A 70,751-nucleotide genomic window follows, 5' to 3' on the forward strand; every position below is an offset into this window, starting at 1 on the left:
CATGTGATTACCTGAGATGCTTATGTGTGACCTTAAACAAGCCTTTCATTCTTGAAAACCCTGCAGTGTGGTTGATTTAAAAAAAAAAAAACCTCTGCAAAGGCGAGTCGGCCAAAGTTCCTTCACAGTGATTTGAAAGACATTGCCAGTAATCACACACTTGATTTCAGTTCGTGCTGCCAAAAGTGGAAAAACAAGTTATTAGGTTTACACTATCACTCTGTCACACAGAGCCAGATAGGTTTGGGTAGATTTTATCCCTTAATTTATTAAGTCACGATTTTAAAACTGCATTGTGTGTTTTGTCATTATAATTGTCCCACATTAAATATTTTTTTGACAGTCTGACACATGTAACTGTGACAATTATGCAAAGAATAAACCAGGAAGGGGGCAAATATTTGCTGAGTTTCAGCACACAGTAGAGTCAGATGTCATAAGCTCACTTTTAGTCTGATACCTGCTCATGATATGCGTCCAAATGACTAAAGCATTTATTCTTAGAAGTGCTGATATAGGGGATAAAACAAAAGACAGACCTGTTTTAAAGTAGATTGAATAAGAATTTTGAATGCATAAAAAAATCAAAACATCTTGATCTCATGGGTGTCGATTGATGGAAAGACGATAAACATCAGCTATTTCTGGGTCTAGACTTATGAAGATGATTGGCTCTACAAGGCCAATCAACCTATAATTTAATTATTCAGTTATTCTTACCAACTACATGGAGACCTTATATTCAATTCATTTTTCATAGTTGACTATTTGCTTCCTCGTACCATTTGGTTGCCCTTTTTTAAAGAATAAGAATTTATTGCAGTATTGCTATTTATGATAAAGTTTATATTGTTTACATTTTAATCGCTTGGGTAGAAACTAATCATTAGAACATGTGTGGCTACATTGTTTACGAATTCAAGCTCTTTCATACGGATGGAGAACTGAAAAGGGCAAAGGTTAAAGATACCTGTGAAGAAGAGCAGCAGAAGCTGTGCAGTAAAATGCTGGTTGGCACCAGGAGGACAGAATCGAATTTGAGATTATTGGAACTTGACAAAATGTGGAAAACTTGACAGTTCAGTTTTATTTATAAATCACCACAACAGTCGCCTCAAAGCACTTTACATTGTGCCCCCTTAAAAAGAAGAACTTGGTGTCAGTGGGAATGAAAATCCCCCTTTTAACAGGAAGAAACCTCTAGCAGGACAAGGCTTAGGGGAGGACAGCCATCTGCCATGAGGGGAGGAAGACAGGACAAAGACGCACTGTGGAAGTGAGACAGAGATGAACAACAACCACAAGGTCTGAAAACTTTCATACTGCACTGCCTCATCCAAGAATCCATGGCTGCAATAAACCACTTCTTCCTCCTTTCAATGAGGCGTCCTTCCAAACCATTTGATTGCGATAGCTTCAAGTGGATTCGTTGATGCGGGTAAATAAAGCACACAGTGCTTGGAGGAGGAGGAGAAAGAGGAAGCAGACAGCGGCTTTCGATTGTGTAACCCATGCCTTGGTTGAGTAGCTCACTAACAACATTACGGAGTGCCAGAATCCAACCCTGCCACATGGCACACATCCATCGACTCCAAATAAGTCTTTTATAGCTTCTGGCTCCACTGGAAACTAAGGATGGGGAAATGTTGTTATGCTGCTGTGGTGATGAAAAGATACTGGAGAAGGCGGGTTTTCTAAAGAAAAATGACTAAAGTGGAAGTCATGCATCTGTTGGCACAGGACTGCACATTACAGTGTAGTTAATGGTGATAGCAGCAGGGTATAATCACTGATCATACAGCTAAGGGGAAGTGAGATTAAGGCAAGATATACCTGTTATATAATTTGATTGTGCGCTGAAGAAAAGCAACCTGCCCCAAGTGAAAAGAAGTGCTACACAGGGAGAAGATCACTAACTTCCTGTTTTGTGTCTTTAGACAACGAGACTGTGGTACGCTGATTTGCGAGTTTAAAATCCTTTCAGGTCTTTTTTTTTTTCAACAACAAAAACTTTATGTGGTCTATAAATTACATGTTAGGTTATAACACCTCACAAAGCATTGTTGTAATAATGTAATGCTTAGTGTGGTTCAGGAGTGGTTGCGGTAAAAGCTAGCTGTTTTGTACAGCAAGTCATGTATGTATGTATGTAAAGGTTTCTGTGACATTCAAATGCTGTGAGATTACCTCCAGGTGATTTTATTATTGAGTGCTGGTTGGCTTATCACTGATAAACTTGTATTGTATTTTATTGAATACAGCAAACCAGCAGCGATCGGAGCAAATGGGCGGAGCGCCAGGAGTTCATAACGCAACACCGCCCGCTTTCAGAAGGCTCTCCGAGGGTTTGTCAGCAACAGATGCCCAGTCCAGGCAGCTTAAGAAGCCCTTAAGAACCTACTAGTCCAATTAATCCCGAGGAGGCGGAAATCCACACGTCTGAACGGGCAGTTACACAAACTTGTTACCTGCTCCCTGACTCCACGACGATGATGAAGACGAGCGCCTCTCTGCAGGCGTACGTTAACCGTGCGACACCGAAGCCCGCTATCAGCAAACGATTTGGACCAGAAGCGGGAAGGCGTCCGTGAGGGATAGCTGCTAGTCGCGACTCAGATTCTCTCTCAGACACTCACACACATTATAAGCCTCGGTAAGCTCCTGCAGAGTTGATCGCAGGCCTGCATGAGCATCACTGGCGACGCTGCTGCTGCTACTACGGAGTTTCCTCGGGACTGCTCGCGTCGTTAACATGGAAACGTTCACCGGTGTGCTGCTTGTCACCGCAAACGTCGGCTCACTCTTTGACAATGTAAGTAGAACGGCATCACAATTAAAGTCACACCATACTTAAGGTACAGTCAGAGGATTATATAAACGCTAATAGGCTTAAGTAAGCCGGTAGGAGGGTGTAGGGTAGGAGGCAAGTTTTTTTTTTTTTTTTTAATATTGAATCGGCTACATTGCTAGCTTACATCATAGGTATAAGGATGTAAGCAGTGAGCTGAGCTCTTCTGGTGCTTTATGTTTTTTTTGTTTGTTGTTGGGGCTTTTCGGTAATTGACGTACATTTGCCTCGTAATGAGACGCTTTCAAGTTACCAAGCAATGTTTCCTTGTCAGCTGTCAGCAGCAGATACTGTTAATTAAAAGGAAACAGTCAAAGTTGACTCATAATTAGACAAGCTACCTGTTGGACGCGTCACGTGCCAGACTGGAACGGGTGGCTGCACCTCAGGTGGTAGAGCAGGTCACCTACAAATCGTGAAAGGTGGTGGTTCAATTCCAGTCTGCATGCCAAGCATCCTTGGCAAGACGCTAACCTCAATTTGCTCTCCGATACATCCATCGGGGTGTGAATTTTAGATAGAAAGAGCGTGCTTTTCTTAATGAGGGAAGCTACTTTGAGTGCTCAGATAAAGTAGTTATATCTACCAGTCCTATAAGAACCAGTCCTTTTACCGTTTACCAAATCCTTCTGAACCTGTCTGCAACACCCAGACATGAACAATAACAACACACAGGTCAAATAAATGTTGTCATTCAGAAGTGTTTTTTTTTTTCCGTTTACAGTTATGCTTGCAATTCAATTATACATTCATACTGATAATAAATAGTGAATAGACCTCTTTAACCCTCGTCATGTTGACATGAAGTAACAAATTGCCCTTTTCCTATAAAAAATAAAATAAACAACAAGAGTGCAGTGTAAACAGGTGAACGAGAAAAAACAAAAACACCACCACCAACACAATACTGTGCAATTTACATGCTGGAAAACTTTGTAAACTTTTGATGCTGTTTGATAATGATCAGCTCAGCATCTGTGCACACACATGTACAAACCTAATGATCTCCATACACACAGATGCATACACAATGCAGTGCATAATTCACAGAACAAAACATCAAGTTGCATTGAGTGTTGGGCATAACTCATTCCAAAGTAAACTAAGGTCAGCAAAGGTTTAATAGAGGATTGCAGGTTACATAAAGTTTATAACAGATTTAGTGCAGAAGTTGATTTATTGCCAAGGATGTTAACTCATTTGAGTTAACATCCTTGGCATCCTCTCAGTCTGCAAAGGTAGCTGTGCCTTTGCAGGAGTCCTCCAGATCCTCTATGAGGGTAATGAAGTTGCTGCCTCTCAGATTGCAACCATACTATTTCTCATCAATCCCAGGTGTAAAATCAGTGCTTATGATGTCACTACTGGGAAAGTGTGTTTGTTTTGTATTCAGTAGTCAGTTTATAGCAGCCTTGTAAAACTGCGGAGATTTAGAGCGCCATGGTAGCTCTATGAGTCTGTAACAGCCCAGTCTCACTTTTTTGCATGTGTCCAAAAACATACAGTAAAACTACCATTTTAAACACAAGATTAAATAATTTAAACTGTAATTTAACTGTCCCAACGGGCTCCAGCTCTTTCTCTGTTTTACCTCGGCTTTGCTTAACTTTCAGGGAGGAGAGCTCTTAGACTCATGGAAATTTGGCTCAGGACCCGTTTCCGGTTGCCAGACCTTGCTCCAATGAAAACATGTCAGGTCCCATTGTGGGAGATATGTAAACAGATGAATATCTTCCGCGGTGGACTTGAACTTTTCCACTTACTTAAGTTAAGCCCTCTCATTTCTATAAACAAACATTCCTAAATTATTCACCCAACTTTTGGGTGAGAGCAGGACCTGCAGCACAAGACAGAGTAAATCCTTTTCCTTTGCAGTTCTGGGCTGGCTGAGTGTCCTGTTAGAGCAGCTCAGCATATGAGACATTAAACTCTCACCGATATTTACTGCCATCTTGGCTACCATGTTTATTACTGAGCTTGTGTAATGACTAAATATATACTTATTTATATATTTTCCCTTGTATAAAAACAAATGCCTTCATTTTCAGTCATTCCCAGCTGACATAGGACGGGATGTGGTCACCACTCTGTGACAAGACCAATCAACTTAATCAGCCTGTTTAATTCAATCAATCAATCAATCAATCAATCAATCAATCAATCAATCAATCAATCAATCAATCAATCAATCAATCAATCAATCAATCAAAATGTATTTCTATAGCACATTTAAAAAGACCACAGCTTCACACAAGTGCTGCAGTGCAGATTACAACAATAGACAAAGAAAAGAGTTTAATTTCTACTATGCCTGCTGTCTGACAGTTTGCTTATTGCTCTGGTCAGAAAGAAAAAATAAAGTGTCCAACTGGTTGTTGTAAGTTTGCCTCATCCAGTTTTTAACGTTGTCACGTCTATAGAAAGTATAAATTAAAAGTATGTCAACTAAATGCAAATGTATTACAGCTGGTGGACAGAGTGTTTGGAGCAAGGCTGACGTGAGAGGAGTCCTATCGGTCACAATGGCTGAGTCGCTGTTATCCCTGGCATGCAAATGCACTATGCAAAGTCATTTCTCAGGTGCTAGGGAAAAAAATGGCCTTGCAGGAGACTGCATATTACTCTGCGCCTACTCTGGGCTGTAAATCCAGTAGTGTCACTGTAAGAAAGTACATGATCAAAGTTGGTATCAATTGATGAACTACAAGACTGAAGATTGTGGCAAAAGAAACAACTGTTTTACCTGGTAGTACCAGCTACTAGCTATACAAGTTAACAAAACATGACCTTAAACAGCAACAACAAAATCATGGGATGAAAACAGAATTTTATTTGATGAGATGGGTGGATCAGTATTGTCAGGGTACAGCACCTCACATGTAGCATCTAAAATATCTGCCTGCTTTTCTAAACCTGGAAGCACTGAACCTGTTTGGCTTCTTTAGCTGTGTATAAGGCTTATCTGCTGACTTTTTTGAGTAACATTTTACTATTAAACCTGAATATCAACTGTCTATGAAAAAAGACAGACCTTCATAGATGACAAGCTGATGTTGGCTGGACTGCAACAGGTGCAGCTGTACTTGTACATGGCACAGGATAATGTTTCCAGGAAATCCCTAATGTTTATGTTAACCTGCTCAGAGTTTGAGATGACTTCCTGACTTCCATTTGAGCTGATTATCCATTAGCTGATATGGCAGTGCAATTTTAAATACAGAAGCTTTTCTTTGTTTTGCATTAATCTGAGGTTTCTACTTCTGTCCTTATGTCCCTTCTGTTGGGCAGCATAAATGAGCAAAAATACATCATCATTTGATCATCATTTATGGACTCCATGTAAGAATTAGGTGGAATATTTGAAGCTGCAAGTTATGTAACTCTTAAGCATTAAAAAGAATTTGACCATTTCTGTCACATTTACTAGTCACTTATTTTTTTACTTCAATTTGTACTTGTAGCTCTGTGCATGTTTCCATACATTTCTCTGTAGGGGACTTCTGTTGTCCCCTAGAGAGATTGTCCATATATCTTTCTTTCTTTCACTCAGTATCATATTTGATCAATAATCGCAATCTTTCGGGCATAATTGTTTTTTCATAGGACGATGAAATGAGCATTTGCAACATTAAGTCAATGGGTTTAAAAAAAACATATAACACACACCTTATATGCTAGATAGATCAGGCCATGGACTGTACGACTAATCTGGCACATGAAATATAAACTATTGTGAACCAAGTGCCCTGTTAGAGTCATACATAGCAGTAAAATAAAGAAAAAATAATTGTATAAAATAAATAATTAGTTTATTCTAACAGAAGTCTGTGACATTTTCTTGACTGCAAAATGTAAAGCAGTATATTTAAAATTAAGTGTACCCTTACTGCTTCCATAGCAATTAAGTAGGGAAGTAGCTGCCAGGTGCTGCTAACTAAATGAACTTGATTAACTGATCATCAGCAAGTGTGAGCACCTTTATAAAAGAAGATGTTCTGGCATATGTTAACAAAGACAGAAAGACACCAGCCATGATCTTGAAATGAAATGCAATGAAATTGCAAATAAAAACCTAAGATTCTTAGGTTTCAGATTCTACAAGCCTCAGTTAGAATGTTAAATGTTAAAATTCATGACAGTACAATTAAAAAAAGACTGAACAAGTACGGTTTGTTTGTGTTGCCAGGAGAAAACCTCTCTGACAAAAACATGGCAGCACAACTTTGGTTTGCAAATTTGCATCTCATCAAACCACAAGATTTCTCAACCAATGTCCTTAAGAAAGACCAGACCAAAATGAAGATGTTTCGCCATCCACAGCTGCGCATTTGACAAAAACCAAACACAGCGTATCAGCAAAGACCTCATACAAGTTGTCATGCACGGCGGTGGAGGGATGATGATTTGGGATTCTTTTGCAGCCAGAGGTTGTTGGGGGACTTGCAGTGATTGAGCAATGAACTCTACTGTATGCAAAAGTATTCTACAGTCAAATGTGAGGCCATCTGTCTGACAGCCCAGATTGGGTCATGACGCAGGGGAATGATACGGTGGCCCTGAGAGGCCAAATGGAATGCAACTTCAGAAAACACTTGCAAAAAGAAAAATGCTGCAAAAAGAAAAACACCTGCAAAAAGAAAAATGCTGCAAAAAGAAAAACACCTGCAAAAAGAAAAACACCTGCAAAAAGAAAAATGCTGCAAAAGCACACAAAACACAACGGAAATGTTTCTGGGGAGACAATAACCCGACTGTGTCACTACCCGATCCGTACCGGAAACCCGATCGGTACCCCGCATGCGCGAACGGTGTCTACTTTCGGTCGAAGCGTTTTACGATAGTTACGGGTCAGAGAAGATGTTAAGAATAACAAGTATCTCTTAAAATGTTTCCAATAATGAAACATTTCAGTATAATGTAGACAAAAACGAAAAAAAAACTGTGCGGACCGTACAAATCGGGTCTACCCGATCCGTACCGCGCATGTGCAGGGGTTTTCTTCTTCTGTTCGTTTAATGGCAGTTTACTCCCCAGTGTACGAGGATACTGCCACCTGCTCACCAAGCGAATGAACCCTATTGTAAACTGAATTAGCGTCATTACAAACGTGTGTTAAATTTGATTTAGTGATAGTTGAGTGTGTTTATGCTTGTCTGTGTGGAGAGGATTGATTGGAATAATGATGATGATGTCCGCTATTAGGGCTGGGCCATATTATACCGTTCACGGTAATACCGGTATAATGTTAGGCAACGATAGGAAAATGAAATATCGCGATAGAATGGGAGTAAAACGCGCATGCGCAGTGCCTTTGTTTTCATACGCACATGGCCGATTGTTGAGTGAAACAGGTGAACCAGAATTGGTTTGTAAAAATGGTGCAACTTCCGTGATGTGGAACTGGTTTGGTGTTTGTCCGTCAGATACACAACAAAGCACATTTTTTGCAGAACATGCAAGCGGCCGTTGTTATTGTCATATTTGTCGGACTAAGATGCTCTTAAATCTGGGAGTAATCTGGGTCCTAAACTCTGTATGCTTCAGGTCAAACAACACTGCAGCATCACTGAGAGTTAAAAACTGTCTAAATTCTTTCATCTTTAATAAAACAATCAGCATTGCTGCTTTACCAGGTGTAACTATAAAGTTTAACTTCCAGGCATCCATGAAAACAAAACTTATTACATTTAACGGAGTTAGAAGTTAGCAGGAAGCTAGCGGAAGTTAGCTCGCTAGTTTCGCTAGTTACCTAAGCATGATATAGCATGTTCTGACTGAGAGATTTCTGAAAAAATTCAAACGTACAGCTCTGCTATCACTTCCAACATAAATGAAGACAGGAAACTAAACAGTAGTGACGTTTGTAGGGTTACTGAAGTTGGGCTAGCTGGTATATAATGATGTGCTACGTGATCGCTAGCGACACAGCTATGTTAGCATAACATAAACAGTGAAGCTGGAGGACGAACACTAACACTTTTCCACTTATAAAAGTTAACGTGAAGGTTCTTCATGGTTAGAGACAAATGCAATCGCATGGCAGGATGCTGTAAACGGACCAAACTTCAGTCAGGATAACAACTGAGATGATCCATCCACGATACGAGGTTAGTTATACTGCAACAACATGGGAATAGAGCAGCTGCCAAAGAATTCAACATTAATGAATCAATGGTACAGAAGTGGAGGAAGCAAGAAGAATGAGTTTAATAAAGTTTGATTTATCTGACTGCTTTGATTCGCTTAATGTTCCTTATAATCCCGTGCACCTTATGGTCTGAAAAATACGTACTGCACACTGCAGTTTAATGTTGCAAAGCACCTCTTTTTAACTTCAGTGGATATTATACATGGTTATGCTCAGGATATGTCAGCCCATTTCTACTGGAAATGCCTTTTGGTTATACTTTCAGCAAGGAATTTGCATTTGCACTGTTACATTTTTATAAAGCTTTAATGTACATAAAAACCAGCTTCTTGTTTAAGTGAAAATAAATGGAAGGTTGTCTTTTTGCGCTAGTAATGTTGTGGAGTTGTATTTTGTCTCCCATCAATTATATCGTCAGTTATATCGTTATCGCAAATTTTCATATATATATCGTGATAAATATTTTTGGCCATATCGCCCTGCTCTAACCGCTATCACTGTCAATTGTCAGTAAACACTTCATCTGGCTCATGAATCTTTACATGACACATTACAAAGTCTGTATTATTAACTCTGTAATTAGGCGCCATTCTTCTTATTTTACGGCGCTGTTGTTCAATCGGGGAATGCTCTCTGTTGAGGAGAAAAGCATGAATTTGTTTGTATACGGATTATCCATTGTTTAAATGTCCCGGTAGTCGAAAAGGAGGCAGAGCTGTTGAGAAATGCTAGGTGCTAACTGGGCGCTAAACGTATCATTCAAATATATTGAATGTCGCAATGTTGGCAAAGAGAGGAATTGACGTAAGATTTGCGCATGCGGGGTACCGATCGGGTTTCTGGTACGGATCGGGTAGCGACAGGCTGTATCCCAATTCAGGGTCTGCAGCCTTAACGGTCCTCAAGGGCCGCGTAAATAAATAAATAAATAAATAAATTTTTATTTATACAGCACCTTTCAAGACAGATTCACAAAGTGCTGAACATAAGATTACAAGTCATAAAAATATTTAAAAAGAGAAAATAAAACAGGCATAAAATACGTACTCAAAGACCGCTGAGGCCGGAAGTGCGAGGCTTGTAGGCTTGTGAAATGGGACGGTCTAGCCTCTGTCGCGCTGCCCAGGTTGCCTAGCAACCACGATACTAACAGCTGGAAACGTTTCATACAGCTTTGTTTGACAGAAATGAAGGAGAACATAATTTGTACATTTGTTTCAGATGATCTCATACTTACATAATAATATCATAATATCATACATACATAATTGTCCACAATAATACTGTTATCATGGCACTGTGATAATTGAGACATTGCAATAGCAGTGTTATATGATTATATCTGTGCAAGTGAGGGAGAAAATAACATTTAAAAGGAAAAAACATGAATTAAATATCTATTGTGTTGTCAGTGTTATGAGTTTCTTCTTCTTCACTGCAAATTGGTTAACCTCTGCTGCCTTTAGCCTCACGATCTGTGAAATTTAAATAGGGACATCATGTTCTCATAGATGATGAAAACGGGAAAGTAAATATTGTCCATTTTTGACACCTACAAATAAAAAACCTATGAAAAAAATTCTGATTTCCAGATGTACTGAAAAAATGTGTTGATCTGAGCCCAAATTATATATATATATATGTTTGTTTGTATGTTTTTACATTTCATAGGTCGGTGAAATTCAAAGTGAATGGTTAAAACAACTGTACAAGGTAAGCTGAGCTTCTGCATGTTGCAATAATAATATTACAGATTTCAGAATGTGATATTTCATGTTTTTGGGGGGTTTTTTGTGGGGAGTATGGCCACTTCTAGGAAGCGAAACCTGTGTTGGTTCTGTCCACTGTTCTATTATACAGTTGTAAATACTGATAACATATCTGCAGAAGGACTAACACCGATAGTCAGTAATAGTAAACCTTCACCTGGCCTCCATTCATAAATGTAGTGTTGAAATTCAAAAATCACAATTAAAAGACCAATCGAGACAAACTGAATGGTCAAATATTTAAGATGTGCTGATTGATTTGCATTGCCCACACATTGGACATACTTTGTGTATCTTGTATTTCAAATTAAGAGTCTTCCCTAGAGAGAAATCTTTAATTTTTTAAACTGGATTATATTATGAAACATTTGCAGGAACATTCTGTGGAAAACGCTAATGTTTCGAAGAGGTTTTATGTTAAGAAATTACATCCTTCAAGCAGCGACATGTGAGGATGATGATGTATAGCAGATGAAGAGGGATAGGCAGTAAGAGATGTGAGAGACATATGGTTTCATGAAGTCAGTCTGATGTGGTTACATAGATTTACGGAAGGAACTACAACTCAGCCGTGTGCATGCATGTGCGTCATCGGTGCAATCCAGTACTTAAACTGATAGCATTACCAGCCCTTCTCTAAAGGACAGTTGCCTTCATCCTGTAACAATCATTATTGACCTTCTACACCCCTCAGTGCTCTTTAGTGTAAGCATGTACGTTGCACTGAGACTGTTTGCTTTGCTTTATAACAGACTATCCAGAGCTACAAGCCACAGTTCATTGCCCTGCACTTCCAGGAGGTTGGAGGAAAGGACTACATGTTAAACATGGGCCATGCAGAAAACTTCTTCTGGTAGGATTAATATGCTGATTATAATGCATTTCGCCATTTCCATTGATTCATTGTTGTCAATTAAACAGTTCCTTATAATGTGTCAAAAAAATGAAAACCATCTACGGTTTGATGTCATTCAAGAAGCGAGAACCAGTCAAGTCATTACATCTTTATTTAAAAACATAACATTAATTGATGGTTGTATAGTTGTAGTCAGAAGACTCTTAGTTCGTTAGATCTGTATACAAAGAAACCTCCAGTGCAGTGATCATACTTTTTTGCTCTGCTGTTACCAGGACCCTCGAGTCCAGTGAAGAAATGAAAGACTTTGACAGGTCTTGCATTTATGTGGACAACCAGTTCAAAGTAGAAGATAGCTTCACGGTAAGAAACACAAAAACGTTTCATACAGAGTAGTTGCTGTGTGTTTCCACTAGATGGAGTTCTCTTACATGTTAATGCACAATGATAAGTGGATGCATTCAATGCACTCTGCTGGGGAAAATCAGAAGTTTCTGAGAGTGAAACAAAAAACGTGCTTACTGACTCCAGATTGCATTGCAATCTTTGATTTTATTTATTTTTTGCTGTGTTTTACTGGCATCTATTTAAAAGTGTGAGTGTAAACACAAAACATTATTTTAGTGTCTATGCTGCAATATGCAGAAAATAGGTTTAAATGTTAAAGACAGTTGCATATAATTGCATTTTTGCTTGATGCAATGTGCATGAAATTAAAGGATTAAAACAATCTTTAAAAGAGACTTTTTCATTTGATTCAATTTTACATGATGGATTATGCAGAAAAAATAGAATTAGGGTGAAAAGGTCTATTGTGTTATTACATATTCAGGTTGTGTGTCATGTTTTTTAAAAGTAACTAAGTAATAAAGTAACTAATTACTATTGAAAATAAGTAACCAGTAAAGTAACAGGATTGCTTTCTTGGACAAGTACTTAGTCATTATTAACTAATTACTATTTTCAAGTAACTTGACCAACACTGGTTGCCACAGACTGCCCAAACAGACTTTTCTGTGAGTCTAACTGTTATTCTGATCATCATGTTAAAGATCAGGACATTGCAAATAAAATCTGCTGAAATCTGAACATACTATAGTAGTACTTCCTAGCTGGAGTCAGTTTTCAGTTCACTGCAGAATGTTAGATGTGCAAAACAACAGCCTTGTGTAAGTGACATTGATCTCAAAGATGAAGCACAAAACAGCGCTAAAGCTGTTGCGCAATATGAGCACAGGGAGAGGAGGTGCTCTTAAAGACAGGTCTGTTAAATCTCATGCTGCTCCCGGCATTTCTTAATGTCATGAGCTGAATCCTTGGTCTTTCGCTGGAATGCTGTTCAGTCACAGATTAAGCCTCATCGTCCACACCTTTTATGAAAGACGTTTTCTGTATGCACCTTCGTTTTTATTGTCCTCATGTAATACAAACAAGTTTTTAATATCTTTCTTAGAAAGTAATGAAAATGATTTCTTAAAGTTCACAGTGGCTCTTAACTGGTTCAACAGTATTAGTTTCCTAGAAATTTTGCCCCTAGCTGGAAGTGCAAAAGTTGTGACTCACCCCTCATTTTTTTTATTTCACTTTCGAGGAACCAGACTTTCTTGTAATTTTTTAAAAGTTGTTTGAGCAATAGTTCCCCAGGTTTTCTGACGAGCTTTTAAAGTTTTTCTTTAACCACTGGCTGCTTTTTTGCTTATTTTCAGGCCAGTCAGGGCAATGTTTTTGTTTTGTTTTTTTGTTACGCTTCTTAACACTCGCCTATGAATCATTCAAGATTTTAAAAAGCCATGAAATTCAAGGGATAAGCCCGTGTTATGGACAGCTTAGCAAAGAACCAGTTTTAAATTGTAACTTTAGGCACTTTGTTACTAGCAGCCTGTTGCAATCCTACTATTTGTTTCTATTTTTGTATCAACAAGTTGAGTCCGAAAAAGCTATGAGCCAAAAACATGTCTCGGCATACTTTGTAGAGAGGAAACTGAAGAGTCAGGCAAAAAATCTATATACAGCAGATCAACAGCATCTGAAAGTCAAATCATTTAATGTTATTTATATAGCTCTAAATCACAACAAGAGTTGCCTCAAAGCCCATATATTGTAAGGTAAAGACCTTACCTTGCTTCAAATGGATATGTCAGTATGTACAGAGGTCAGGAGAGAAGAACGACAGTGAGTGTCTACTGCATCTGTAAACCAGGGGGAGGCTGGAACTGCATTTTGGCCAGTGGTATTGGACAGATTTTGGGCTTCTGCATTACTGAAGCAGTGTGAGATCATCTTGACAGAGAGCAAAACAAAAGGCAGCCAACATCCAAAGAAGAGCTTTGAATGTCCTTCAAGAAGCCTGAAAAACTATTCCTGAAAACTACCTAAAAAAAAAAAAAACACAAGAAAGCTTGTCTAAGAGAGTTCAGGCTGTACTGAAGAATAGAGGCGCTCACACCAAATATTCACTTTCAAGCTGTTTGAATTGTTCAACCTGTTTTTTCCATGCATGTTTGCACATTTTTCAATAAATCGCAGTGCCTTTTTCCCGCTTTCTTAGCAAAACGGAAAGAAAGGACAGTCAGCTCAAGACTTTTGCACAGTAGAGTGTTTTTTAAAGTATTAACCCACACTCCTCCCAGGTGATACCCTCACGCTGAACATTTGACAGTAGGGGTCAATGGCTGCATCTGTAGACTGAAGGTGCGTGAAGTAAAAAAGGGGAAACTCAATGGCCAGGTGAGAGTAGAGACAGGCCAAAGTCAATACATTTAACTCTAGATTAAAACTATTGATCCCAGCCTATTTGTACACAATAAATAAAGTGTGTTGGGGGCAGAAGACAGCCGGGACTAAGTTTCCTCTGCACTTGAGTGTTTGCACCCCCCGCTGTTTGCCCTGGGAGGGTTGCAGCCACCCCACCCCACCTAATGCCTCATGCTCATTTCGTCGGTGCCACCTGCATTGATTTTCAATTTGTTTCCCCTTGGCTGCGATCATCAGTTATACGGCCATGAGAGAATTTGGGGAGGGGTGGTGGGTTCTCTTTTCAGAGGGGTTGCAGAAGCAGAGGGGGAAGACTTGCATGAATTCCCAGTACAAATGGTGTTTTGATAAAAAATCACTTGTAAGTCAATATTTTTTTATTAAACTGTGCACAAACCTGATTGATGAAGATAGGTGTTTGGCAGAGTATGTGGAGGAAAACGAGGAGGGAAATGTGCCTCTGTGTGCGCCGACGTGTGTGCACATACTTTACAGTATATAACATTGTTACTAATCTAGCATAAACAAAGCGAAAAGGGTTGGCCATCTCGTGTTTTATGAATTGTTAGAGTACATTTCTAATGTCCCAATTTTGTGAAAAAAGTGCCAACATAACTTCAGTGGGATCTGACTTCCTTCCTGAGTCTACAAGCTGCTATACAAGTTAAGGACAATTTCAGACTCGGTTAAATAACTCATTGCTTAAATCTTCATTCAGACAAGTTGGTCACCAACTGCAGTTCGCAGACAAACACGGAGACATATCTAATTTTATTTATTGTGGACAACTTTGGCACTGAAGATAAATGAATTCTTCAGGGAGAAATTTCTCATGTAGCGGCTGGATTTGTGTGTGTGTGTGTTTGGGGGGTGTCTGTCACCGCGGTCTGTCACGCCCTGAGCCCTCTTGAGTGCCGGCTGATTTTTCTTCAGCTCCCAGTTTGCAGCAGCGGTGTTGGCAGACAGCGGGCTCACTGCTTAATACCTTTTAAATGGTTTTAATTTTCTGTCTTTATTGATTTCACGGGCCGCGATTAATCAGATCAGTGGAGCAGGCAGTTAGTACATTAAAAATTGTCAGCCCCACGTCAGGGATGATTGGGTACTGAAGTGTGCGTGTCTCAGAAGCAGCGCGTGGATGTGCTGTGCAGTTATACGTCCTCTTGGAAATACTTTATTACTTAAAGTTTGCCATCTCTTTGGAGAGTAACAATGCACTGTGTCATACATTCCCAATGCACAAAGCATACCATGTGTTCTTGCTTTCTTTGAAGAGGATCAATGAAACCAAAAGCCTCTGCAGAACGATTAAAAGTCCAGTTTCACTATGATTTTTTTGAAGTGGTTTACCTAAAACTGATTGTAACTGCTATATCTTTTCTATCCACAGGCTTTGGGGAGCATGTACTTCATCCACAAGACACTGAAAAATATACAACAGTATGACTTTCATGGTAAAAAAAACACAACGCTTACATGGATTTCCTATTTCATCATTCATCATGTTGTGCTAAATTTAGTTTATTTTCCAAACAACGTGTTGGAACGCACCAATGGTTATTACTCAATGCATTGTTTTGATAGAATCCTCCCTCCTTTGGTGCAGTCGGTTGTGCTGTTGCAAAATCCTTGTCGGTGTTTAATTGTTGGACATTTCTCTGGCAAACTGTGCTGGCAGTTTGAAGGCTACGTCTCCTATTTGCAAAGAACTCGAATTTAAAGTGGAGCGGCTATTTTGCTGTTGCATAGTCCAGTCACGTTAGATGTGAAAAAGCTCCTCAGAAAAGCTTATGGAAGGACCATAAACATCCCGAAGCTGCCACTCGCTGCGTGGCCCGAAACGATTGTTGTTCGCCGAACACAGTCTAATGGCCCGCTTATAGATTTGCTCATCATGTATGCCCCTCTGATGAGGTTAACACCAGTTTATTGATTGCTGTTTGCATGTTTTCTCACTCTTTTACATGTCACCTCCTTGGCTCTGCCTCTCACAGTTAAGAATTTTAAAGCAGTGCTGGAAAAGAACAGGTATATGGGCTCTCTGGACAGGGTCACCACCGTGGAGAAAGAAAAATTCCCAAAGAATTTCTGGCCTGATGTGAGTATGTATGCATGACTGTGCATCTGAGTATGCCTGTCAGGAGGGGCAAACATGGGCCAAAGGAGATGTTGGGACAAATGAGTCTACTGGGGCTTTCGGGGGGCCGTCTGCCTGCTCTGACAGGGTGATGAGACAAATTATGTGCAAGAATCAATAATTATCAATTTAGCCCTTTAAAGACACAGCTCACTGCTGTTTAGTGACTCACTCCAGTTTTTCCTCTGTTGCAGTTCAAGTGGTCCAGAAAGGGCTTCATGAGGACCCGCTGGATTATACACAACCAGTACGTAACAAACACTCACCTTCACCGTGATGCACCAGCAGGGTTGAACACACTTTCATGTGTGGCTGTTTGGTGACGTTTTTGGAAAAATACATTGACAATAAAAACACCCTTGGGAACAAATATGTAGCCTGTTTTTAAAAGATTGGAAAAGCAGCGTAAAAGATTGTTATGAGCCCAAAGTCCTTGACTGACTGTCAAAGTTAAATAAATAAAAAAATGTCCCATGGGTCAATGTTCAGATAAGACATCACATCAGAGGGCTGGGTATACATTTCACTGATAGGACCTAACCTTTGATAATAATTTAAAAAAAATGTTATTAAATCATATTTGGTATGTCCACATTGGCTTTGTCCATCTTTTACAGTATTTGGTATCAGTATGTTTAAGCTCCTACAATATGGAACCATAACTGCTGGAGTTAAAGCAACTGTTAGCCACTATGTCATACTTGTTTTTAAAGCATGCTTCGGCATCCCTCAGTAAACTGAAGGTCAAATATTGTAGTTCCTTGAAGACAAGCAAATAAAATTTTACTCAGTAAACATCTAAGAGGACATTTAAAACCTACTTTGATCTATCAAAGCTGATATAAAACAAACAGTGAGGCTCACATTCAGCTGCTCCGATGACCTTGTGGTTTCTTATCATCCAGTTATTAATATCTTCTGGGTTTTGTTTTGACAAAAATGTCCTCTTTACTTCACTGGTTACACTCACAGAATATAAATAATTAATTTAATGTGGTGCTCTGTTGGGAGCTTAGACTCGGCATGTTATAGGATGGTGAGCAGGGTTTTAATTTCATAGTAGTAGTCAGTATTTGCTCTGCTGTGTTGTTACCTTGGGACTGGAACAACAGGAGCTCAAAATCTAATGTACCACAGCATCATACTGTGAGTCAACACAGCTCATTTGTGAGATGCTCATTAATTGCTTTCTGGTGACAGCCTAAGAAAAGGAGCCAGTGAACTGCACTTGTTTGTAGACTGAACATTAACCCAAGTGTGCTCATTGATAAGAAAGCTCCTGTAAAGACACCTGTTATTTCACACACAGACTCACATACACACCTATCTGATGTCAGGCTTTGGAGTTATCGGATTGTTTCCTGTTTTTTTCCCCTCCATCTGCCACAACTCACCTTCTTTTGCCTGTGTGTGTCGGGGGTGTTTTCACAGAGGTCTAGACCTGGTAAATGTCCATCTGTTCCATGATGCCTCTAACCTCATTGCCTGCAACTCCAGTCCTTCCATTTACTCAGCCAACCGCAATAACGCTCTCAGATATGTCATCAGCAGGTGAGACTAGCAGCTGCACGCTACTGTATGAAAACATAATATTCAAAATGTGCTATCATGTAGCTCCTCTTATCCAGTGAATTAGCATTTTAACAGAATCAAGAGAAACATGTATGAGAATTTCCACACATACAAAGTACATTGGGATTAAGAATTAAAACCCTGTGTTATGGCTTAAGGTAGTATTTTTATTTTTCCAGGATATCAGACAGTCGGCAAACTGTGCTGCCTTTCTTTGTGTTTGGAGATTTCAACTTCCGTCTGGATACACTTAGTCTGGTCCAGGTATGCAAGAGCATTCATTTTCCCCAAAGTTCAAGTGTTGCAATCATGTACCAGTCTGTAATTTTGACATAAACCCTCTCGTTTGTGTTTTTTGACCAGGATTTGTCCACTGCTGCCGATGTGCAGATGGTGAAGAAGGACAGCAGTAACGAAGTGCAGAGAATCATATATGAAGAAAAGGATAACGACCACCAGGTGATTGAAACGAGAGAATCTCGTTTAAAAAAAGAAAAGGCAGAATTATCTGCTTCAAAAGTTACTTTCTCTGCCTCCTTTTCACCTCTAGGTTCTGCTTCGAATTGAGGAGAAGCTTTTCGCCTACCTGCACCAGGCGGTTTTCAGAGAGGACAATGGCAGAGCAGTAAGAACACAAGCTCACCTTTCACCCATAAAGATATCATCAGTTGCACTACTGAGAAACTCAAGGGAAACTTAGTTTGACCTGTCTTCAGAGATTTTAGATTAGATTAGATTTTAGATTCCATCAGCAGGAATACTTCAAAGAAATGACAGCGCAGTAAACACAAAAAGGGAGAAACATTAGTAGCAGTAACCCAAATTATCCCCCATGTTAAATCTGCACTCGCTCACATCATGCTTGTTTTTCATGTGTTGACGTTTGTAGTCATTTGTAACCATAATGGCTTCTGTCGCTCAGCTTTTGAAGTATGACAAAGAAGTTGCAGCCTTCGATGATGTTATTAGGGAAGAAGACATCAAGTTTCCACCAAGGTCTGTAACTCTGCTACTTGCTGCAAATTTCTGCCATTTACTTTTCATGCTTTAAGAATTTGTTCCCCTCTTGTCTTGTGCTCAGCTACCCATACAGTGAAGAGCATGCTAAACCAACCCAGTACATGAACACTCGCTGTCCTGCCTGGTGTGATCGCATCCTTATGTCACATACAGCCCAAGATTTAATCCACAGGGTGAGTCTTTGCACAATCACATCATTTCATGATGACAAGAACACAATTTGATATAATACGTGAGTTAGCATGACGTGTTAAGGAAGCACTTTGGCAAGCTAGCCAGCCAACATTTCTAGTCAATGTGTTTTAGCAGTAGCATTAGTTAGCAACATTTTAAGGTTAACCAATTATGCTGCATGACTCTGACTCTGGTTAGTTCGTAAACCTTTGCTGATAGTGACGGGTTAATTTATCAGCCAGAGCAGTTCTAGGGGTTTAAAAAAATTAGCTAGCATTATCTATTTAAGATAGTGTTTCGCTACAATATGTAGCTTGCAGTTTGTCTGTTTTTGCAGGAAAGCTAATGTTAGCTAACAGATGGTGATACCTGTGTTTGCAAAAAGACTTCTTTTCCTGTAGAAGTCTGTGAGCCAAAGTCTGTAAAAGTCCTCCTGAGTTTTTGGGATTGTTCTGGATCATATTTTGAAATTGAGGATTAACTTTGGTGTAAAACTACATCTTCATTGCATAAGAAGTTGTTAATCACAAGTCATTAGACAACGGGCTTCGCATACTTCTCTTTCTTGTCTTGTTTGTGATGGAGTCTGTGTTGTGTGGGAGATGGTCGTTAGTTGAAGTTAGTGGGCTCTGGTTCTAAAATAATGTTGGCTGGTCTTACACACCGTTGGCACAGCATGCAAGCAGAGCATGGACGTCACTTTCTTCTGATTTTACTAGAAAATTAAGACTTTTACAAATAAATCAGCACACAGGATGTTAGAGGACACACAAATTTTTTAATACTACACGACACTTCACTCACACTGCCAATTTAAAAAAGTATTTACCTGGACACGGTTTTACATTCGTGCACACATACTGTATAACCCTTAATATGTAATGTGATGTAAATCTACTATGAACATAATCCAGCCCACACAAATGTGATACTCAACATTTAACTTAATATAATTTAAGAAGAATCTGTTCGTTATGTTTACATATAAATGATCTTCAAGTTCATTCTTCTTTTCAGAGAGACGATGGTGAGAAGAGTGTTGTTTACAACACAATGGGTCCTAATGTCTGTATGGGAGATCATAAGGTAACAGATTACATAAGCAGTGTGTTGTGCACATCAGCCATGTGGACTGACTCTGATGTGTTTTGTTTTTCTTCTGTAGCCTGTGTTCTTGTCCTTCTCACTGAAGACAAATGACCACATCTGATACTTCTAAATGGTAAGAAGTTTCACTGAGTGTGTGTGTTCTGTACTGCATGTGCAAGTGCAGCTGAGTCGATGTGGTAATTCCAGTGAATGGATTCAGTGTGAGAGAGTGAGCACAGTAATCTTTCTCTGGTCCCTGGAGAGCCATAACCCTACTGGCCCAGTGGAGTCGGGATATGAACTAAGAGTAATGCGTGCGGGACATAAGAGATCCTTTGTGCACATCGTAGTTGGAGTGCAGGCGATCTGCACTCTCGCTGATCTATGTCTATTGAATCCTCTTTGCTGTCACTGTGGCTACACATTAGGTGTAATGCTGGCCTGCTTTTCATTAATTACCACATGGATGGCTGGCTGGAGACACATTCATTGTGCGGGGCAGTATATTGGCATCTTTATGGCCATGATTTTGTTTTGCTGCCATTTCAATTTATTTTTTTAAGGAAGTACTGCCTTTTCATGATTGTCCTTCTTCAGAAAGCTTCAAAATGATGAGATCCACACAATGGGAGTGCTTGAAGAGGCTACAACCATCACCTTTTTTGTTTTTGACATTTCAAAGCATATGAAAGGTTTAGCCTACCGCTAGTACTTTGAGGCTACATTTTAGCTCTTGCAAGGTGTGCTTTTTATGTAACCGTTTACATTTCAAATGATACTAAAAATCATAGTTAATTTTACCTCATTGACCTGAGAAATGGCTTTTGCAGGACAGTCAGTCTTATGTACGCTAATTTAGACTTGATTTTCTTACAATAGCATTTAGATGTCTGAACCCACTGTGTCCTGTATTTGCACTGTAATCCACACTGGTTAAACAGTAGCTGAAGATCTGGTGGTGGAGCAGGTCGTCTGCTGGTCGGTAGATTGATCCCCGACTCCTCCAGTCCACATGCTGAAGTATCCTTGGCCGAGATGCTAAACCCCGAGTTGCCCCTGATGTAGCCACCAGAGTGTGTTCGCTGTGTGAATGTGTGCGTGCACAACAATGTGTGTGTGAACAACAATTAGAAAGGGTTTTCAGTGCTCATTTACAAAGTGTGTTTCTGTCTGCTGCAGGTCTGTAACCACAGCATCCTCAGAAGCTGATCAGTGTGATTGTTCTCCACTACAACCGTCCCATCAGCCACCAAAAATAAGCCGGCGTTTCACTCAGCCTCAGCTAAGCTCCCTGCCACACACTGCTGACCACAGCTCTTGTATCATGTAACCCAGATTTATCAAGACGTGTCAAGAGTTTTTGAGAGTTGTTCCTATTCACCGCTTCCTCTGGGATTTTTTATAAGTCCCCTCTACCCGAAACCTCGGAGTCACCAGGGATAATCCTGCAAATCCTACCTGCAGCTGCACATTCATGAGACACATCAAGAATTTTAAAAATCATTTTTAGCTCAATTGATTGTATTTCATGTTTTTTCAATGCCGTCCATTTTACAGGCAGTGTCGAAAATAACCAAACTTTGTATGAATGTCAATTTACTCATTTCTTACTGGCCCTAACTAAAGGCATTTTTAAATATTCTAAAACACCCAACTTAAGCAACAATTAACAAAAGATTCAGGAGAGTACTGGGTATATGATGAACCACACTTTGTGTAGTAGTGGTGTCTTGAAAAGGGAAATATCAAACCCTCGTGGCCATGTGTGCACGCTTTTAGTTAGTTTTTTTATGCTCTATTTAGTACATGCATCTTTGCTTTGCCATCACCATAGCATTTTTTAAATGACGAGGGAAGCACAGCTGTCTTTGCTTCCAGGTGTCATGTGTGGATGATCTCCGCTGATAAAACAGGATTTGTGACAGATTTCCTTCCTTTTTTCATACAGGTTGCTACTTCATACACATCAGCTCCAGCCATGACAGATTGGATTTTTAATAGTGGTGTTATGATGAAATGAAAGTAGACAGGCAAAAGAAAAAAAGGCCGGTAACATTTTAGCAGCAGTGGTGAGAGCTGAATGGATTACCGCAGCATCCAAAATGAACTTGTGTATCTCTCTTATTTCCCGAGCTGTATTATACACATTATACCAAGTGCTTTATTACCTTGACTTTGCATTTCTTCTCCGATTAATTTGAGCTGTCCTCCTCCAGTTTACTATGCAGGATGTCTGGTCAGACATCACCCTGCTGCGGTCAGCGTCAGCTGTATTTCATTGCCAAAAAGAATCACGCTGTAGTTATGCTGTAGTGTTTACCTACAGCTGTAGTTAAGAAGAACGTCTGTTTTGATTACCTGGCATCAAATAAATTGAATTTAAAAAAAAAAAAAAATCCTGTGCATAATCACACCTGTGTACCCACACTCAACAGAGGGGGCGCTGTTTGCTTTTGAATTATTGCATTTATCTTTGATCCTTGTCTCTTACTGCAGTACCAGTGTAGTAATATCATGTGTGAGTTAACAAGGCTTTGACAATTTTGACTAATGGATTCTGTTTAAAGTGTGTTTGTTGCTTTTTGGGTGTTTTATGGGAGAGCATTTTCCTATATTCATGCTTTTTTGATGCCCAGATTCAGAACTTTGGCATGATGTTTGTAAAGTGTGACTGTAGCCTCATCGCAACGAGAAAGAGTAACGCAAATGTCTGTTTGTGATAAATGCTTTGTCACAGGAGTGGAGCTGGTTATAAACACTACATTTGTGATATTTCATTTTTGTAAATAAAGTATCACCCTTTGTTGCACTTTTGTTTTTTGTGTTTACAATCAAGTCACGCCTCTTATGGGAAAGCAAAGGCTGTAAACTATGTAAATGACCTCATTTCCTGAGAGCAGTTAATCCTGACAGGGTATCTATTGTCTTATCTGTATACCAAGTTACTTTTTTTTATGACTTTAATGACTTATAAAAATATTATAAGTAAACTATATTCTCACTTATATTTGTGTATATATATACTTTTGTGTTGATCACATTAAAAAAATGTCAGATCATGTCAAATTTAGCCTATCGAAGTAACACAAGCTTTACATTAGTGTCTGCGTGTGTTATTGCATTTAGTTCCTGTAAAAAAACTGTGGTTACTTTGGGTCAGAAGAGCAAAATGACAGCTAAAACTGAGGAAATATTAAACCTGCGCTTCAGACTGAGAATCACAGTCAGGATTCTTTCTTTTTTCACTTTGTGTTGATGCAGCAGTTGCACTCAGATACAGATTTAAGTCCAGAATAAACAACAACAACAACAAAACAAAAAAAACAGATAATATCAGTAACAGCAGAGACCAAAATATGTTTTTCAGAATAAAAGACTTGGAGCCACCTCTGTCACTTTGACACTCAGATAAGAACAATCACATTTTTGACTGTTCGTGTACGTGACTGATGTGAGGCTGAGCATGTAGGAGTTGGGTATTTTGTACTGGCACACTGAGGTGTGAGAGGAGCTGGTCGGACTGGTTAGCAACGCAGCGAACAAGCTCCAATTGAAAAATGAAATTTGGTGGTCAGAGAAGGAATTCTCTCACCCACACATGGAGTCTGAACTTGTGTGCCAGACCAAAACACATCTTTCTTAACACTTGCAAGAACAACTACCTTTTTTTCAGACTTTTCTTTGAAGCAAAATGTGATTGTCTTAGCGGCGTTCCCATGCTTTTGTTCGGACACAGTCATCAGACCTTATATCCTGTCAGCTGGATAAACCACAGCCAGCTTCAAGTCACTGAGCCTAAATGGTGACCAAGCTGCTCTGCTGGTATTGATTTGAAGTTGAAATGGGTTGCAGAGGTCATTGTCTTCAATTAAGCCCCACCACACTAGTAAATCACACTAGAATTGACCTTTGACCTTCTTTAGCTTTTGTGCCTTTGCTTTGGCCCCTTTAACCAGCTACCACATCAGCATAACTCAAGACCCAAATTGTCTACATTTAAGTTTGATTTTTCACATTACAAAAGACAAAAAAAGACATGTCTGATAAATAATTAATTATAATTTAATGTGCACAGTAATGTTTTTTTATATCATACACCTTGATATTTTTACAGTGTGGTTAAAAAGTAAGTATGAGTACAAAGCAAAGTCAAAGACCTGGATTTGAGCCAACTTCAAGCTAAAATGTAATTAAAGCAAACAAACTGTAGACGATTAAAACACTTTACAGCACGTCAGCACTGTCTGCTTACCTTTTATTGTTCCGGCCACACCCCCACTTTTAAAAAGTCTACCTTTCTAGTTTGTTGGAAACCGTATACGTTAGAATGCGTGTCATATGATCACGCATTCTCTTCTCTGGCCTTTTTGTAACGATCACGGAAAATCTCCTTGTTCTTGGAAATTATACTCAAAAGTAAATTCAGAAAATTCACATTGCCTTTTAATTTTAGCGTCTACTTTAGGGGCGAAGGCTCTGTGATCTTAGTGTTTTATGGTATATAGAGTTTACTAAAGCATTTCGACAGCATTATGCAAGTCACACAAGGATTTAGAAGAGCTTTATTTTGAAATACGCATAACTGAAAACGACCCAGCTGTTCAAAATTGGAGTGCAGGAATAACTTAAGGTTACTTTCTGTGACATAAGTAACTGTGTAACAAGTCAGAGATATCGATTTTTTTACAGTAACTTTTTAAAGACTCTGCGTCAGTTCGACCTTTTAATGTTTTTTGTCGGGCCTTTTCCGATCATGCGAAACAGCTCAGCAGTTAAACGTATTGCAAACTAGTTTGAAATTTATTACAGCATGCATATGTGCTGAGAGAGTTTTATGCCTGTACGTGTGTCTCTGTGTGTGCCTGTGTAGCCTATAGCCTGCAGGAAGTGCATCAGATGTGGTGCGGCCCGAGGCGAAGGACAGAGAAAGCCCTGCGGTGTTTGCGCAGCAGCAATCGGATCTTATCGTCGTCAGAGTCGGGGTCTAGAGGCTTGTTGTACTCCTCGTCCTCCACCTCATTCTCCGAGGCCTCTCCGGCCGGCCCCGAGTGGTTGGTCTGTATGGAGCTGGGCTCAGAGGCGCTCTTCTTCCTCCACTTGGTGCGCCGGTTCTGAAACCAAACCTGAAAACACACAACGCACGGGGGAGTTGTCATCTAACTCCTGTAGACCGGAGCCCTGCAGCTTATCGAGTATTCTTTTAAGCATTGTGTTACGTGAAAAGGTATGGAAAAATAATCTGTGTCCCCATTTCTGCTTGAGGGTGAGTATGTGCTGGTATATGATCTGCAGATTTCTATCGCTGCACTTGAATTTACACACGACATGTATGCTTTTTTTATGTGGCAGCTTTCAAAACAAGTCAACACTACTGGGTATAAAAAACAAATATACCACAAGGAATATATATCAGTGGAACTGTCGAACACACACAAAAATAAAAATCTTATTTACACTCATCTCAAATGTAAGCAGATTCTGGCGACGTTACCTTGACTTGTGATTCAGTCATTCCCAGAGAATAAGCCAGTCTCGCTCTCTCTGGCCCTGCCAAATACTTTGTCTGCTCAAAAGTTTTCTCCAGAGCAAATATCTGATGTCCACTAAATGTCGGCCTGGTGTGTTTTTTCCTGCTGGACATCTCCCCAAGAGGACCACTGCCTGAAAAATAAAATAAAATAAAAACACATTACAGGAAACGGATGTATGACACAGGACTGAATTTCTGCCTGAAATGCCACAGCATTTTGGCTCATTGCTCAGGGAAAAAAATGACCACATATATATTTCCCTCATAGACTGCATGTATTTGTTGTTTATACACTGAACCGAAGTAAAATGTCTCCATTTGTGAATTAAATGAAACATAATTTTTCAATCATCTACATAATTGAATGAAATCTTTTGAATGAATATTTGACATGTTTATTAAATAAATTGTTTTTAAAAGATCTGTTTGTATTTTCCTTTAGTCTGCACAACCTCTAATAAACAACAGATTGTTACATTTTAATAAATGGATTTTCAAGGTTTTAATACAAAAAGAGAGAAAAAGTTTTAGTCATATCAAAAATCTAACCTCGAGTCTGAACTCAATAGATAACAAGTTTATAACAGATCTGATTCTGAAATTTGTGTATTTACTGGATAATGTTTCCATTTTTAAAGTGGAAGATCAGAGTGTGATGACAGTGCTGAGGAGCTGCTGCTGCTGCTGAGCCCGCTCTGCAGTATTTAGACTCACTGTTGGTGCACTGCTGCCTCCCTCCTCTCCACTCACAGCTGCTTTCTGCCCAGCAGTTTACACTGCGACTCTTCATCGGGCACTCAGCGCCGGGTTTGGAGAAGCCGCCCAGTGAGGAATTGTAGTCTCGATTGTAGTACATGGAAGTGCTGGTGACAGAGGGGCTGAACCCCCCCATGCTGGAGTATCCGGGCAGCAGGGTGGCGGTGCCCGAGGAGCCCACCCCGACCATGGAGCGGCTCAGGATGTCACTGATGCCATGAGGCGTCCCTGGCTGCAGCTGGCTGTTCAGGCCCGGGCTGAGCTTGTAGAAGGAGTTGGGCATTGAGTACTGGCACACTGGTGCCTTGATGTCTGAGGGGAACTGGTTGAGGCTGTTGTTAAACAGGAAAGACCCCTGGATGTTTGGATCCATGGGAAGTCTGGTAACTCTTCCTCTAGGTCTTATCAACACATCCAATGAGATCCAAGTAGAAAAAGATATTTGGTGGCCAAAGAACGAGCTCTCTCACCAGCAGATGAGGTCGGAGTTTGGTACCACACCCTCCGTCTCCAGATAGTCAAACAATTAGGAACATGAGCAGCAAAGTCTCTGATCTTTGTCAAAGTTGCCACCACATCCGAAAAATAAACTTCACTCGCACATTTGATTTCTTCTTATCCACAGCTTGGCATGTGATAGCTCCATATCTGAAGTCTCCTGCGAGTCCTCTGGACACGGATTTTAGTGTTCTCCGAAAGACATATGCCTCCCGCTGGCTCCCTCCTCAGAAATCATAAATAAGCAGTATCTGGAAATGGAGTGGCACCTTGATAAAGATAGGCCACATTAGAATGCAGCTTGGGATTGGCCTGGGTCTCGCAGCATTAATGCCATTCTATTGGCTCCTCGGTGAAAGCCAAGCCTTTTATTGGAAGGCAGCAGATTAATAGCGTTTTGAACAGATGGAGTGGGAACAAGTTGATTTTTTGATGGCCTGCCATGTGTGAGTGCAGCTGGAGTGAAGAGGAGGAGTGGAGGAAGGGTTCCCCTGTTTCCTAGTTTGATAGCAGAACAGTCCAGTTTTGTATATAGAAAATGTTAAATGTTTGTTGTATATTATATAATTATAAAATGAAAAACTAAACATAAAGACTTGGTTTACAGATAGACATTCTTAAATCTGTGATGTGTGAGGATTTGGTCTATCATTATTTATTTTCCTCTTTCCTATTCCTATTTATAAATCTATTTACCTCCACCGAGGCATTATCAGAAAGGTGATCAATCTAAGCACCACCCTTAGTCAAATATATACTCACTGGCCACTTCATTAAGTACACCTCTACAACTGCTGGTTAATACAAATATCTAACAGCCAGTTACCAGGCAGCAACTCAGTGAACTGAAGCATGTAGATGCGAGTAAGACAATCTGTTCAAAGCAAGTATTGAAATGGAGAAGAAAGATGATTTACATGAGTTTTGAGGCTTTTGAGGCTGGTTCTGAGGGAGTCTCTTCCTGTTAAAATGCCATTTTCCTTCCCACAGTCACCAAGTGCTTGCTCATAAGTAGGTTGTTTTATTGTTGGGGTTTTCTCTGTATTATCGTGAGGTCTTTATAAAGCACCTAGAGGCAACTGTTTTTGTGATTTGGTGCCATAGAAATGAAACGGGATTGAACTGAATTGCCATTATAAGATTCTGCTGAGACATTTGGTCAGAATTTGGCATGAAAACAAAATGAAACCATGGATCCATCCTGGCTTCTTGTTGTTGGTAGGATATTTTCTTGGTTTTGAACCCCTTAGTGCCAAGTGACATGATTTAAACTCCACAGCCTACCTGAGTGTTGTTATTCACAACATTTGTTCCTTTATAACCACAGTACACACATGTTCTGGTGGGTGTCACAGAGCTCAAATAATCTCAAACTGGTTTCTTGAACATGAAAATGAGTTCACTGTACTCACTTGGCCCCCGTAGTCACCAGATTTCATTTTAATAGAACACCTTTGACATGTGGTGGAACAGGAGCTTTGCATCAAGGATGCACAGAAACGATGTTGCTGCAGATTTGACAGTGTGGGCCAAAATCTCTGAAGAACATTTTTAGCACCTTGTTGAATTAGGACACTGAGAATTAAGGGAGGAAAAAAAATGCAGTAAAGTTGCTCCTGTGGCCCAGCATCTTACAGAGTTTTACTTTAATTTGTCGCACATCTATATCTTTAATCTCTTTAAACAAAATGTGTCTTACACAGAGTTGTCAGGCAAAGGACATTGGTTAAATTAAATGCCATATTCACTGGCAAAATCTCATTTCTTATTTTATTTATCAGTGTAATAATGTGTCATGTAATCCACTCTGTTTTTGCACATTAACAAACTATTGAGGAGGACAGGCAACTGTGTCATTTAACTATGTGTCATAAAAAAAACCCCATCAGATTTTATAATCATGCAAATGAATTGTTGTGATTTATATTAGAGTTATTCTGTGGACTTGTTTCTGGGAAACAGCAGCAGCACAGTGGCTGCTTTGAAAAGAGTTAATGACTCAGGCAGACCTTGGTTTCTGTGTTGCAATAGCTTTAGCACAATTTCCTCACCCATTATCATGTAGGTTAAACATGTCCTGTGGGAGGACTATTTCCGGCCTCATATCTGGACTTTTCTTTTTCGTGTTTCTTGGAAAACTTTAACTATTTGATTACAGTTTAATAATAAACCTTTATGTAAACTTACAGATATCAGGTTATGACTTTTATTATTTGTATTTTTTTGTTTTTTAAATAAAGTACTCAATGCTTTAAGTGCATGACATATAGAAAGTATTGCATTCTTAACCCAATAGGCGCAAAATACAAGTTGAATGACATAATTAGTGCACACAACACGCTCTTCTCATTTCACAATCAGTTTTACACGTTGGAACACATCGCTGCTTTTACGTACAGTCTATCAGTGACGAAATGTTGGGATTTTCTTGGGAAAAGGGGGAGAGCTGGTAAATTTCCGAACGTCATGATCTCACAGCTGTTACAAGCTATAATTTCGTCCTGTCACGGGACCTGAGCAGCCAATCATAGCGCCTGTAGAGGGCGACACATCCGCTTTAGAGATTAATCACAACCAGCCAGAGATGTGTAATGAAGCGTCACGTGCTTTCATTGCAGGCATGTCTAGATTCTCCTTTAAGTTCACACTCACAGTCATTCCGGAAATAATATGTTTGATATGGTGAAAAATTTCCATGATGCAAATCTTAAAACAAGATAATATAATTGGTATTTAATGTGTTTAATGGGAAGGAGGCTGCACTGCATTTCTGATAGAAACAGCAGTGAGTGCAGCATGTTAAGTGAAGAAAACGATACTGAAAAATCTTTTTGAGACAGTGATACAGGACCAAACACATTCTTATTCGTCATGAACATTGTCTTTTGTCCTAAGCCACAAAATAATTACAGATAATGAAAATGAAACTAGTTGCACGTGAGCAGAATTCACACAAATCATAATGTGTCTGTGTGCTTTTTTGTTTGAACTTTTACTCCAAAGGTCAGTACCTAAAAAGAAATCACGAGACAAACAGTAATCTATGGGGGAAAAAAACCAAAAAACTACCCTGGTCTTTTTTTTTTTTCGGGGGGGGATTTTAGGTGAATTTCCAAAGTATGGCTCCTCCCTCACTCCCGTCCGTCCCACTTCTTTAACTTGTCATGCTGGAATTGTTTCTGTTTCCAAACCACATGTGCTCCAGACCAACACACAGACGCGATCACATCTTCTATTCAGACGCATATGAGAAATATTACTTATCTCTTCAGGATGGTGAAGGAGAGCAACAACACGAACTCCGGTAAGTCCTTATAGAGAATTTGATGCATAAAAAGCAACAAGAAAAAGTTGTAATTGATTTTACTAAATGAAAGAGCAATGCAAATTCAATTTCACATGTTAGTAGCATTTTTTTTTTCTTTTTGTGTGTAAAAGATATTTTCTAAACTGTTGATTAAGAAATGTTTTATGGCTGTGGCACCACTGCAGATAAGAGAGGGAGAACAGAAAGTTTATATTTTACAGGAAATGGTCTGCTTGTTACTGATGAAGGTATACACAATAACTGTGTGAGTCACACCTGCAAGATAAATCTTTGAAACTGCAGACGAAGCTGACTGCAACTCACCGTTGACAGATAGATGAGGCAACTTGTAGAGTTCGCTTTAAGCTTAAGGTTACTAAGCGTGGATGAAACTTCATGTACTAGTCAAAAGTGAACACTCTTGAACTACTATATTAGTTACGTTAACATGATTTAAAGTATAATTACTAATACATAGATCAAATATTAACAAATAAAATTTCACAAGAATGTTTTGTTAAAGTAAATGATCACACTCACACAGCTTGAATCTGACTGATGATAGATCATAGAACCTGTTAATTAACCATTAAATGCAAGTATATTGTTACAGTAGTGATTTTCATTTACTAAACCATGTTCTGCCTGTAAAATAATTTGTTGTGTTTGTGTTTTTATTCTTTGTAGTTCTCCAGTCAGAGGTGTCACACAGATGCAGTCTGCTCTGTCTCGGTCCTCTGAACTTCCACCGTCAGGCTGTGGGAGAAAAGATCTGCCTGAGTCATGGAGGTCGACTCGCAGAGAAGACTGAGGCCACGTTCAAGAATGGGCTGGTGTTCAGCAGCCGTCCAGTGAGAGTCCAGGAGAGGATTCGTCTGAGAGTGCAGAGGGATTCATTCATCTGGGATGGAGCTCTGCGTGTGGGCTTTACCAACGTGCCACCCTCAGCCAGATCTCTACCTTTGCCCTGCATGGCCATTCCTAACCTCACTGACAAGCCTGGACACTGGGCTGTTCCACTGGATGAATCTGTTTGTGAAGCAGGTTCAGAGCTGGAGTTTTGGGTTTCTCGTGGTGGCAGCATATACGTAGCTGTCAACAACAGGCCGTGTAAGAAGCTAACAGGAGTGAACCTCAGCCAGCCGCTGTGGGCCATGATAGACATCTACGGGCAGACGTGCTCCATTTTGCTCCTAGGCAAGTTCACTAGAACCACAGTTATATTTGCCTTACAGCAGCTTTTCTTGGTGTCCAAAGGCACAGCATGCTCTGACAGTGATAAATGTCTGAATGCCTATTAAAACATTTTTTTCTCTTTGCTGCAGGTTCAGAGAAACGTGAGCTGTTTTGCACTAGAAGATCGTGTCCTCCACCTGAATCTCTCACTTCACTTGCTGGTTCAGTTTCTGATGTTTCAGACTTCACTGATGATGACTGCATCTCCTGTCTTGACACAGAAGTCCCAACAGGTAAAAAGAGTTCCTTTAAACATTGCTGATTTCAGTTGCACATTTCACACAGAGTGTGGTCTCATTTCCTGATGTCACATTTTTCTAATTCAGGATCTCTCTCTTCTGCTCACAGATATAACCTGTGCGGTGTGCATGGTGAAGGAGGCCAGAATCACACTGCCGTGTGGCCACCGGTGTTTATGTAGACACTGCAACTCCAGAGTTTTTCAGGAGTTTGGCACCTGCCCGCTGTGTCGACACAAGATCAGAGCTCCATCGGCAGAGGAGCTGGTCTGAGCTCCGAGACAGAAGCCAGAAATCACCAAAGAGAAGTTACAGAGTGACTGTAACAGTGAAAATACTGCACTAAATGCAAAATCTGCTGCTATTTCTATATTATTTATAATGATAACTTTGTCTGTACAGCGTACTTTTCTACCTCGATGTAAATCTTAAAGCAGTGTTGCATTTTTGTCTAAAAATTGTAATGTGTTGATGGTAAAAAAGATAAACTCTGTTATGTTTTAAGGGTTAAAAATAACCTCAAAAACAATATTTTTCAATGAAGCGTGTTTTGGAAAAGAAGCATCTGTCTACAGCTCATGTCTCTACAGTCAGGAATGAGCGGACGTGAAAATAAATGTTGGTTTTCAGATAAGAGCAGACTGTGTGGCTGATAATAGAAAAACTACACTCCCAAATCACTGATCAGGTCATGTTGTGGCCACCAAACATAACCATAGCGATCTTAATTTAACACAAACACATTTTTTACCTTTTAATTCACAAACATGTGTTTATATAATTCTTTAAATGTGAAAGTAAATGAACCTAGTTCCATCATTACTTGATTTTTACATATTTCAATATTTATAAAATGTTTCATCAAACTAAAAATAAATAATCAGAGTGAATTATTACATAAAAGTGGTCAAAATAAACTGAAACAGCAAATATTTGTTTGCACTTTGTCCTTGAAGGCTAAAATTAACACAATCAGACATGTTTGTGCTGCCTTTGAGTTTGTGTTCAGTACTTAAAGTTGGTGTTTATGAGTAAAAACTAACAATATTAAATCAATCTGTGAACAGAAAACGTAACAACAGTAAGACCTTTGGTGTGAGCAGAAATGGGCAGTAACGCATTTAAGGTAACGTGCTTTCAAGTAATGAGTAAAGCAAGGGATTACTATTGCAAAAAAAGTAATTAGATTACTGTTACTTTCCTGTAAGCACGCTGCGTTACTAAACCGTGATTTTGTTCGCGGGAGTGTCTCGTGACAATGACGTACGAGCGTGCGACGCCCGTGGCAACAACAGATATGTGTTGATCAGCAATGGATAATATGAAGTGTGGGAGACAGTACGGCCATCCAGCGTTTAAAGCGTGGACGTACTGACCTTACTTTGAGTTTGATTCCGTAAAAAGTGGCAAAAACATTAGCTTCCACTGTACACACTGAACAGGAATGTGAAATTCACAGAGAAACCCCGGCATCCCCCCACTGACATGACCGCTGCAGCACCAGGCAAACCTCCGCCTGCTCCACTCCTGCTAAACAGGTGAAAATAGACTCAAGAGTGACAGGACTTAGTGCCACTGAATCTTTGATTTTATTTATTTATTGCTGTGTTTTACTTGCATCTATTTGAAAGAGTGAATATAAACACAAAAAAATAATTTTATTTTATATGCTGGAATATGCAGAAAGTAGGTTAAAAAAATGTCTCCAAGTCAAAGACTTGCATGTATAATTTTTGCTTAATGCAATATGCATAAAGTTAAAAGATTAAAACTAATAAAACAATTTTTAAAAGAGACTTTTTCACTTGATTCAATTTTATATGATGGATTTTGCAGAATAAATAGAATTGGGATAAAATGTCTATTGCTTTATTAGATATTCAAGTTGTGTATCATGTTTTTAAAAAGTAACTAAGTAATAAAGTAAATAATTACTTTTGAAAAAAGTAACCAGTAAAGTAACAGGATTACTTTCAGTAGTCACTAATTAGTAACTAATTACTATTTTCAAGTAACTTGACCAACACTGGTCTTTAGGTTTCCTGATGTCTTCATTTAGCTGATATTGGCGCTCCAACACACCCAACTGTGAACACAAGTTAAAATTTAGATGACCATAAATGTTGGTATGTCCACTGTAACAAAGAGCTCAAAAAAGCCCCAAATTCAGGACTCCGAACTCTTGGAAAAATTCCAAATTCAAAAACTTTAAATCCAGACGATGGTCGTTTCAATCATTTTGTGGATTCAAACCATTCAGGAGGAGCAGAGGATGCCTGAAATCCAAAAAACTGGCAAAAGATCTACAACATGTATAAAATAGAAGAAAAGTTCAAACTTGAATTCAAAAGGGGAATAAAAGAAAATTAGAACGACAGCAGCAATACGTCACTACTGAAAGAACAACACAGGAAATAGGAGAAGCCACAGAGGTGGTACAGATGATTAAATAATTAAAATAATTTTCTCAAACCAAGATGGAGAATCTGACGAAACTAACAAGGGTGCAAAGAACATTGGAATAAAAAAATAAAAGAGGAAATGACTAATAATCAAATCACCAAATTATGTTATTGTTCACATCAGGTAATTTTCCAAACTTTGGTGCCTCCCTCTGTCCCTCCCCATTCCCTTTACTGGTGATGCTGGGCGTGTGTTCATACTTCACGTACTTCATCATTCAAAGGTAGTTAACACTCATGACTTGATGACTCTCAACCTCATCATCCATCAGGACTCGCATGACAAGATTTATTTGCACCTTCAAGATGGCAAGAGAAAGTAAGAACAAGAACGCTGGTAAGTCTTTACAGAGAATTTTATATCTCAGTTTGATAAAGGAATCATTATCAAGATGATGTTTGGTTGCAAAAATCAACTTACAGCAGCTCATTTCATTCTTTTACAGAAACATAATATAGAAACAAGACAATGCAAAAGTAAACATTGAAAAACAGCAAAGTGCCATAAAGCAAGTGATTAGCAAATGAGTTCAAAGACAGAGTGCTAATAATGAGCTGCACACTGAAGTTTCTTATAAAAAGAAACTAGAAGCTTTGTTTCTTTGGAAATTAAAATCTTTCCAATGATGATAAAACACAGAAAACAAATCAACACAGGCCATCTAGTGGACTGAGACGGCAACACAGACTTCACCAAACAAACACTGCAATCTCCAGCACTGAATTTCTCAGCTTGGATGAAGTCCAGACCAAACAAGCTTCTTTGTGAAACCACAGCAGTTTTCTGTTTACATGTTTATCTATTTCTAGACTATTAAGAGGAAACTTTGGCTTTAAATGTATTATTAAATATGAAGCAATAACTTTGATATGTAGCTTCTTTTAATTAAGTAAATGTGATATGTCACCTACCTGAAAAATGTGCAGTTAAAAAATCTTGAATAAATCTTAGGACACAGACATGGTTTCATATGTTTCCATTTTCTATCTTTGTAGTTCTTCAGTCAGAGGTGTCACACAGATGCAGCTCACGCTGTCTTGGTCCTCTGACCTTCCACAATCAAGCTGTGGGAGAAAAGGTCCGCTTGAGTCATGGAGGTCGACTCGCAGAGAAGACTGAGAACACCTTCAAGAATGGGCTGGTGTTCAGTGGGCTTTACCACTGTGCCACCCTCAAGCAGATCTCTGCCCCTGCCCTGCATGGCCATCCCCAACCTCACTGACAAGCCTGGACACTGGGCTGTGCCTGTAAATGAATCCTACTGCCAAGCAGGTTCAGAGCTGAAGTTTTGGGTTTCTCATGGTGGCAGCATATACGTAGCTGTCAGCAACAGGCGGTATAAGTGGCTGACAGGAGTGGACCTCAGCCAGCCTCTGTGGGCCATGATAGACGTCTACGGCCAGACGCGCTCCATTTTACTCCTAGGCAAGTTCAACTACAGTTATATTTGCCTTACAGCAGGTTTTTCCTGTTCTGTGAAGGCACAGCAATTCCCATGTTCTGACAGCGATAAATGTTGTCTGAATGACTTTTAAAATATTATTTTCTCTGTGCTGCAGGCTCAGAGAAAAAAGATCTATTTTGTACCAAAAGATCCTGTCCTGCACCTGAACCCCTCACCTCACCTGATGCTTACAGCCACTTTGGTTCAGTTTCGGACTTCAGTTGTGATGACTGCATCTCCTGTCTTGACATGAAAATGCCAGGAGGTGAAAACAGTCCCTTCAAAAGTCGCTATCTGATTTCAGTTGCACATTTCACACAGAGTGTGGTCTCATTTCCTGATGTCACATTTTTCTAATTCAGGATCTCTCTCTTCTGCTCACAGATATAACCTGTGTGGTGTGCATGGTGAAGGAGGCCAGAATCACACTGCCGTGTGGCCACCGGTGTTTATGTAAACACTGCAACTCCAGAGTTTTTCAGGAGTTTGGCACCTGCCCGCTGTGTCGACACAAGATCAGAGCTTCATCAGCTCTGATCTTGTGAGTAGTGGTGTGTTTCAAGTCTGGTCTGAGCTCCTAGACAGAAGCCAGAAATCACCAAAGAGAAGTTACAGAGTGACTGTTACAGTGAAAATACTGCACTAAATGCAAAATCTGCTGCTATTTCTATATTATTTATAATGATAACTTTGTCTGTACAGTGCACTTTTCTACCTCGATGCAAATCTTAAAGCAGTGTTGTATTTTTGTATGTCTGAAAATTGTAATGTGTTGATGGTAAAAAACATAAACTCTATTATGTTTTAAGGGTACATGCTGTAACAAAACCCTCAAAAACAATTTTTTTCAGTGAAGTGTGTTTAGGAAAAGAAGCATCTGTCTACAGCTCATATCTCTACAGTCAGGAATGAGCGGAAGTAAAAATAAATGTTGGTTTTCAGATAAGAGCAGACTGTGTGGCTGATTGTAAGAACAGAAATGTGCTACAATGTGTTCATTTCCAAACGTGCATTTGTGTTTGCACGTAGGAAGAATAATGATGCAAATATGCATAAAAAAATTACACTCTCAAATCACTGATCAGGTCATGTTGTTGTCACCAAACATTACCCTTTATCCTTTAACATTTTTACCCTTTAATCCACAAATATACGTTTATATGAAATCCACTTGTCCACTCCGGTGCTATGTGCGCTGGTGTGTTGACCTCCTAACTATAATAAGAACTTTATACAAGACTTTTCTGAATTCTTGGCTGGTGTTCTACCAAAATATCATACGAGATTTTAATATTCATATTTGCTGTTTAGATACCCCACTGACCAATGATTTTTTTAAACCTTATAGACTCCTTTAATCTTGTCCAGTCAGTCAAAGGCCCAACTCACGAACGCGGTCATACCCTGGTTCTCGTACTCTCTTACGGCCTATCAGTCACTGACACTGAAATCTGTAATATACATTTTTCGGACCACATGCCTGTCCTATTTGAGTTTCCCTTTTCAGGTCAGCCTGGTAGATCTGTTGTGCCCAAGCTCCGATCTTGCACGATTAATTCAAATACAGCAGATCGCTTTGCCCATTCCTACAAAAATCTAAATCCGGCATCACCTACTGACAGTACCACTCATTCAACCACTGATAGTCTGCTTTCCTTGTTCAGCTCAGCTTGTCTGGAAATACTGGATTCCATTGCTCCTTGTACCACTAGGTATCTAAAACCTAAAACCCAACCGTGGTTAAATAATGACACCAGGGAATGCAGACGGGCATGTAGAAAAGCGGAAAGAAAATGGAAAAAATACCATCTCCAAGTGTCGTTTGAGGCACTTAGAGAATCCCTGTCAAGTTGCCAGAAAGTTGTAAGAGCAGCTAAAATAAAATACTTTTCCAAGATCGTGTCCAACAACTGTCATAAACCTCGGATTTAATTTGGTATTATAAACTCAGTTCTTAATCCTCCCACTGCTGATCCTCATATAGCAGTGAACATAAGTTGGAATCTAATGAAATTCTTCATTAATAAAATTGTAGATATTAGATCCCACATTATTCCTCCCATTTCTGACCCAGGTGTTTATACTCCAACCTTGGCTGTTTTTGATCACTTCGAGCCAGTATCCCTTTCATTACTTAATGAAGTTGTCAGAAACTTGAGACCTTCAAAATGTACCCTGGATATCATTCCACCTAGGTTACTGAAAGATGTTTTTTGACACTGCTGGTACATGTCTGCTTTCTATTGTCAATAGCAGTCTTCAGTCTGGGTCTGTTCCCTCTGATTCTAAACATGCTGTGGTGGAACCCATCCTTAAAAAGCAGAATCTGGACTCAACAGTTCTATCAAATTACCGCCCAATCTCTAAATTGTCCTTTTTGTCAAAAGTGCTGGAGAAAATTGTCCCTCCAGACCTTCTTAGAATAACATGACATTGGCATAGCACTGAAACCGCTCTTTTAAAAGTTTCTAATGACCTTTTAACTTTTACCGACTCTGGAGATTCGGCTATTTTAATATTATTAGACCTCAGTGCTGCTTTCGACACAGTAGATCACAGGATTCTTCTCTCTAGACTGGAACAATGTGCCGGAATTTAAGGGCTTACTTTGGAATGGTTTAAATCCTACTTATCTAATCGTACTTTCTCTGTTAGATTCAGAGACACATTGTCTCCAAAGAGGACCCTTTTTGTGGGGTCCCCCAGGGCTCTATCCTTGGTCCAATCCTTTTTTCTCCCGTTGGAATCTATTTTTAAAAAACATGGAATTTCTTTTCACTGTTATGCAGATGATTCTCAGATTAACCTTCCACTAAATGAAAATCTGTCAATCCTCTGAAGGGACTGTTTGATTGTCTAGAAGATGTCAAAGCATGGATGCCTCTAAATTTTCTAAATCTAAATGAATAGAAAACTGAGGTCATTGTCTTTGGTCCTTCTGACCATTATGACCTTGGCCCCTGAGAAAATTATAAAAAATCATTTGCAAGAAATTTAGGGGTGATTTTGACAGCAATTTAACATTTGATAAACAGATAAATAATGTAGTCAAAACCAGTTTCTTTCATCTTTGCCTAATTACAAAAGTTAAGCCCTTTCTCTGTTTCAGAGATTTTGAGAAAGCGATCCATGCCTTCATCTCATCTCGCCTCGACTTCTGTAATAGTATCTACTCTGGTTCACCTCTTCATCAATCGGTCGACTGCAGCTAGTTCAAAACGCTGCAGCACGGCTCCTAACTGGCACACGCAAGCGAGATCATATATCTCCTATACTTCCATCACTACACTGGCTGCCAGTCAGCTTTCGAACTGACTTTAAGATCTTAACACTTGTTTTTAAGTCGTTGCATGGACTAGCCCCTACACATCTTGCTGATCTCCTAACCTGGTATTCTCCCCCAAGATCCTTGAAGTCTGCAGACCAAATGCTTTTTGTTATCCCTAGGTCCAAATTAAAACATAGAGGAGACTGGGCATTTGCTGTGACTGCCCCCAAACTTTGGAATACATTGCCTTTGCATATCAGATCCTCCCCAACACTGGATACTTTTAAAAGTCGTCTAAAGACCCATTTTTAATCTCTGGCTTTTGGTTCTTCATGAGTTTGTTACTATTATTCTTTTTTTATGATTTTATTCTCTTTTTAAGGATGTTATTCTCTTCTAAAACACTATTCAGTTTTTTTTATGTTTATTGCCTTGTCCATTTTATTGTACAGTACTTTGGTCAACACCTGTTGTTTTAAAAGTGCTATATAAATAAACTTGAACTCGAACTTGAACTATATAATTATTTAAATGTGAATGTTTGGATTTGGATCGAAGTCATCAGAAATGTCGATATGCCCACTTGGAAAAAGGATCCATAAAAGCCCCACATTCAGGACTCCAAACTCTCGGAAAATTCAAAACCTTTAAATCCAGGCGATGGTCCGTTTAGTCATTTTGTGGAATCAAACCATTCAGGAGGAGCAGATGAAGCCTGAAAACCAAAAAACAGGCAAAAAATCTAAAACATGGAGAGAGTGAAAAAATAAGGTTGAGGAAAGAAATGAGACTAGAGGGATAAAACAAACATGCTCAAACTTGAAATCAAAAGAAAAAACATGGAAAGGACAACATGGCAAATGGGGGAAACCACTGAGGTGGTACAGGTGAGAGAACAGCAAAACATGAGAACTTAGTGCAACAAGCAACTCCTCTTGAAAGGTCAGGGCTGTAGTCATAGGGGCGTTGTTAAAACCCCCAAAAAGTGTGTTGTACAGCTCACTCCATACCCTCTCATGTAATATATTGTTCTTGGTATGGTTTGTAAAAGGAAAGAAATAGACGACTGTTAAAACTCTGATTAAGTGACACAAAAACAAGACAATCCAAACATAAGCATTAAAAAGCTGCAAAGTGCCGTAAAGCAATTAGAGTTCAAAGAAAGAGTGCTAATAATGAGCTGCACACTGAAGTGTTAAATGATGGCGATAAGAAAAAGAAACTACAAACTTTATGGTTCTGTGGAAATAAAAATCTTGTCACTGACGATAAAACACTGACAAGGTACCTGCGTGTGGGTGTGTCACATCAGCAAAACAAATCAAGACAAGCCATCTAGTGACTAAAACTGCAACTCAGACTTTACCAAAGAAACGCTGCAGTTTCCAGCATTGACTTTAATTTCTCATCTTGGATGAAGTCCAGATCTTCACATTCTTCTCTAAAGTGAAAGCACAAGAGTTTGCTAGTTTCATTATGACTTATTACATGTTTAACTACTGTATATCTACACTGCTAAGAGGTAACTTTGGATATATTTTCCACAATTTACATTTATTAAATAAATATGAAGAAAAGATTTTGAATACGTAGTTTGTTTTATTCAGCTAAAGCCATATGAAGTATATCACCAACTCAACAACAAACTTGTATTATTATTATAAAACATTAAATGTAACTATAAAAAATAGAAGAAATGTTTCAATTTTCATGTTTTAGATTTTTTCTATTGCATTTGCTATTGTGATGAGTGATTGCAAGATTAGACTCATGTGACATTTCAAACTGGAAGAGCCATAGAGATGTTACATGTACACACTGAATGGCAATCAGCTGATTAAAACAACAACAAACTACTGGAGGGAAATGCACAAAGAGAAGATACTAAACTAACAAGGGTGGAAAGGAAACTGGGAATCCACAATAAAAGCCCAGATCACCAAGTTCTGTTATTGTACACTTCAGGTAAATTTCCAAACTTTGGTGCCTCCCTCTGTCCCTCCCCTTTGTCTGGGTGTGTTTCTGTTTTCAAACCTCACGTACTCCATGATTAAAAGGTAGTCAACACACCTGACTTGAGGAAACTCGACCTCATCATGCATCAAGACTTGTATGACAAGTTTTTTCTACATCTCCAAGATGGCAAGAGAAAATAAAAACAAGAACTCTGGTAAGTCTTTAGAGAGAACTATATTTCTCAGTTTGATAAACAAATCATTATCAAGCTGATACTTAGTTGCATAAATTAACACATAACAGCTGTTTATGTACTTTTATTGTAATACACAGTAAGGGGGTGCAAAATGCTGCAGCTCAAAAGATTTTGCAAATTTCCCCAAATCTAGCATGTGCTCCAGTGCAGCACCAGTTTTGTCATTTAAGAAGTAGTATCCCTGTTAAGACAACACAATACAAAGCAAAGTGCCAAATAATGAACTAAGTTTACCACTCAGACAACTTGTACCAAACAAATGCAACTTTGTGCAACGACTTTAGCTCGTCAGCTTGAAAGACGTCCAGATTTCCGCATGCTTTGCAAAAACAAGAGTGCGGGAGTTTGCTAGTTTTATTCTGACTTATTTATATGTCTGCTTTTGTACTGTTAAAATGAAAATGAAATTTTGGCTACAGTTTGCACAATTTAACTTTAATATGAAGTATTAAAAACAGCTTGACATATGTAGCTTCTTTAATCCAATTAATATGGCAATTCACCTATTAACACAGCATTATTTTTATTTTTATTAGTATTATTATCATTATTATTATTTTATAAGAATGAAAATTATAAAAATTTGCGACATGACCAATTGACCTTTAAACTGAAAAAATCTTTGTTGAACTTTTTAAAATTTTAAACCTCATTTCAATTCAAGTCTGTCCTGTATCTAGCAAGTGAAAATAAAAATAAAATAAAATAAACAATAAAAGGTGAATCAAATAGACCATTGCGGCAAGGCTGTGATGGTCAATTTGGTAAAGTAAATCCGTTGGGCATCTTTCCTCGCCTTAAGACAATAATTCTGATGGCAAAAGAACCAAACGGGACAGGCAAAAAAAACCCCCAACCTAATTTCAGTTAAAAAAAATAGTTTTGAGGTTCCTACACATCACAAATGTAAGGGACACTTATTGTTATTGTGATTGTTGCTATTAAGTAATTCTCTGGAAATAACATGATTTGACATCAACATTCATAACTGTGTGTTTTTATTCTTTGTAGTTCTTCAGTCAGAGGTGTCACACAGATGCAGTCTGCTTTGTCTTGGTCGTCTGAACTTCCACCGTCAGGCTGTGGGAGAAAAGGTCCGCTTGAGTCATGGAGGTCGACTCGCAGAGAAGACTGATAACACCTTCAAGAATGGGCTGGTGTTCAGCAACCGTCCAGTGAGAGTCCAGGAGAGGATTCGTCTGAGAGTGGAGAGGGATTCGATCAACTGGCAGGGAGCTCTGCGTGTGGGCTTTACCACTGTGCCACCCTCAAGCAGATCTCTGCCCCTGCCCTGCTTGGCCATCCCCAACCTCACTGACAAACCTGGACACTGGGCTGTGCCTGTAAATGAATCCTACTGCCAAGCAGGTTCAGAGCTGGAGTTTTGGGTTTCTCATGGTGGCAGCATATACGTAGCTGTCAGCAACAGGCAGCACAAGTGGCTGACAGGAGTGGACCTCAGCCAGCCTCTGTGGGCCATGATAGACATTTACGGGAAGACGCGCTCCATTTTACTCCAAGGCAAGTTCACTAGAACCACAGTTTTATCTGCCTTACAGCAGGTTTTTCCTGTTCTGTGAAGGCAGAGCATTTCATATGCACTGACAGCAATAAACAATGACTAACTGTTGAAATATGCTTTTGTCTTTGCTGCAGGCTCCAAAAAAACAAAGCTCCTTTGCACTAGAAGATCCTGTCCTGCACCCGAACCGCTCATCTCACCTGATTCTTACAGTCACTTTGGTTCAGTTCCTGATGTTTCAGACTTCAGACCTGATGACTGCATGTCCTGTCTTGACATGGAAATCCCAGCAGGTAAAAACAGTCCCTCCAAACATTAATGTCTGATTTCCGTTGCACATTTCTGACCACAGAGTGTGATCAGTGAAATCAGTTGTAATAGTGTGGTCTCACATATGCCTGATGTCGCATTTGTAATTAGAGTCTCTCTCTTCTGGTTATAGATAACGTCTGTGTGGTGTGCATGGTGAAGGAGGCCAGAATCACACTGCCTTGTGGCCACCGGTGTTTATGTAAACACTGTGACTCCAGAGTCTGTCAAGAGTTTGGCACCTGCCCGCTGTGTCGACACAAGATCAGAGCTCCATCAGTAAAGGAGAGGCGGTTTATAGACGTCTAAGCTCTGACACACCAGCCAAGAATCACCAAATATAAACTACCGACACACAGTGAATGGCACTTATTATGACGCTTTGTCATGTTTGGCTTTTCTGTTTTGTTAAACATGTAAAAATTTCAGAGTGATGAAATGTCCTCAAATTCATGTAAAGATGTCAAACTGGACTATTTTTATGTAAATATTGCAATTAAGTCAGTATGTGACGAGACAAAATATTGCACTAAGTGCAAAATATGTATGTATGTGAATATGTAAAATAGCATTATAACAAAAAATTTCTGTACAGTATATTTTATAGGTTGGTGTAAATCTTAAAGAGATGTTTGATTTTCATAAACTCGTTTTGTCTTAAAATTGTTATAGTGTTTGTGCTTAGACAATGGAAAGAAAACATAAATAACCTTGTTTCAATCATCATATTTTCTTCTCTAATGTGTTTTTAAGGATGTTGCTATAAGAAATAAATCAATAGCAGTGCATATTAAATAGAACATGTTGGGGGATAAAGAAATACACACGTGTGAACAGCGGTTAAACATACCTTAAAGATTAACAAGAGAACCAAATTGCAGTCATGACTGAACTGAACTATAAATAAATGGAGGGCATCATATAAGAAGAGACAGAGTAGCTTGAAAACAAAAGCTTGCTTGGAACACAAGAGCATTTTCAAACACTTAGTTGTGTCAAGACATCGCAGGAATAATGATGCTAAAGCAAAAAACGAAACTTTCAATCCAGCGATCAGGTCATGTTGTGGTTAGCAAAGATTACAAACAATCTCGCATTTTGTTTTTCAATAATTAATTGTACAATAAAGCATGCAATAAGAAATTCATTAATTCAAAACAATTATTTTTTATTTTCATGAATAAATTACGTGTTGCGTGGAGATCAGGGGCAGTACCTGTGGACTGGCAGACCGGGGTGGTGGTCCCCATCTTTAAGAAAGGGGACCGGAGGGTGTGTTCCAACTACAGGGGGATCACACTCCTCAGCCTCCCTGGGAAAGTCTATGCCAGGGTGCTGGAAAGGAGAGTTCGTCCGTTAGTCGAACCTCGGATACAGGAGGAACAATGCGGTTTTCGTCCTGGTCGCGGAACACTGGACCAGCTCTTTATCCTCTCCAGGATACTTGAGGGTGCATGGGAGTTTGCCCAACCAGTCTACATGTGTTTTGTGGACTTGGAGAAGGCATTCGACCGTGTCCCTCGGGGTGTCCTGTGGGAGGTGTTGCGGGAATATGGGGTGTCTGGCCCATTGCTACGGGCCATTCGATCCCTATACAACCGTTGCAAGAGCTTGGTTCGCATTGCCGGCAATAAGTCGGACTCGTTCCTGGTGGGTGATGGGCTCCGCCAGGGCTGCCCTTTGTCTCCGGTTCTGTTCATAATTTTTATGGACAGGATTTCTAGGCGCAGCCAAGTGGCGGAGGGCTTTCGCTTTGGTGGCCTCAGAATCTCATCTCTGATTTTTGCGGATGATGTGGTTCTGTTGGCTTCATCGGGTGAAGGCCTCCAGCTTGCACTGGAACGGTTCGCAGCCGAGTGTGAAGCAGCGGGAATGAGGATCAGCACCTCCAAATCTGAGGCCATAGTTCTCAGCCGGAAAAGGGTGGAGTGCCCACTCCGGGTCGGGGATGAGTTCCTGCCCCAAGTGGAGGAGTTCAAGTATCTCGGGGTCTTGTTCGCGAGTGATGGGAGAAGGGAGCCGGAGATCGACAGACGGATTGGGGCTGCAGCTGCAGTAATGCGGACGCTGCACCGGTCCGTCGTGGTGAAGAGGGAGCTGAGTGTAAAAGCGAAGCTCTCAATTTACCGGTCGATCTACGTCCCTACCCTCACCTATGGCCACGAGCTGTGGGTAGTGACCGAAAGAACGAGATCGCGGATACAAGCGGCAGAAATGAGCTTCCTCCGAAGGGTGGCTGGCCTCTCCCTTAGAGATAGGGTGAGAAGTTCGGCCATCAGGGAGGGGCTCAGAGTAGAGCAGCTGCTGCTCCACATCGAAAGGAGCCAGCTGAGGTGGTTCGGGCATCTGACAAGGATGCCCCCTGGGCGCCTCCTGGGTGAGGTGTTCCAGGCATGTCCCACCGGGAGGAGGCCCCGGGGAAGACCCAGGACACGCTGGAGAGATTATATCTCTCGGCTGGCCTGGGAAAGCCTTGGTATTCCCCCAGATAAGCTGGAGGAGGTGGCTGGGGAGAGGGAGGTCTGGGCCTCTTTGCTTAGGCTGCTGCCCCCGCGACCCGGCCCCGGACAAAGCGGATGAGGATGGATGGATGGATGAATAAATTAATGAACAATACAAAGAATTATAAATAAATATTCCTAAATAAACTACTATTCATAAATATTTCATATATAAAAGGGATTTATGTCAAATGAAGGGTGTGTGCAGGCAGGAATAGAGGACCCAATGTGCAGACTCACAGAGATGAATATGAACTCAGAACTCAGCTTTAATGCTACACAGCAAAAGAACAGAAAACTAACTAAACTTCAAATATTAACAAAAGAAAAACAGGCTAACCGGCAGAACACAGTATAGTAAGATGGAGACCACAGCACAGACAAAGGAAAACACAGCGCTTAAACACACAGAGGAGCAATCAGGGAATGGGGGACAGAAGGGAAACACGCTGGGACAGATCAGGCCTAACGTGACAAGGGAAGCAAAACACATTAACATAAGACACAGACCTTCAGAGTAAAACAGGAAACTTATAGACACAGACTCAGAAGCAGAGACAGACACTGCAACAGTGGGAACACAGAGACGTGGGACCAGGGCAGACATGAAGACACAGACTGGACACAGAACAATGGCAGATTGATTTTCAACAGCTCTTAACAAAAGAAAAGGACCCAGAACATCAGACATGTGTGAAGTTCAAGTTCCTGAACCACAAATTCAGGGCCATCTAGTGGACCGTTTTAGACTGCAGCTCACCCTCTGACAATCAAATGCAGCAGCTTCCAGCTTTTGTTTCAGTCCAGACCTTCATCTGCCTCTTTATAGTAAAACATGGTAACTTCCTGGTTTCTTTATTACTTTTTTATGATTTAATCTGTTTTATAATCACACTAAAATCATTTCAGAAGTATAAAAGAAGTATAAAAAAGTATATGACTATATGACTAACCAGCATCTCACTGTGACATCCAAACATGAAAACGTTACGCTTTTACCTTCCTTTTTGTCAAAAGGTGCTGGCAGAGGGAACTGTAGAAACATTACAACCCCTGCCAATATCTGTTATTAATTTGCTCTGGCGCAGATGTCTGATAACGCTCTCACTGATCATTCCTGTGTTTTCTCTGAGATAAGTCTCTCCATGCACAGATGCTCAGTAAATTCGATGAAGCCCAGAAAACATTAGTGAATTATATTTGTAGGCATGAAGGTGATTTTCAACCATAATGAAAATATGTGGTCATATTTGAAAAACAAACAATATTTTATTGTACACTTAATTATTTGATGTGTGTGACTCCTTTGGCTCCATACAGGTGGTGGTCGAGGCCTCTTCTTTGATGAATGCTCTTTTTCCAAGAATTTTAAAAACAATTACTTATATTTTATGATTTCATATTTTTGATTTTAAATTTGATCCATTGTATCAATTCATAATTTTAAAAAGTAATGTCCAATAACTATTTTTTAGAACTGGTCCCACCTTTAATTTGCAGACAAAAAAATGCAGTAAAAGAAACTAGAAAAAAAGGGCAACTACAGCAGGCAGCAGAGGGTAACAGCTCTCTTCTGTTGTGCATCAGGCCATATAACAGTAAGAAGGGTAAGGGAGATTTATTATCACCTGAAAACTCTATGTAAAAATAATGAATACAAATACCATTGTCTCCGTGCGAACTTATAATTCTGTAGGAGTCTGCTGGGTTTGAATTTTGATGTGATAGACATCTGCATCAGTGTATCAGTGTTAAAATAAATAAATTCATAAGCATGTAAAGGGACTGCTAATGAGCTCAGCTTATTTATCTTGTAAAAACCTATGTGCCCTTTGCTGGCTCAAGCACCTGCTCTCCAAAATCTCTGTGCAAAATTGTGGTTCTCAACAGGTCAATCTTAACATTCAAAAGGAAAAAGACCCAGGACATCAGACACATGTGAAATCCAAGTTCCTGAACTAGAAATTCAGGGCCATCTAGTGGACTCTTTTAGACTGCGGCTCATCCTCTTACAATCAAATGCAGCAGTTTCCAGTTTTCTCTTTAAGTGCTGTCTTCAGATAAAGTCCAGACCTTCCTGTGCCTCTTTAAAGTACAAACACAGGCTCTTCCTAGTTTCATTATTGTTTGTTCATGAATTCTTCTATTTTTATAATCACACTAAAATCATTTTCAAAAACATAAAAGAAATATAAAAAAGTATATGACTATCTGACTTACCAGCATCTTACATCCAAACACGAAAACTTGTAATGTTGTTACCTTCCTTTTTGTTAAAACATCAGTAATGTGAAAAAGAAAGCTTTCACGGGACTCTCTGCAGTCATACATGCTGCCATGTTTAATACACATTTCTCTGTCAGCCCTGTCAAATCAACCATACCTCTTCATTCTTTTTCTAATTGAACTGTTTTAACATGTAACAATGGTTACATAGCAACTGATGCCTTTAAAGATTTAACTCTTGGGTTGTTGTTTTTCTTTTTTCCCCCAGACACGATACATTAGATTAAACTGCCAAAAAAGTCTGCTTTGGTAGGCAAAGTCTAACTTTAAATAAGGTCATGTGGTGTTAGCAAAGATTAAAATACCAGTAAATCAACCAGTCAAGTGCATGAATCTACTTTAATTAGTGTCCATCAAAATTGCTTGTCTGATGACTTATTTTGATTAAGTTAATCTTCCTGAAAGTATAAAAAAAGCAAAAAAACAACAACAACACACACACACACACACACACACACACACAGGTCCCCAAAATCAGTTGTCCAATAAGGTGGCATTTTTTATCAAAAAAAACTAAGTAAACTTTTTGTCAAAAAAGTAATCCAATTCCATCGAAATATTTTCATGATCATATTTTTGACTATTGATTATTACCGAGTTATGAAATATCATAATTTTTTGATATTTCACAAAAGTTATGACTGTCATTAACTTTTATTCCTCCCTTTATTACTTCCTAAGTCATAAATCATTTGACAGGTCGGCTATAAATCACTGATTTGATATAAAGGAGGGCGCATTTCTAGGCTGCATTTGGAGGAGCCGTCGAATTTGAACAGCCTTCGTAGCGTTGGTGTGACGTAATGTGTCCTCCTAAGGATACAGCCCCTAAATTTGGAAACAGCCTGAGAATCAGACTCGACAAACAGAAATGTACGTCTGAAACAAATGCATCCCAAGTGAAAAATACAAGTCATATTGGAAAAATTATTTTCCCTTGAGCAGGGAAAATTACTCCATTTTCATATTTGTAGAGTTTATTATATGGACATTGTGACAGTGTAAAGACAGCTTCCGACTGAGAAGTTAAGCCAAAATTCGGGAGCTGTTTTAAAATTGTTTCCTATGGGAAAGAGAGATGGGGGAGGCACTTTGATAACATTTATGACAGAACTGTAAATCCCATCTAAATGAGAATGACACTGCATGAAAGAGGACAGTAATGGCTACATTTTAATGTAAATATTATACATGTCAGAGAAAAGGTTTGGGCATGAAAGAAAGAGAAATATTTTTTTTCACATTATTCTCCAGACTCAATTTTTAGAGCAGGTCATGTGATCATGCAGTCACAGGAAAATTCCATGAAAAATAAAAATTCTTCATGAAATCTTGGAAGAAACCATAAACATATCAAAACATAGATTTTGTCAAGCCAAAGTCTTGTGACCCGTATAAACCTTAAATCATGTTTTTGTGATAAGGTATTACAGAGCAGTAGGGATCCAAAGTGGCTGGTTTGGTGTACTTTTTCAGACGGTTCCCTTTTAAGTGAATGGAGAAAAAAAATCACAACTTTTGTGTGTGTGTATGTGTGTGTGTGCGTGTGTGTGTGTCTATCTGTGTGTGTGCATGCGTGTGTGTGTGTGTGTGTGTGTGCGTGTTTTTCTGTCTGTGTGTTTATGTCTGTATCAGTATGTGAGATGGTCTGTGTGAGTGTGCTTCTGTGTTTGTGTGTCTGTCAGATTTAAAACAGAGACATTAAATTAGGTTAGATTAGTTGAAATGTGGGAGAATCCACTAGAAACGGGTAAATGGTTTCAGTTCTACAGGGAGTGCAGAATTATTAGGCAAATGAGTATTTTGTCCACATCATCCTCTTCATGCATGTTGTCTTACTCCAAGCTGTATAGGCTCGAAAGCCTACTACCAATTAAGCATATTAGGTGATGTGCATCTCTGTAATGAGAAGGGGTGTGGTCTAATGACATCAACACCCTATATCAGGTGTGTATAATTATTAGGCAACGTCCTTTCCTTTGGCAAAATGGGTCAAAAGAAGGACTTGACAGGCTCAGAAAAGTCAGAAATAGTGAGATATCTTGCAGAGGGATGCAGCAGTCTCAAAATTGCAAAGCTTCTGAAGCGTGATCATCGAACAATCAAGCGTTTCATTCAAAATAGTCAACAGGGTCGCAAGAAGCGTGTGGAAAAACCAAGGTGCAAAATAACTGCCCATGAACTGAGAAAAGTCAAGCGTGCAGCTGCCAAGATGCCACTTGCCACCAGTTTGGCCATATTTCAGAGCTGCAACATCACTGGAGTGCCCAAGAGCACAAGGTGCGCAATACTCAGAGACATGGCCAAGGTAAGAAAGGCTGAAAGACGACCACCACTGAACAAGACCCTTCAAGAAAAACATGATTTTCATGCAGGACAATGCTCCATCACACGCGTCCAAGTACTCCACAGCGTGGCTGGCAAGAAAGGGTATAAAAGAAGAAAAACTAATGACATGGCCACCTTGTTCACCTGATCTGAACCCCATTGAGAACCTGTGGTCCATCATCAAATGTGAGATTTACAAGGAGGGAAAACAGTACACCTCTCTGAACAGTGTCTGGGAGGCTGTGGTTGCTGCTGCACGCAATGTTGATGGTGAACAGATCAAAACACTGACAGAATCCATGGATGGCAGGCTTTTGAGTGTCCTTGCAAAGAAAGGTGGCTATATTGGTCGCTGATTTGTTTTTGTTTTGTTTTTGAATGTCAGAAATGTATATTTGTGAATGTGGAGATGTTATATTGGTTTCACTGGTAAAAATAAATGATTGAAATGGGTATATATTTGTTTTTTGTTAAGTTGCCTAATAATTATGCACAGTAATGGTCACCTGCACACACAGATATCCCCCTAAAATAGCTAAAACTAAAAACAAACTAAAAACTACTTCCAAAAACATTCAGCTTTGATATTAATGAGTTTTTTGGGTTCATTGAGAACATGGTTGTTGTTCAATAATAAAATTATTCCTCAAAAATACAACTTGCCTAATAATTCTGCACTCCCTATAATCACCCAGTCATAAAAGTTGATTCTAAAAGTCATCAACTGACTCCAGCTGCCTAGATTTAATCCACCTGTCTGCTGAAGACAACTCCACCAATTAAAAATAAGCCTGAAGTCAATGTGCCAATCAGAATGATCTATCATTCACATACATTTAAATTGTTGCTTTCTCTTCCATTTGCCCAAACTGAATTTGGTAAAAGAGCTTTTGTCCATTTAGCACCCTTGGCTTGGAACAAACTGCAGAACGAATGGAAAATGACTGAATTCATTTCATTAAGTGCTTTTAAATCTAAACTACGAATCCTTGAGGTTTTAATTGTTTTAATTAGATTGTACAGCGTGAGCTATCTCTTCAGGCGGACCTATTGGAACAACACGAGAAGATGCTTCAGCATATTTCTAAGGAACAGGGCACCCTGCTTCAGGTAGTAACGGAACTCAAAGGTATGTGGCACTCCCCTCACCCAGCAGCAGCTAATGTTTCACCTCATTTACCCTCCTTACCCGCCTGCCCTCTTCCTCCCTCTCCACCTCCACCCATGCGTGAGCATACCTTACCTGTGCCTGAAAAATTTTCAGAGGATTTAGATAAGTGTAGAGGCTTCTTAACCCAGTGCGACTTGAGTTTTCGCCAACAGACTCAAGCCTATGCTACCGACGGTGCCAAAATTGCTCTCATGGTGCAACTCATGACGGGGAGAGCACTGAAGTGGTCTCAGGCAGTGCTGCGTTCCAACCCCAATGTTTCTTATCCTGACTTTCTGACCAAATTCCGCAGTGTTTTTGATAAAGGTTCTAATCCAGATGCAGCTGCTCACCGTTTGTTTTCTTTAAAACAGGGCAAAAAGAGTGTGGTGGATTTCTCTGTGGATTTTTGGATCTTGGCTGAGGAAACTGGCTGGGAGGAAAAAGCACTTTGGGGGGCATTTCTCAATAGCCTGAATGAAGGAATCAGACGTGAGTTGGCCACCAAAGAATTACCTAAATCGTTGGATGCTTTGATTAATATGTGTATCAGCCTTGATGGCCACATGCAAGAATATGGAGGGCGGTCTGAGGAAGCCCGCCGGGCAACAGGAAGCCCAGGTGGTTGGCTGAGCACTTCTTCCGATGGGGGAGGACAAGGGGAGCGTGAGCTTGAGGAGACGGAGGAGGAGCTGATGCAGCTAGGGCGAGCTAGATTCAGCTAGATTCCGGGTGGAGGAAGAGATGACAGATGGGTGAGTGCTTTGCATGCGGAAAGAAGGGGCACTTTGCAGACTCTTGCCCGTCCCGGCTAAAAGATTTGGCCCGTCAGTAGCGGTGGGGTTACTGATGGGTGCGACAGGAGATGTGTTACCCCACCTCAGCTACCCCACCAAGCTTATCTTTCAGTCCATAACTCATTCCTGTAACGCACTAGTGGATTCAGGCGCAGAACAAAGCTTTATGGACGAGTCTTTAGCCAGGAGATTGGGGGTCCCGCTTGTTTCCCTGCATGTTCCTTTACATGTGTCTGCCCTCAATGGGGAAGTGCTGGCCAAAGTCACGCATCGCACGCATGAAATCACGCTTTCGTTCTTTCACGTTCACGTTCTTTCTGGTAATCATGTTGAAAATATAAGTTTGTTTCTGTTTAAGGCGCCTGATACTCCATTGGTGTTAGGTTACCCGTGGCTTTAACGTCATAACCCTCAGATAGATTGGGCCCAGGGTAGTGTGGGGGGATGGAGTGAGTGGTGTCACAAGCAGTGCTTACGGTCAGCTGTTCCCAATCTGACGCCGACTGTGGCGAAGGATGCTGTCTGTGCTCCTGATCTCTCTGTTGTTCCGGCTGAATACCATGATCTAGCTAGTTGATCTAGTTTGGCCTCATCGCTTCGGCCTCACCAACCTTACGATTGTGGCATTGATTTGCTTCCAGGAGCTACACTGCCCACCAGCCGCCTGTACAGCCTGTCCAAGTCTGAGCGCAAGTCCATGGAGCGCTATATTACCGACTCACTCTCTGCTGGCATCATTCGACCGTCCACTTCTCCGCTTGGGGCAGGATTATTTTTCGTCGAAAAGAAGGACAAATTCCTTCACCCCGTGTTGCCGTTGACTACTCTCACTTCTCCTAAACAGCAGTTTGTGTGGTCACCCCAGGCCCAACAGGCTTTTGTGCAACTGAAACTGTTGTTCTCGTCTGCCCCCATTCTCGTTCAAGCAGATTTATCTCAACCCTTCATTGTGGAAGTGGATGCGTCGGTTCTGGTGTAGGAGCAGTCCTTTCCCAACGAGTGGAAGGTAAACTCCATCCCTGCGCCTTCTTCTCCCATCGTCTTTCCCAGGCGGAGCATAATTATGATGTCGGGGATCGGTAGCTCCTGGCGATCAAGTTGGCCTTGGAAGAATGGCGCCACTGGCTGGAGGGGAGTGTGCATCCGGTGCTGGTCTGGACGAACCATAAGAATCTGTCGTACCTGCAAACAGCCAAACGCCTCAATGCCCGGCAAGCCAGGTGGGCCTTGTTTTTTACTCATTTTGATCTTGTCATCACTTACAGGCCAGGGTCGCGTAACACCAAGTCAGATGACCTCTCATGCCAGTTTGCTCCCAGTGGGGAGGGGGAGGAGGAGGAGAGGACTATCATCCCGGCCTGCTCTGGCGAAGGACGTCCAGGAGTATGTCGCTGCATGTACCATCTGTGCTCAGAACAAAGTTCCTAGCTCTCCACCCTCGGGTCAGTTACGGCCACTTGTTGTCGCCAGCCATCCATGTTCTCACATAGCAGTGGACTTTGTCACTGGCTTGCCACCATCTTCTGGTAATACTGTCAAAACTGCTAAACTCCTCGTCCAGCATGTTTTCCGTTTACATGGCATTCCCCAAGACATTGTGTCGGACCGAGGGCCCCAGTTTACTTCCCGGGTGTGGAAGGAGTTTTGTGCGGAACTGGGGGCCCAGGTCAGTTTGTCTTCTGGCTTTCACCCGCAGACAAATGGTCAGGCTGAGAGGGCAAATCAGGAACTGGAGGCTATGCTCCGCTGTGTCATCTCATCTAACCAGTCCACTTGGAGCGAGCAGTTGGCCTGGATTGAATATGCCCACAACGCCAGTACGTCAACCGCAACAGGAGTGTCACCTTTTGAAGCCTCCCTGGGTTATCTACCTCCGCTCCTGTCTATCATTGAGGGTGAGCTTGCCGTGCCATCTGTCCAACATCATATTCGTCGATGTCGGCGCGCCTGGAAGGCAACTAGGGCAGCCTTGCTTAGGACGGTGGAACGGAACAAGCATTTGGCGGACCGCCGCCACACCCTGGCGCCCGCTTACCAGGTTGGCCAGAGGGTATGGCTCTCAACCAGGTACATTCCCCTTCAGACTGAGTCCAAAAAGCTGGGTCCCCGCTTCGTCGGGCCTTTCCTTGTTCAGTCGGTCCTCAATCCGGTGACATTGAGGCTGTCTTTGCCCCGCAATATGCGGATTCATGATGTGTTTCATGTTTCTCAGATGAAACCAGTCCAGACCAGCCCGTTGTGCCCACCTGCTGGGTCCCCACCACCTGCCCGGATTATTGATGGCGCACCTGCATATTCCATAACGCGGATTATGGACGCTAGGTGCCGCGGTAGGGGCTTCCAATACTTGGTGGACTGGGAGGGGTATGGTCCGGAAGAGCGGACAACAAGCCTGTGGTACGTTGATTTGTCAGTTTCAAATCCTTGCAAACAACTTTATGTGGTGTATAAATTACATGTTATGTTATGACACCTCACATTATTGGAATAATGTAATGCTCAGTGTGGTTATGGAGGAGCTGCATTTGGTAAAAGATAGCTGTTTTGATTTGTTCTGTAAGGCGCATATAAAGGTTTCTGTGACATTCATATGTTGTTAGATCACCTCCAAATGATCTTGTTATTGAGTGATGGTTGGTTTATCACTGGTAAACCTATGAGCATCTGCTACATATTATTACTATAGAAGCTACATATGCTGCCACCGAGATCTCTTCTAGCAAGACAAAATAACAAGATTTTGCAATTGATAGCAGCAACGCTGTTGATCATTTATGACCACCTGCTTACCAGAATCACATTTATGTTGGTCCTCCCAATAGGAGGGAGACGATGCAGTACAGTTTCCCAATCGCAACCATAGGCGATCGCTTGAGGTAAGATAACACTCTACCAACCTGACACATTGAGTGTCTATGTGAAAATGGTAAAGGCCAACCTGAGACATTATGTAGAATACAGTGCTTTTATTTACAGTGAACAAATGACAACACGCAAATAATTCCCAGTGCGTGATCTCTTTGAGTGAGATTTTGTTTACTCAGTTTTAACTACATCCATTAATGTTTCTATGTGATGAATTGAGCAAACTGATGAAACCTCATAACATTGTTGTCCTGAGATGAAAAATCCAATTTTCCTTTGGTATATATATATTTGCTATAGCTTTTTAAAAAGCAGTTAAGATGGCAGCCTATCTGCTTGATGATGGACCTCCTGCTTTCATGCCCAAGCTCCTATGGTGTTCATTGAGACTCTTGTCTTTTTAAAGTGTTGTATTATTTTGTATCTGTTTTATTTAACATAAACAAGCCACTAAGAATAACCAGTGGTTGTTGTCAGTCTTCTTTTTCTTTGTTAGCATTGTTCATGTGCAGAATGCCTCTAAGATCAGTTTTTAAAACCTTACCATACATCTACCACCTATGGGCTCAAGGTTTGCCAGGCACCAAACATTTTAACCCATCAGAAAAGAATAACTCCCAGGCTGACTAAGATTTCAGTGGGGAGATGAAGATTAGGATCAGAAATTCATCCAAACCACACAGCAGCATATTAATGACTTGTGTTGTAGATAATCTGAGATGTTCTCTTTATTGAAGTTCAGTTGGTTTTCCACATCTTCTTTCTGCCATGTTTTTGCCTTTGCCATCAGAGACCCTCACATTTTGTTTGATAGTTTCATCTTTTGTTTTTAAGATTTTATAGTCATGTTTTTATGTTATGTTTCAGACTTGATTGCAGGATGTATCAGAGAGATATTGTAGATGAAAACTAAATTGTTCTAAAGCTAAAGAATGATTTGAATGATTGGTGATGAGAATACCTGAGAATCTTTTGCGTGACCTTTCATGCTTTCACACCCTCCACTGTGGTTTAATTAAAACAAATACGCAAAGGGGAGTGGGCCAAAATTCCTTCACAGTGATTTGAAAGAGACTACTAATCACAAACATGCAATTTATGCTCTGAAGAGTGGCACAACCAGTTATTAGGTTTAGTAAGCAATCAGTTTGTCACACAGAGACAGATAGGTTTGGGTAGCTTTTATCCCATCATTTATTAAATCACCATTTTAAAACTGCATTGTGTGTTTTGTCGTTATCCTTGTCCAATATTAAATATTTTTTGACAATCTGACACATGTAAGTGTGACAATTATGCAAAGAATAAACCAGGAAGGGGGCAAATATTTGCTGAGTTTCAGCACACAGTCAGATGTCATAAGCTCACTTTTAGTCTGATACCTGCTCATGATATGCGTCCAAATGACTAAAGCATTTATTCTTAAAAGTGTTGATAATTTTTATAGTGTATAGGGGGGAAAACAAAAGACAGACCTGTTTTAAAGTAGTTTGAATAAGAATTTTGAACGCATAAAAATATCAAAACATCTTGATCTTGTTGGTGTGTCAACTGATGAAAAAACAATCAAACAGAATTAGTTTTGAGATTATTGAAACCAATTGAAAAAAATGTGGAAAACTTGACAGCTCAATTTTATTTATATAACGCCAAATCACAACAACAGTGACTTCAAGGAACATCTATCGACTCCAAATAAGTCTTTTATAGCTTCTGGCTCCACTGGAAACTAAGGATGGGGAAATGTTGTTATGCTGCTGTGGTGATGAAAAGATACTGGAGAAGGCGGGTTTTCTAAAGAAAAATGACTAAAGTGGAAGTCATGCATCTGTTGGCACAGGACTGCACATTACAGTGTAGTTAATGGTGATAGCAGCAGGGTATAATCACTGATCATACAGCTAAGGGGAAGTGAGATTAAGGCAAGATATACCTGTTATATAATTTTAATACACCCTGAAGAAAAGCAACCTGCCCCAAGTGAAAAGAAGTGCTACACAGGGAGAAGATGATTAAGTTCCTCTTTTGTGTCTTTTTGTGGTGCATAAATTACATGCTGCTTCTAACACCTCCCAAATCATTGTTGTAAAAATATAATGTTCAGTGTGGTTATGGAGGGGTTGCAGTTAGTAAAAGATAGCTGATTTGACATGTACATTAAGGCAAATATAAAAGTTCCTGGGACGCTCAAATGTTTTGAGATTATCTCCAAATTATCTTATTATTTAGTGATGGTTGGTTTATCACTGATAAACATATTCTATGGAAATAGAAAGAAAAAAGCTGCGATCTGACCAAATGGATAGAAGAGCATGTGGTCAGCCCATTAGAACACCGCCCACTTGCAGAAGGTTTCCCAGGGTTTGTCAGCAGCAGATGCCCAGTCCTGGCTGCTTATAAAGCTCTCTCTTTCTCAGACACACACCTTGATAAGCTCCTGCAGAGTTTCGTATCGCAGGGCTGCATGAACGTCAGTGGTGACGCTGCTGCTGCTACTACGAAGTTTCCTTGAAACTGCTCGCGTTGTTAACATGGAAACAGACACGGATGTGCTTCTTGTCACTGCAAACGTCGGCTCACTCTTTAATAATGTAAGTAGAATGGCATCACAATTAAAGTCACACTATAATGATGGTATAGTCACAGGATTATGTAAAAACTCTAATAGGCTCATGCATAAATAAGTAAGGCAGGGTATAGGGTATGAGGAAAGCTGGGGGGGGGGGGGGGGGGTTAACATTGAATGGGCTCCATTGCATGGAAGAGGATTAAGGCCACTGGACGTCTTTTTGTTTGTTTTTCCAGAATTCCGAGGAAAAAGTTTAGAATCCTGAAAAAGTCTTCTCTTGTCTTATTCTGAAATCTTAGCAATGCCTTTCTTGCTGCAACTCTTCCAGTCAAACCTTCAACTCGAAGTCTTCTAATCACAGTTGAAACTAAGACTTGCTTACTCCTACCGCTATTAAGCTGCGCTTGAAGCTGTTGTCCTGTGAACCGCCTATCACGCAAGCTGGTAACTATCAGAAACATCCTCTGATTAAGCTGTGGCTTTTGATCTGCCAGACCTCTTCCTGTTAGAGTTTGTTTCTGAGTGCCTTTTGACGGTGAAGGAAACTGTACTGACACCTTGACTTTCTTTGTAATTTTTCTGTAGGTTTAGAATGTTATGATGGTCTGTCTCTCTTCCACACACTACATTCTGCAGTGCAGTACTGTTCAACTGATGGTCACGAGGGTGTGGTGCTCCGTGTTCTCTGCTCCCGTGTGTCCTCACACCCCGTGCTCTCTGTCTTCTTGTTTTCCCACGCTCCTTCTGGGGGAAATAACAGAGGCATCTGTCAGGACACTCAACTACAGAAAGCATACACTCACTAGCCGCAGCTCACTAGGAAAATTGACTTGGAGTCTCACGCAATGATCCAGCATCGGTGAGAGCTCAATCACACTCTTAAATAGCTCCCCTGACAAGGCTGATCAGCTGCAGGTGCGTGGCAATATCTTCAGGTGTGGCCAGTCATGCAAGCATGAAAACACAGGAACAGCAACACAGTGCAGCAAAAACGCATATTAATATTATATTTTAAAATTATTTTATAAAAATAATTTCATAATTATAATTTTATAATTTATAATTATTTTATAAAATAAATTAATTCCTTCTAACAGAACGCACACACACAGATATAGTCTTGTGAAAAAGAAAATGCATTCTCTTTCAGTTCTAAGGTTTAATGTACTGAGTTATACATGTACATGTTATACATGTACATGTAAAACAACATGTTATTATTATGGGAAAATGTAAAAACAGTGTATCTAAAATTAAGTACACCCATATTGTAGGGGTGCAACGATATTCGTATCGATATTGAACCGTTCGATACAGTGCTTTCGGTTCGGTACGCATATGTATCGAACAATACAACATTTGTAATTGATTTTATAAACTTTCCTTCTGACGATGCTGTCTGTGTTGAGCGCTCAGTGAATCTGCGTTCGACTACTCCGCCTAGGCTGCACTGTCGAGCGCAGATCCACTGAGCGCTCAACACAGACAGCATAGTCAGAAGGAAGAGCGCAGGGCAAGCTAGCAAGACAGAAGTTAAGCTCTCCTTGCAACATGGAACTCCCCCACCCTCATTCAGATCTGGCGTTTGGAATTATTTTGGTTTTCATGTGACGTATGACCCTGAAGTCATGGACTAAAGTAAAACAGTATGTTGGATGTGCCATGCAATGCTCAATTACATGGGTGGGAACTAGTGTGTTAGCGCAGTTAGCTCGTTAACGTGTTGGCCGTCTAGCCCCATGCACGGGGCGATCGGCGGTAGCTCGTTAATGGAGATTTGCCGTGTTGTGGCGTTAAGGTCATTTCAACGAGATTAACCTGAAAGCACTAGTGGGAACACAACGAATATTTTAAATAGTTGAAGATTGGCTAACCTTTTTTCTTTAATTTGGTGTAGTTATGATATAAAGTGAGATGTTATAACTTTAAAATGTATTAATAAGTGGGCATGGAAATCATGGAGCAATGTAAAAAAACTGTGATATCAAAATACATTGTCCACAATAATACTGCTATCATGGCACTGTGACTCTGTGATAATTGAGACATTGCAATAGCAGTGATATATGATTATATCTGTGCAAGTGAGGGAGAAAATACCATTTGAAAGGAAAAAACATGAATTAAATATCTATTGTGTTGTCAAATTCAAATTCAAATTCAAATTTTATTTGTCACACACACACAACCATACACAGTATGACATGGGGGTGAAATGCTTGTAGCTGTACAATGCCCGACCATTAAATGACAGAAGAAAAGTTTTACAATATTTACAATTTACTACAAAAATTTACAAATTAACTTAGGAATTTACAGTAAAGAATGTGCAAATAGCAGAAGAGATTATAAAGATAAGGATTATAAATTATAGGAACTATAGGATTATAGGAAATGTGTGGTGGTGCGTGTGGTGACGTGTGTGAGAGTCCAGTCTTATAGTGACGTGTTTGGGAGAGTCCAGTCCTACACCTGGTTCAGGGCCCGAATAGCCTGGGGGAAGAAGCTCCTCCTCATTCTCTCTGTTTTGGCCTTAAGGGAGCGGAAGCGCTTCCCAGACCTCAACAGTGAGAAGAGTCCATTGTTGGGATGGGAGAGGTCCATCATAATCTTCCTAGCTTTGGACTTGCACCGCTTGGTGTAGATGGACAGCAGGTCGGGGAGCTCTGATTGAATGATGCGTTCTGCCGAGCGCACCACCCTTTGCAGATCTCGTCTGTCCTGCTTGGTGCTGTTCCCAAACCAGGTGCAGATGTTTGACGTCAGGACGCTCTCGATGGTGCAGGAGTAGAAGTTCTTGAGCACCTTCAGTGGCAGATGGAAGTCTCTAAGTCTTCTGAGGAAGAAGAGACGCTGACGGGCTTTCTTAACCAGGGTGTTGATGTGACAGGACCATGACAGGTCCTGAGTGATGTGGACACCCAGGTATCGGAAACTGTCCACTCTCTCCACTGGCGTGCCACTGATGATGAGGGGTTTGTAATTCCTCGCCTGCTTTGTAGTGAAGTCCACGATCAGCTCCTTAGTCTTGCTGATGTTTAGGAGGAGGTTATTCTCCTGGCACCAGGTCTCCAGGTTCCTAATCTCCTCCAGGTAGGCCGTCTCGATGTTGTCGGAGATCAGGCCCACAACAGCAGTGTCGTCAGCAAACTTGACAATGGAGGTGGTGTCGGATGTGGCTACACAGTCATAAGTGTACAGTGAGTACAGCAGGGGGCTTAAAACACAGCCCTGAGGCACTCCAGTGCTGAGTGAGATGGAGGGGGAGACTTGTTTTCCTACCCTCACTGATTGGGGTCTGTCTGTGAGGAAGTTGAGGATCCACTGACACAGTGATGAGCTGAGTCCTAGATCCGTCAACTTGGTGAAAAGCTTAGAGGGAATTATTGTGTTGAATGCTGAACTGTAGTCCACGAACAGCATCCTAACATAATTCCCTCTGCCAGTGTCCAGGTGACTCAGGGATGTGTGGAGCAGGTGAGATATGGCATCGTCTGTGGAACGATTAGTCCGGTAAGCAAACTGAAGTGAGTCGATGGTGGGAGGAAGTGAAGAAGTGATGTGATCTCTCATCAGTCTTTCAAAACACTTCATCACAATTGAAGTCAGTGCTACTGGACGGTAGTCATTGTGGCAAGCGGGCTGTTGTTTCTTTGGAACAGGGATAATAATGGACCGTTTGAAGCACGTGGGAACCACAGCTTGGGCCAGGGAGAGGTTGAAGATCTCTGTGAACACCGGTGCTAGTTGATCAGCGCAGGCTCTAAGGACCCGGCCAGGGATTGCATCTGGTCCTGCTGCCTTCCTGGTGTTCATCCTCCTGAAGGTGTTCCTCACGGCATGCTCTGTGATGACGAATGCATTTTCTTCACTGGTGCACTCCGAGCGCGGGCAGCCGTTTGTTGTTTTAATTGCTGCGGCGTTGAAGCGAGCATAAAACGTGTTCAGCTCATCAGCCAGTGAAGCATCGGCATTCATCATTGAAGAAGCTGGTCGTTTATAGTCCGTTATAGTCCGCAGTCCTTTCCACAGGCTCCTAGAGTCGCACTGTCGTAGCTGTGACTCTAGTTTTTCCCCGTAGCTCCGCTTTGCCTTTCAGACCGCGCTGCGCACGTTGTAGGACGCAGCCTTGTATAGGTCCATATTACCGGAGACAAGCCCTTCATTGTAGGCAGCGGTGCGTGATCTCAGAGCGTCGCGGATGTTTTTATCCACCCACGGCTTCTGGTTGGGAAACGTTCGGATGATAGTTCTTTCTGCTGTGTCGTCCGCTAGTTTCCCGATAAATCCCACAACCACTTCCGTAAACATGTTGATGTCATCAGAGCTGCGCCGAAACATGTCCCAGTCTGCGTCATCCAGTGCGTCCTGCAGCGCGGCCACCGATTGGTCCGTCCAGCGAGCGACCTCCCTCCTGATTGGTGGTTGCTGCTTTAGCCTTTGTTTGTAAGCAGGTATGAGGAAGATGGCGGAATGGTCCGATTTTCCAAATGCCGGCAGGGGTTGAGCCTTGTAACAGTTCTTGAACGGGGTGTAGCAGTGGTCTAATGTCCTCGTGCCCCGGGTGGGGCAGTTGATGTGCTGGTGAAGGTTGTGAAATGTCCGTTTGAGATTCACTCTGTTAAAATCTCCCATAACAATGAGTGCGGCATCTCGGTGAAGTGTTTGTTGATGTGTGAGAGCCTCATGTAGCTCACATAAGGCAGTGTCCGAGTCCGCGTGAGGCGGAATGTAAACAGTGCAGGCAATGACCGCAGTGAATTCCCGAGGGAGATAGAAAGGGCGACACTTAACGATCAAAAGCTCCAGATTGGGCGAGCAAGAGCGTGTGAGTGGGGAGATGTTTGTGCTGTCGCACTATCTGTTGTTCACCATCAAACACACTCCACCACCTCTTTTCTTCCCCGACTCCATTGTCCTGTCCATGCGGTAAACCGAAAAGAACCCCGTCGGCTGTACGGCGTGGTCTGGTATCGCTGGGTTCAGCCAAGTCTCGGTAAAGCAGAGGAGGTTGCAGTCCCGAATGTCTCTCTGGAACTTGATTCTGGCTCTGAGGTCATCAAGCTTGTTCTCGATGGATTGAACATTGGCTAGCAGGATACTGGGCATGGGTGCGCGGTGTGCGCGAGCCCGTAGCCTGTTCCTGATGCCGGCTCTTTTACCTCAAGGCCGTCGCTTAGGGTCGCGTCCTTTGTTCTCTCTCAGGATCTCCTTTGGCCAGGTTGGGTCCGGAGTTAAACATGGTGAAATGTTCGTGTACTGCAGACCAATAGAAACCAAAGTGTCTCTACTGTAGCGGATTTGTGTGTTTTGCATGATGCCCATGCAAGATTATCGCAGATATAGCAAAAAGTGACGAAAAACTGCAAAAAGTGGAGAAGTTAGGGCAGAGCATCCAGCACGGCAGCCGACCTCACCGGCGCCATTTTGTTATGAGTTTCTTTTTCTTCACTGCAAATTGGTTAACCTCTGCTGCCTTTAGCCTCACGATCTGTGAAATTTAAATAGGGACATCATGTTATCATAGATTAAAACGGGAAAGTAAATATTATCCATTTTTGACACCTACAAATAAATAATCTATGAAAAAAATTCTGATTTCCAGATGTACTGAAAAAAATGTGTGGATCTGAGCCCAAATTATCTGAGCCCATATATATATGTTTGTTTGTTTTTACATTTCATAGGTCGGTGAAATTCAAAGTGAATGGTTAAAACAACTGTACAAGGTAAGCTTGAGCTTCTGCATGTTGCAATAATAATATTACAGTTTTCAGAATGTGATATTTCATGTTATGTTTTGTTTTGTTTTGTTTTGTGGAGAGTATGGCCACTTCTAGGAAGCGAAACCTGTGTTGGTTCTGGCCACTGTTCTATTATACAGTTGTAATTACTGATAGCATATCTGCATTCAAACATCACTAAAGCATATGCTTTTTAAAAAGACCACTCGAGACAAGCTGAAAGGTCAAATATTTAAGATGTGGACATACTTCAACATACAAGAAAACATTCCACTTTAAAATTGAGAGAAAGTGGCCTCTTTTTGTACAAATGGTGTTCTTTACTAGTGAGGATAAAAAGGCAGGATGATTTCCTTTATTTTATCAAATAATCAGTAAGCAAAGCTAACTACAATGTTGCTGTTTTTATTTATTAACAGGAATGATATGTGATTACCTTTTTTATACTTTAACTGCTTAAGATAACTGAACCTCTCTTTTTTAAGTATAATTTGGGATATTTTAGTACGTTTGAGCTGCTCCTGCTCTATTTAACTTGGGCGGCATTGCAAACACAAAATTTCTTGTATCTGACATTACAAATTAAAAGGCTTCCCTGGAGACGATCATCATTATTGACCTTCTACACCGCTCAGTGCTCTTTAGTGTAAGCATGTACGTTGCACTGAGACTTTTTGCTTTGCTGTATAACAGACTATCCAGAGCTACAAGCCACACTTCATTGCCCTGCACTTGCAGGAGGTGGGAGGAAAGGACTACATGTTAAACATGGGCCATGCAGAAAACTTCTTCTGGTAGGATTAATATGCTGATTATAATGCATTTTGCCATTTCCATTGATTCGTTGTTGTCAATTAAACAGTTCGTTATAATGTGTCAAAAAAATGAAAACCATCTACAGTTACAGTATATGTCATTTGAGAAGCGAGAACCAGTCAAGTCATTACATCTTTATTTAAAATCATAACATTAATTGATGGCTTTTAGATATGTATACAAAGAAACCTCCATTGCAGTGATCATACTTTTTTGCTCTGCTGTTACCAGGACCCTCGGTTCCAGTGAAGAAATGAAAGACTTTGACAGGTCTTGCATTTATGTGGACAACCAGTTCAAAGGAGATAGCTTCACGGTAAGAAAAACAAAAATGTCTCATACAGAGCAGTTGCTGTGTGATAACTGGATGCAGTCAATGTATTCTGCTGGGGAAAATCAGACGTTTCTGAGAGTGACGTCCCAGAGATCCCAGGGGCTATGTTGTCTGGGGGCTTTTGCCCCCTGGTAGGGTCTCCCATGGCAAATTGGTCCTGGGTGAGGGACCAGACAAAGAGCGATTCAGAAGATCCTTATGAAAAGAACATCGAGGGAACAGTTTACCCTGCCCGGGATAGGGTTACCGGGGCCCCGCCCTGGAGCCAGGCCCGGGGAGGGTGCCCGAGGGCGAGCGTCTGGTGGCCGGGCCTTAGTCCATGGGGCCCGGCCGGGCACAGCCCGAAGAGGTGACATGGGCCCATCCTCCCGCAGGCCCACCACCTGCAGGAGGCGCCATAGGGGTCGGGTGCATTGTGTGCCGGGTGGCGGCCAGGAGCGGAGGCCCTGGCGGACTGACCCCCGGCTGCCAAGACTGGCAATAGGGACATGGAATGTCACCTCTACGCATGGCTTGGGCTCTGGAACCAGTCTCCTGGAGAGGGGCTAGACTCTGTCTCAGTCTGGAGTTGCCCCTGGTGAGAGGCGGCGGGCTGGGGTGGGTATTCTAATATCCCCTCGGCTTGCTGCCGGTACGTTGGGGTTTATTTGCCTGTTATTGGCCATAACGAACACCTTGTTCGAACATAAGAGTGTCCATAAGTGCACGTGGCACCAGGACGCTCTAGGCCATAGGTCGATGATCGATTTTGTAATCGTATCATCAGACCTGTGACCATATGTTCTGGACACTCGGGTAAAGAGAGGGGCTGAGCTGTCAACTGATCACCACCTGGTGGTGAGTTGGATCAGGTGGCGGGGGAGGACGCTGGACAGAGCTGGTGCACCTAAACGCGTAGTGAGGGTGTGCTGGGAACGTCTAGCAGAGGCCCCAGTCCGCGAGATCTTCAACACACACCTCCGGCAGAGCTTCAGCAGCATTCCGAGGGAGACTGGGGACATTGAGTCCGAATGGACCATGTTCAGCGTCTCCATTGCCGGAGCTGCTGCATTGAGCTGCGGCCGCAAGGTGGTTGGTGCCTGCCGTGGTGGTAATCCCCGAACCAAATGGTGGACACCAGAGGTGAAGGGAGCCACCAGGCTGAAGAAGGAGTACTATCGGGCTTGGTTAGCCTGTGGGACTCCGGAGGCAGCCGAGGTATCGACAGGCCAAGCGGAATGCGGCTCGGGCAGTGGCTGAAGCAAAAACTCGGGTGTGGGAGGAGTTCGGAGAGGCCATGGAAAAAGACTTTCGGACTGCCTCGAAGAGATTCTGGCAAACCGTCAGGCGTCTCAGGAGGGGAAAGCGGTGCTCTACCTGCACTGTGTATAGTGCTGGCGGAGCGCTGCTGACCTCGACTGAGAAAATTGTCAGGCGGTGGAAGGAATACTTCGAGGATCTCCTTAATCCCACTGACACGTCTTCCGAGGAGGAAGCAGAGTCTGGGGATGAGGGGAATGACCCGCCAATTTCCGGGGGCGAGGTCACTGAGGCAGTTAAACAACTCCTTGGTGGCAGAGCCCCGGGTGTTGGTGAGGTCCGCCCCGAGTTCCTGAAGGCTCTGGACGTTGTAGGGCTGTCCTGGTTGACACGCCTCTGCAATGTTACGTGGAGATCAGGGGCAGTACCTGTGGACTGGCAGACCGGGGTGGTGGTCCCCATCTTTAAGAAGGGGGACCGGAGGGTGTGTTCCAACTACAGGGGGATCACACTCCTCAGCCTCCCTGGGAAAGTCTATGCCAGGGTGCTGGAAAGGAGAGTTCGTCTGCTAGTCGAACCTCGGATACAGGAGGAACAATGCGGTTTTCGTCCTGGTCGTGGAACACTGGACCAGCTCTTTATCCTCTCGAGGATACTTGAGGGTGCATGGGAGTTTGCCCAACCAGTCTACATGTGTTTTGTGGACTTGGAGAAGGCATTTGACCGTGTCCCTCGGGGTGTCCTGTGGGAGGTGTTGCAGGAGTATGGGGTGTCTGGCCCATTGCTACGGGCCATTCGATCCCTATACATCTGTTCCAAGAGCTTGGTTCGCATTGCCGGCAATAAGTCGGACTCGTTCCCGGTGGGTGATGGGCTCCGTCAGGGCTTTGTCTCCGGTTCTGTTCATAATTTTTATGGACAGGATTTCTAGGCGCAGCCAAGTGGCGGAGGACTTTCACTTTGGTGGCCTCAGAATCTCATCTCTGATTTTTGCGGATGATGTGGTTCTGTTGGCTTCATCGGGTGAGGGCCTCCAGCTCGCACTGGAACGGTTCGCAGCCGAGTGTGAAGCAGCGGGAATGAGGATCAGCACCTCCAAATCTGAGGCCATGGTTCTCAGCCGGAAAAGGGTGGAGTGCCCACTCTGGGTCGGGGATGAGTTCCTGCCCCAAGTGGAGGAGTTCAAGTATCTCGGGGTCTTGTTCGCGAGTGATGGGAGAAGGGAGCCGGAGATCGACAGACGGATTGGGGCTGCAGCTGCAGTAATGCAGACGCTGCACCGGTCCGTCGTGGTGAAGAGGGAGCTGAGTGTAAAAGCGAAGCTCTCAATTTACCGGTCGATCTACGTCCCTACCCTCACCTATGGCCACGAGCTGTGGGTAGTGACCAAAAGAACGAGATCGCGGATACAAGCGGCATCCGTTCGGCCATCCGGGAGGGGCTCAGAGTAGAGCCGCTGCTGCTCCACATCGAAAGGAGCCAGCTGAGGTGGTTCGGGCATCTGACAAGGATGCCCCCTGGGCGCCTCCTGGGTGAGGTGTTCCAGGCATGTCCCACCGGGAGGAGGCCCCGGGGCAGACCCAGGACACGCTGGAGAGATTATATCTCTCGGCTGGCCTGGGAAAGCCTTGGTGTTCCCCCGGATAAGCTGGAGGAGGTGGCTGGGGAGAGGGAGGTCTGGGCCTCTTTGCTTAGGCTGCTGCCCCCGCGGCCCGGCCTCGGATAAAGCGGATGAGGATGGATGGATAGATGTTTTTGGAATGACTTTCCCACCTTCCTAGCAAAAGAGAAAGAAAGGAAAAGCAACTCAAGACTTTTGCACAGTAGTGTTTTTTGGTTTTGTTTTTTTAAGTATTAACCCACACTCCTCCCAGGTGATACCCTCACACTGAACATTTGACAGTAGGGGTCAATGGCTGCATCTGCAGATTGAAGCTGTGTGAAGTCAAAAAAGGGGATACTCAGTGGCCAGGTGAGAGTAGAGACAGGACAAAGTCAATACATTTAAGTCTAGATTAAAACTAGGGCAGCTGTCTTCTAAGGCAGAAGACAGAATCTAGCTAAATCCAGTGGAGTGGTTTGGTTTAAACTAGATTAAAACCAACAATTATATATTTTAAAATAAAATAATTAAACATACTCACCGAAAATGGATTTAGCTACATTCTGGGCCGCGTTTCCGAATGCAGTAGGTAGCGAGCTGACTGGAGACCGTAACAGCCAATCAGAATTTTTGCATCAAGTCTGTGATTGGCAGGTTTTGTGGCACACTTACAGTATAACGGTGTACAGTGGTCCCTCGCGGTCCTGATTGGCTGTAGACCATTGTCAATCAATCTCGTGCCTCCTGTCTCCTGAATAGTACAGAATGCGTTCAGTTGTCCAATTTATATAAATATTCGATCGTTAGCGGTGTGACTCTGAAATGCTGTACTGTATGTTTGTACGTTTTCTCCCCAACAAACACCACAATGTCGACGAAACGTTTTGCACCGTCGTCAAAGGCACCTGCGGGTATCTTTGGTTTCATTCTGTGATACTGGACTTATTTTTCTACGAAGGTTTGAACTTTGAGAGTGTTTAAACAAGAGAGAAAAGTGTGAAAATGTTCATGCCTGTCTGAGAAAAATGTATTAAGTGTGTAGTCCGGGGTTTTACAGCCTTAAAACATCTATAATAACTGTAAAAAATAAAGTTGGCTACTTCGAGGATTTCATCTATTTCATAACTCCCGCGATAAATGAGGCACCACTCTATAGAGAGTTGAGCGCGCACGAAGCAGAGATGTGAGCATGAAGACCTAGGGCAGGTCCGCAGGTATCTGTCAGCACACAGCAGAGATCTGAACAAGAGCAAATGCCAACAACTGAGCGAGAGGGGCTGTTATTGTGTGTGCAATAATAACAAATAATAGCAAACACTGAAATACATTTCTTGCATGCAGAAATTAATTTTGTCCCCTCAAATTAAACTTTTCTTCGCTCAAAATAACCTTCTTCTCAAAATGCAACATTTGCGCATGCATTTCTTTTAACGTGCGATCAGAGAAGAGGCACAGAAATAAACAATACTTTGGGCTGATGTTAGCAAGTGTGCGTTCATAGAACCAGTAAGTCACGTTGGGAACCTATTTTTATTTCTGTTGCAGTTAATTTACCCATGTAGACACCCATTACTACTGCCTGTGTGACAGCTATGCTGTAGAAGTAAAGTAGATAGTAGCCTGACTTCACAGGGTATTTCTAAGTTGTTTTCTGTTGTTGTGGAGAGTAATTGTTCAGAAAGGTTTTACCTGATGCAGTTACTGTGCTAACATACGAACCTGTTCTTGCTAATAACCCCTGTGTAAACATAGCGGCATTTGATTGAGCAATTGTGTCCACTAGAGGGTGGTGTTGATTTAATCTAAATTGGCTATAAGCCATCCTGTCATGTCTTTATGATAATCTTTTCATGGTGTCTGTTTCTGTCCACGCTTAAATGGTGTTCTCTGTAGTGCTTAATGTGAGAGATGCTGAACCAGTGAAAGATGTTTATGTTATTGTACTAATTTAAGAACCACATCCGTACCAGCTAGAGCGTGTGTTCGATGTGGGCCAGTTTTAAATAAAGTTCTTCAGCACTGTGACATAATTCCCCGTCTCTGACCGGACCTTATTAACAGGGAACAGTACAGAATCACGTTTCAGAGATAGTGGACTAGTGTGTTCACATTCTGTTGTAACCCATAAACTGAACGGTAATGTAACGGCATCCATCTTTCACTTTCACAAAAGTAAAACATCACCACTTCCACCTATAGTTGGTTGTAATGGAGGTGGAGTAAAATGGATCCACTCTCCCTGCCCAGCGCGTACTCCCCATGCAAGGGAAGCAAATTCTGTCGGGGATACCTGCCTTGGCACAACACGTCCTTGCACAACAACCTTGTGTTGCAGCCAATGAAACAGACTCTTCCTCCTTTGCCCAGGTGTGCTGGGGCACAAGCGGTTAATACCTTTTAAATGGTTTTAATTTTCTGTCTTTATTGATTTTACATTGCACGATTAATCAGATAAGAGGAGCAGGGAGTTAGTACATTTAAAATTGTTAGCCCCACGTCAGGGATGATTGGGTACAAAAACAGACACGCACACTTCAGGGCCCTTTTGGAAATATTTTAGTATTATTATTGTTGTTGTTGTTGTTGTTGTTATTTGCCTGTGCCATTTGTCACTTTAGCAATCAGAATTGTTTTCTTAAGGCCAGCCAAGAAAAACAGGGGAACGGGGGACAGTAAGAGAAGACACTGAGAGAATCCGTTGGATCACCTGTTAAAACAAGAAAAAAGAAAACAAACAAGAGAACAACACAATACAGAGATCAAAGCAACAACTAGATATGTATAAGTAACAGTAAATACTAAATATTGAATGTTATTGAGCAGCACGCAAGGCCAACAGCGCACAATATGCTTTAAGATAGCATACAAGGAAGATATAGTTTGTGTCTGTGAGCACCCGTGTGTACACCTGTGTGCATGAGCGCGTTTGCGTTCAAAAGGTTTCTCCATGTAACAATCTGCTAGAGGGTGTGGGAAGCCATAGCCCTGGCCCCAGAGCATGAAGCAGCCATGGAGAAGACCCAGGCCCCAGACATCCACAGGCCCTCCAGAGTGTGAAAGCCCAAGGAGGACCACTGGAGAGGCAAATGCACCACATTCCCAGAAAGAGCTGAGGAGAGCACCAGATGTGGGGTCACCCAGCAGCCACGGTGCAGATGCCACAGGTGGCTGCGGTGATGAGCCCGCAGGCCATGCCGGCAGACAGTCATGCCAGAGCGGATCGAGCCCCAGTCCCTGAGGTCCGAGGGAACCCCACCCCCCAGATAGGGTCCGACCTGGCCAGGGGCGCCAGGCCTCACCAAGCAGCCAGTGGGAGTATGCGGGGTACATACCTGAGCGCTCAGCCCCAGACACTGAGAACCACCAAA

The 70,751-nt window shown here is 41.4% G+C and overlaps 4 protein-coding genes and 1 pseudogene across 7 annotated transcripts in view; 4 read left to right on the forward strand and 1 right to left on the reverse strand.

The window, feature by feature from the left end:
* The first annotated feature begins 1,189 nt into the window (after positions 1 to 1,189).
* On the forward strand, positions 1,190 to 22,763 carry LOC308403796 (inositol polyphosphate-5-phosphatase A-like). Of its 3 annotated transcripts, none has more exons than XM_080893545.1 (17): positions 1,190 to 1,305; positions 2,262 to 2,812; positions 10,668 to 10,709; positions 11,518 to 11,618; positions 11,897 to 11,984; positions 15,766 to 15,829; positions 16,370 to 16,473; positions 16,707 to 16,759; positions 17,944 to 18,063; positions 18,264 to 18,348; positions 18,448 to 18,543; positions 18,635 to 18,709; positions 19,007 to 19,080; positions 19,166 to 19,277; positions 20,296 to 20,364; positions 20,444 to 20,500; positions 21,547 to 22,763. In XM_080893545.1, exons 2-16 carry the CDS (start codon positions 2,753 to 2,755, stop codon positions 20,486 to 20,488), a joined length of 1,188 nt encoding a protein of 395 aa, XP_080749671.1. In that variant the 5' UTR covers positions 1,190 to 1,305; positions 2,262 to 2,752; the 3' UTR covers positions 20,489 to 20,500; positions 21,547 to 22,763. The 3 variants fall into 3 exon arrangements, with proteins under 3 accessions (XP_080749671.1, XP_080749670.1, XP_080749672.1); XM_080893544.1 differs by having other exon boundaries at positions 1,250 to 1,438; XM_080893546.1 differs by lacking the exon at positions 1,190 to 1,305 and adding an exon at positions 1,547 to 1,951.
* Positions 22,764 to 24,529: 1,766 nt separating this feature from the next.
* Positions 24,530 to 27,374, reverse strand: nkx6.3 (NK6 homeobox 3). Its single transcript, XM_080893378.1, has 3 exons — positions 26,612 to 27,374; positions 25,859 to 26,028; positions 24,530 to 25,490 (listed from the first exon to the last, which is right to left on the reverse strand). Exons 1-3 carry the CDS (start codon positions 27,024 to 27,026, stop codon positions 25,260 to 25,262), a joined length of 816 nt encoding a protein of 271 aa, XP_080749504.1. The 5' UTR covers positions 27,027 to 27,374; the 3' UTR covers positions 24,530 to 25,259.
* A 2,983-nt stretch (positions 27,375 to 30,357) lies between these two features.
* LOC308403922 (E3 ubiquitin-protein ligase NEURL1B-like) lies at positions 30,358 to 36,385 on the forward strand (annotated as a pseudogene). The gene is made up of 9 exons (XR_013974678.1): positions 30,358 to 30,455; positions 31,146 to 31,655; positions 31,784 to 31,927; positions 32,043 to 32,200; positions 33,037 to 33,059; positions 34,668 to 34,732; positions 35,392 to 35,821; positions 35,956 to 36,105; positions 36,225 to 36,385. The product of XR_013974678.1 is annotated as an E3 ubiquitin-protein ligase NEURL1B-like (transcript).
* A 4,805-nt stretch (positions 36,386 to 41,190) lies between these two features.
* Positions 41,191 to 43,578, forward strand: LOC308404065 (E3 ubiquitin-protein ligase NEURL3-like). The gene is made up of 4 exons (XM_080893906.1): positions 41,191 to 41,278; positions 42,332 to 42,841; positions 42,977 to 43,135; positions 43,285 to 43,578. Exons 1-4 carry the CDS (start codon positions 41,221 to 41,223, stop codon positions 43,458 to 43,460), a joined length of 903 nt encoding a protein of 300 aa, XP_080750032.1. The 5' UTR covers positions 41,191 to 41,220; the 3' UTR covers positions 43,461 to 43,578.
* A 14,031-nt stretch (positions 43,579 to 57,609) lies between these two features.
* LOC308403924 (inositol polyphosphate-5-phosphatase A-like) overlaps positions 57,610 to 70,751 on the forward strand; it is a gene marked incomplete at its 5' end in the record, with an annotated part of 16,380 nt that continues 3,238 nt past the window's right edge. The window contains 5 exons of the mRNA XM_080893715.1: positions 57,610 to 57,669; positions 64,085 to 64,185; positions 64,439 to 64,523; positions 70,348 to 70,434; positions 70,548 to 70,707. Of these exons, the coding sequence (XP_080749841.1) occupies positions 57,610 to 57,669; positions 64,085 to 64,185; positions 64,439 to 64,523; positions 70,348 to 70,434; positions 70,548 to 70,707 (493 nt within the window). The remainder of the gene's footprint in view (positions 57,670 to 64,084; positions 64,186 to 64,438; positions 64,524 to 70,347; positions 70,435 to 70,547; positions 70,708 to 70,751) is intronic.

The sequence above is a fragment of the Rhamphochromis sp. 'chilingali' genome (genome assembly GCF_963969265.1).
Source record: "Rhamphochromis sp. 'chilingali' genome assembly, chromosome: 10".
Taxonomy (NCBI): Eukaryota; Metazoa; Chordata; class Actinopteri; order Cichliformes; family Cichlidae; genus Rhamphochromis; species Rhamphochromis sp. 'chilingali'.

What these genes read in the sequence shown, in the direction of transcription:
- nkx6.3 (XM_080893378.1), bottom strand. Translation starts at nt 27,026, where the DNA reads ATGGATCCAAACATCCAGGGGTCTTTCCTGTTTAACAACAGCCTCAAC. An exon ending in GAGGCAGCAGTGCACCAACA is followed by an intron (nt 26,029 to 26,611) that starts GTGAGTCTAAAT and finishes TTTATTTTTCAG; the next exon opens with GCAGTGGTCCTCTTGGGGAG. An exon ending in TGACTGAATCACAAGTCAAG is followed by an intron (nt 25,491 to 25,858) that starts GTAACGTCGCCA and finishes GTGTGTTTTCAG; the next exon opens with GTTTGGTTTCAGAACCGGCG.
- LOC308404065 (XM_080893906.1), top strand. Translation starts at nt 41,221, where the DNA reads ATGACAAGTTTTTTCTACATCTCCAAGATGGCAAGAGAAAATAAAAAC. An exon ending in GCGCTCCATTTTACTCCAAG is followed by an intron (nt 42,842 to 42,976) that starts GCAAGTTCACTA and finishes TCTTTGCTGCAG; the next exon opens with GCTCCAAAAAAACAAAGCTC. An exon ending in TGACATGGAAATCCCAGCAG is followed by an intron (nt 43,136 to 43,284) that starts GTAAAAACAGTC and finishes TTCTGGTTATAG; the next exon opens with ATAACGTCTGTGTGGTGTGC.
- LOC308403796 (XM_080893545.1), top strand. Translation starts at nt 2,753, where the DNA reads ATGGAAACGTTCACCGGTGTGCTGCTTGTCACCGCAAACGTCGGCTCA. An exon ending in ATACACTTAGTCTGGTCCAG is followed by an intron (nt 18,349 to 18,447) that starts GTATGCAAGAGC and finishes TTTTTTGACCAG; the next exon opens with GATTTGTCCACTGCTGCCGA. An exon ending in AAAAGGATAACGACCACCAG is followed by an intron (nt 18,544 to 18,634) that starts GTGATTGAAACG and finishes TTTCACCTCTAG; the next exon opens with GTTCTGCTTCGAATTGAGGA.